Source organism: Pinus tabuliformis, chromosome J, assembly GCF_031772625.1.
Source record: "Pinus tabuliformis cultivar Carrire ecotype Pingquan chromosome J, CPIR1, whole genome shotgun sequence".
NCBI lineage: Eukaryota > Viridiplantae > Streptophyta > Pinopsida > Pinales > Pinaceae > Pinus > Pinus tabuliformis.
Window position 1 is genome coordinate 1282254440 of NC_142295.1, and position 72089 is coordinate 1282326528.

The following is a 72089-nucleotide window of genomic DNA, read 5'->3' on the forward strand; positions in this document are numbered from 1 at the left end:
AATTAACTCATGGTGAATTAATTAATTTATTTTCAAACAACTGTTAAGTTCAAATTCGAATTTTAATTCCTATTTTTAGTCAATCCCCCATAATGCCTCTGCCATCTTCCACCTATCCCCTTATCCAAATTTTTTTTTTCGCAAGATCATCATGTCAGGGCACAAGAATGATAAATAATAAAATAATGATAATAATAAACTATTAATATCCTTTTGTGAGTGAACCCTATGGATTCATGAGAATCCTATCAATTAAATATTAAATAATCATGTTTAACATATAATTTATTAATCAATAGTGACAAGGTTGTTGCACCCCCACCTTTTTCACATATAGAGTGGAACCGAATGTCCTTTGGCTTTCGATGCAAGCAAACATTATAAGTCAGGATTCAGGGTTTAATTAATCACTAATCAAGCTTAACTATTATTCAAGATTAAGGCTAACCATAAGCTTGACCATTAATCAAGCTTAACCACTAACTAATCGTCTTGCATAATTGGGTATATCAAACTAGTGTATTCGTGCCAGATGTGGGTATGTAGCTAGCATACACATACCTCTTATGTATACTAATAATTCTTATAAGAATAAAACATAAAATTCAATTACTTAGTAGGTAGGTTAATAACATAATGTAAGATAATGGGATCAAGTGGGCGGGAGGGGGGCGAGGCATTACAAGAAATTAGTTGGGAAGATCTGGTAGATCCATCTACAAGTGAAAGAGACATTGAAGAGATCATAAGAAAAGTATAAGGCTAGGCAAGATCAACACTGAATAGAGAAGTCATTCAAGGTGGAAGACATAGTATGGTTACCGTTGAAGAAGGAGAGGCTAAATGGTCCTCCTAAGAAAATTAAGGCTCTGTGATATGGTCACTTTGATACACTAGATACACTAGAAAAATGGGAGATAACACCTATAGATATAGTCTACACATACATGCACATTTATTTAGTGGTGAACCTAGAAAATTTGAAACTTCATGAGCCTTCCATGTTCGATTAGGAAAAGGAATAGGTCCTCCCTTCTGTAGAGGATTTAACATTGGATGCTCAGTGTAACACTCATTTCCACTCCCTTGTACTATCTAGACTATGGGAGGTGTTTTACATGACTTAACTCGATCTCCAAGGTCTTTTATGAAGATGGGGTTACAAAATCCTCTTTTTACCACATCGTCAAATCTCAAAACTGATACCACCATCATGTTCATCTTGTCGAGATCTTTTTAACGATATAAAATTTAACTTAATACTAATCCTAGATGAAAAGTTATGCCCATTTGAAGTTGGGCCTATTAAAAGAGGCCACGTCATCATGTTGGACACGTAGCGTCCACGTGGCCTCCATGTGTACCTGATAGATTAGCATATTGGGCCCACTGAGCTAGATCCATGTCAGGGCAGTTTATCGCTTGATTTTTTTTTCTCAAGGTCAGAGAAAGGTGGATAGGGAGTGGGCAATGAGCGATAGGTGGTGGTAGGGTTCCATGCTAGACTGTTTGCGGATTCAGACCCACGACCTTGAGGCTTGAACCTCCACTTTATGGTCACATTAGAAAGTGGTTAGTCCCACTTGCATGCCCATAAATGTCACATTCTTCCACTACCTACCAACCTTGGTGGTATATAGATATGTAACCAAGAACCAAGTTGGTTCATGGAATGGGTAGGTGACCACCTCATCGTGCCTAACTAGACTAGTTTTTTAAAGTGAAATATGGCATAAGGGCCTAAAGCTTGAGCCATTAACTCAAATATTTGGTTGAATTTAACACAGGAGGCACCCCATACCACCAACTTTTAGGGGTTTTGGCCTCAAGGCTTGAAGCCCCAAACTCTCGATCATCTTCCCGATAGAACACAAATACAAAGGGTTGCATAATTGCAAGAGGATAGTTATAGTCCGATCACATACATCATAAATCTATTATACCATCTAATTACTTCATTCATTTTAATTATTGCCAATAAATATAGAGGTAGAGAGCATGATATATCACATTAGCATTGGGTTAGTCCTTGTCAACACAACAATTTGTCACATGGTTCCTGAGTTATTCATTCATCAGCACCATCTTTGTATTCCATATGTTTATAGTTTTCTAGGTAGCTACAGATCATGTTCATGACATGGGACTTCATAATGCAAGCATTCATTAACCCACAACATATAAGTTAGTTTATAAATCCTACACATAATAGTGGGTCCCATGCAGTCATTCATTGAAATCATAACACCTAAGAATAACTTGCCAATCTTGAGTTGACAACAAAATTTAACAATACAAAAACATTCCATATAACCATGGACATATAAGGCAGTTGTCAACCATAAATATAGAGTGATTTAGGCATTCATTCATGAATCATACATATTATGTATTAGTTGCTAACATAACAGGCATAATCACCATTCATAATTCACATATGCATAAAAAATTATACTTATTTGAGTGTATTAAGATAGTTGATAACTAAAGGAGGGATTTCAACTCTCCACTCAACCGTAAGTCAGCTACTCAACAATCTTTTTGGTAGCTAACCAACCTTGTGTTGGATCCAAAGTTTGAGGAGATGCTTGTTCAAGGGAATCACACCAAAGGCTAGGTCATACACTCCAGTTTCCAAGCACCTTATCTACTACCCTCAGGAAGTAAGTGCCACAACGGCTCCCTCACTCCTATGCGTTCAATCACAAGGTCTCCACCCAAATTCTATCCCAATTCAATCCTTTAGTTTGGCTCTAGGAGCTTCTTGATCCCTCTCTACCCAACTTTTACCAACTCTCTCCTCTGCTCCTTAAAGACTACTCTCATTCTTTGCAGGCTATCTAAGAGGGTATCTTTGTCCCCTTCATTCTTTGACTTAGGAATCCTCCCCCTCTTTTCCACTAATGGCTCAATGCCCTTCTTCTTCTCTTTTCCTTTATTTTTGCATGTTGTTTGTTCCCTTCCATCCAATCACATCCTGTCATCTATCAGGTGGTGGTTTGATCCATTATGCCACCTCCTCCCTCTTCGGGTGAGGGAATCGTCTCTACTTCTGCACTCTTCCTTCCTGGGATTTTATTCCCTTTGTCTCGGTCCATGAGGAGGAACATGGATGGCATCATCCTCTCCCCATGTTTCCCACTCTGAAACATTTAATGCTTGTTAGTGCAGGTTGGTGGTTGGCTAGGGAAATGTTAAAGAGGTTAAATGCTATCAATATGGGTCTACCAACAAGCATGTCATTAGCAATTAAAAGGCATACCACTAGTAACCAATGCACATAATAGGAAACCCCACAAAATATTGGGTTCATGTGTCGCTATGTTCAGGCTAGCAAAATCATATTTAATTTATTTTATGTTTACAACACAATGTCTCAACCATACATGGCCTCCATGTTGGCATTACACATTCATAATTTTAACATTACAACAATAGGGGTAATAGGAGGGGTATTACACTTACGTAGAGTTTCCAAAGGATAGTTAGAAGAGGTCTAGAACTACAAGACATGGACAACATGACCTTTGGAAAATTGGGTTGAAAGAACAACTTCTAGGCAAGGCTAAATGGTACATTAGGGTGAAGGTAGAGGAAAAATTTCCACACCTCATTCAGTAAAAAAAATTGGGGACCAATAGCCCCCAAATTGGGGGGGTGTGATTTTGATTGGATCAATATTATTTCATACATGTTGATGCTTTCAAAGTGCAAAAATTGGAGGAATAAGCTCATAGGACCATTGTTATAGGTGGGTGTAGTTTGGCGAATTGGGTTTTGAAACCTTCCAAACGTAGTTTGAGGAATTAAATGGCATTTTTTGGGGGATTTTTTTTCCTAAGTGTGGCACCCCTAGTGCTATTCTACACTTAGATACCATTCCAACAGAGTAATAGATACCTCAAATAGAGTTTGTATGCAAAAGTTATGACACCTGAAAGTTGAATTCCTTCTTTTAGCCACCATGATTGGAGAGGATACCACATCAAACCCCATTATTGATGGAAAAGGGGCTAGTCACCTAATCATGATTAATAAGACTTTATAAGAAGTCAATATTTCATCTCTAGTTAAGAGTTGAAGGATTTAAACTTTACCCTAGTAGGCTATCGAGCTATGTTATAATCAGGCCACTAGGAGGAAAATGGGTTCCATTCTATTGGAGTGCATTTTGTTCCATATATTAGCAGAGTAGTGGAGAGTGGATAAAGAGAGAGAAGACATAGAGGGTTTGTTTACTGCAGCAACACACAATCCATAGGTCTCACTCCTTTGTACTTGCATCCATTTCCATTTAGAGAAAAAGAGAGTAGAGAAGCCTCGCCTTCTAGTTGGGTTTTCTGCTTTAATAGTTTCCCAAATCATATATCATGTTCATTGTGGTTTGTATTGTTCTATATTTTATATGTTTTAACTATTTTGTGCTTGAGCATAAAGCAATAACCAATGAATCCAAAAACATAAGTGAAAATTAACCCTCAACTTGTAGATTTCGTATTTTCAAATATATTTTAGTAAATATGTTGTGATGAACAGTTGAGTGGAATATCCATGGAAATTTATAGATCACATTGGTATCAAAGTATATTTATTTGGGTATATTATGGAGAGTTGCAAGGGATCCAAATCGATTTAAGTAGAAAGTCGTAAAATTGTAGCCATGGCTGACAAATCTATTAATAACCATCAAGATGTGACAGAGGATAGGTTCTCAAGGGTAGAAGAATAGGTCAAATATATCAGTTGTAACATGAATCTTCTAATGGTAGCTCTGTTGAACAAGTTAGGGATTGGAGAAGATGAAGGTCCTAACTTAGAGGTTAGATTAGAGGGGAAATTAGGGGATTGGGAAGAACCAGAGAGGGAGACTAAGAAAGAACCCTGAAATGAATAACTTAGTTTGAGTTTCATGAACCATTCACGGTCCATATTCAAGATCGAAGCAAAGATCAACATCAAGCCATATCAAGGTGAGATTTATGCTTTGAAGTTAAATCACTGGTTACAACAATAAAGGTTTATTTTAGTGTTCATTGCATAAAGGAAGAATACAAAATTTCATTTTCTCATTTGAAATTAGAGGGAAATGCCTTAACTTGGTGAGAAAACCAAACAACAACCTTGAGACTAGAGGGAGATCCTCTAATTATTAAGTGGGATAATTTCAAAACTCTCATAAAGTCATAGTTCTACCCTATCAAGTATGTAGAGGACTAGTGGATTTGGTGGTATTACTTCAGGTAGAGAAAGGGGCATAACGTACAGGAGTACACTGAATTTAGGAAGATGACAATAATGTTAGGTATCTCCCCAAAGAAACCACACATACTCCTCAAGTATTTGGTGGATCTACATAGCTATATGTGGAAGCAAGTGATGTTGTCCAAACCTAGAACTATGGATGAGGCTTGTGTACATGAACAATACCTAGAGAACATAGGTACACCAAAAGAAAGGGAAATCAAGTGGGTCAAAAAAAGGAGCACCAAGAAACTTCTAAGGAGGGGAGGAAGAAGTAGAAAGGGAGGAAAGAAAAAAATGAAATATTGACATCACGCCAATGCAAAGATACTAGAAACCATTGTAACATTAATGGTCATACAAAGGAGAAGTGTTGGAAGTTGCATCTAGAGCTCAACTTGAAGAACCAAGACAAAGATGTTAAGAAGAAAAATATCATGGCCACAGATTCAAGTAATCAAGTGGAAAGTAGCTTCAATGTGGATGAGAAGATTGCTTGTACATCAATGTGGAAGGGGGTGAATCTGAGTAGCCTTCAACAATAAGAAGAGAAGGCAATGACCAGACTCTTCCATATAAAGGTATAGGCTAATAAAATAAAAATTGATGCTTTATTCAACTCAAGATCACAGATGAATCTCATAGTAGTAGATTTGGTCAAGAAACTAGGACTGGAGAATTATGACCATCCTCACCCATATCCATTGGGATGGGTCAACAAGGAGGTAGAGATAAGGTTAAACAAACAATGCAGAATACAATGCTATATTAGTGTTGATTTTATTAATGAAGTAGAGTTGGATGTAGTTCACTTGATGTATGTGGGGTTGTATTTGGGAGTCCCTAAATGTACATGCAGGATATGTTCTTCACAGAGAGAGCCAACTAGTATTTACGCATCAAGGATGGAAAATTCTTCATCATCAATGCGCAAGGGCAAGTCAAAGATCTTGCTAGTAAGTGCCAACTAGGCCAAAAGGTTGATCATTTCTAGCAAGAAGTATGTTTTGTTATTTTTAAGAGAAAATAAATTTGTAAAAGAGTCCATGAGAGTTAATTCATCCCTAAAGGGGTGCACTAAGGAACAAAAAAAACAACCAGAAAAGTTATTATAGGTGTACAAGGGTGTGCTTTGGGAGCCTAAATGGATACCACCCAAGAGGGTAGCGGATCATGAGATCTAGCTATTTCCAAACTCTTCATTGCCAAACATTGGTCTATACAGGTAGTCTGTTATAAAGGAAAACAAGGTGAAGAAGTTATTGGAATAGAACTAGAACTTGGTATTATTCGACCAAGTACCTCACCATGTGGGTCACCCATTATAATTGTGCCTAAGAAGGATGGAACTTGGCAGATGTGCATTGATTATAAGGTGCTAAACAAAATTACGCTTAAGAATAGGAACTCCGTTCCTAGGATAGATGATTTGTTGGATTTGGCAGCAACAAGCCAAATATTTCACCAAGTTGGAATTAAAGTTAAGGTGTTACTAGGTTTGAGTCAAATAAGAGGATACCTAGAAGACCACCTTCAGAACATGAAAAGGTTTGTATGAGTGGTTAGTTATTTCGTTTGGGCTATGCAATGCACTAGCTATGTTCATGAGTTTAGTCAATGATATACTATGCCCTTTTATTTATTCATTTGTTATTATTTATTTGGATGATATACTAGTATACAACGCTAAATTTTGTCTAATTCTAGTTTGTACAGGTAATTTCGAACCTTTTGGTCTCTCTCTTTGTCATAGAGTTTTTCATCACGTGTATTGGTCATCATAGTTCCCTATAGGGTAGAATTCCTCATTAAGGGAATCAACAAAAGTGGCCCAAGTTAGTCTTGCACTGAACATTGCAAACTCATCTTCATTGTGTTTCTCCTAGTAACCTTCTCACCAATCTTTGATATGGGGGAACAATTTTCAAAGGCGCTAAGGTGATCTTCTCATTGTTAGAATTTTTTTGGACAACGTGATAGACCTCTAATATTTTTAACAATTTCTCTAAACATTTACTTCTATTTGGCCTTCAAATAAGGGGTATCAGATGGATCTCGGTTGGGATTTGAAACGTTGGCAGAAAATGGTTCTTACTGTGGACATCCCTCATTAAGCTCTTCTTCTATCAAGCATTCCAGTTGTCCTGATGATGGATCCTGGTTGGGATTTGAAACGTTGGAAGAAAATGGTTCTTACTGTGGACATCCATCATTAAGCTCTTCTTCTATCAAGCATTCCAGTTGTCCTGATGATGGATCCCGTTTGGGATTTGAAACGTTGGCAGAAAATGGTTCTTACTGTGGACTACTTAATCCCTCATTAAGCTCTTCTTCTATCAAGCATTCTAGTTGTCTTGATGATGGATCCCGGTTGGGATTTGAAACGTTGGCAGAAAATGGTTCTTACTGTGGATTCTCCGGTAACTAAGTCGAAAGTGGTATCAGAATTAACTTGTATCTTGAAGGGTGTTGCACCTCCAAAATTGCCACTTGTTGAAGGTGCCTCGACCATTATTGATAGTGGTTGAAGGATTTGGGCAAAATTGTCCATCGCCTCATTCCTCTAATGTGCGAGTATTTTCTTAAGAAAAAACTTGATAGGATATCTTGATCCATCATCTCTCTTTTCTTACACCATGGGAGGTTGATTGAGTTTGTGAGAGTGACCGTTCCCAAGTGAAACTAACTCAAGACTCAACTCTCTATACCCTAACCTCATTGGGGACATGCACTGAGAAAAAATAAAGAACAAATTGCTCTGATACCATTGATCCAAGTTGTACACAGAATGTAATGAAATGCAGGAAAGTAAATGGAACACAAACACACACACACAAATATAGCAGAGATTATAATAATATGGTGAAAACCCAACTTCTATTAATAAATGAAATAACATAATATTGTAGAACATAAAATAGCTAGAATGGTGGTAGTTATCTCTGAACAAAGGGAGATGGTGGCTATGCACATTCACAAAAGCAGGGGTTGAAAGAATGTCCCTTTAACATAAATAAAGGACCATAGAGGTCCAAAATCCTAACCCTAGAAGATGAAACACAACAATGTTTGCAGGCCCTTAGGTGGTTAGTTCGTACACCCACTTCTGAGGGGCACAACTTTTGAATACAATATATGTTTAGAGTGCATGATAACTTGTTGGAAAGGACTATCCAAGGACTAAAACTTTTGACTATGGCTATGGAATGCAATGGCAACCCCTGACCCCCCAATTTTCCAAAAAACATCACTTAGGGCCTCAAAATGACCCCAAAAGTTTGGGACCCAAACACCATAGAAAAACTGCCAAGAAGATAGAGAACCATTGAGATGGTGGAAGAGGTGGGTGGCCACTGATATCCACTTGGATCATCATCTTTCAATTTAAAAATCACTAGCTCATCTAAGTCTCCTCCCTCCAGTAATTGACATCTAAGGAAACCTTATGAAGAATAAGTTACCATTAGCTACGATCTCAACAAAGACATGTTCTCTATTTTAATAAATATTTAAAGCACAATCTAGGGGTGATGGGTGCAAGAGAGGGGGGGGGGGGGTGCTAATGTGACTTAGAGGACAAGAAGAAATAATGTTTTCATGGAGCCTAGGAAGAACCTTGAATAATGAAGCAAAGGTTTATGCAATATATCAATAAATCAAACAAACATTTGTACTAAACATCAACAAATTAATCCTTGTCGGAGACTAAGCACTTATAATCAAGCATTATCATTTTAGTTCTCTTCCCATAAATTCTAGACTCAAGTCAATCTTCCAAAATATTTGACTTGCTATGAATCACATCTAGAAATTTCAAACCCTTCACATGTTGAGGTAAAACTAATTTCAAACCCTTCACATGTTGAGGTAAAACAATAGTTGGGCTATCAAATTATGTCACAAAGTATGACGAAGGAACCTTAACAATAAACAAGAAGGGTCTTTATTCCACAATCCCTTGATCATGGTAAAGGATGGCAGGCACCATTTGACAGGTGGTGTTACCATTGTACATGTGGACAGCAGGTAGGATTGGTAATCATTTAAACATAACCTTGTACCACCTTTGTACACATTTCCTTACCCCTTGCATTTTCTTCAATATTCGTCATAATGGGAACTCATGATGTAAATGAATGATAGGATGTCACAAATCTAGTTTGAAACAAGGATGCCAATCCTATCTCGCACAATCGACCTCATGCCTATACTTTCTACAACCATCAAGGAGGAAGTGGGTTGTTTCTCTTTAGATTGGCCATAGCCCTAAACTATCTTGGATTTTTTCTCTACCCTTTGCTTTTTCTTAGCCTCAGTTTAGGTGGACAAGGTGGAATTGGGGCTCATTCCTTGTTAGTCCTTACTCCCAAGTTCATTCCTCAAGTTAATTCAGTGTGGAAGCATCTACAATGTAAAGCTATAGCATTCTATTGGTGTGAATTGAGCCATAAATACCTCCAAGTGGAAATGATAGAGTATTCCCAGAAAGAAAAAAGGGATACCCCTTATAGTCTCTTGGAATAAATGACTTGTAGCATGAAATGAATTATCTCCAACTTCAACATGCATAATTGGTAGCAAATTGTTCTACCACCATAGATATTTTCATATGTAATCAACAGCAAATTCACATAATGGAGGAAAAAATCAATGCACTTAGGAGCCAAATTGAAGATTTGAAGCTCTCATGACTATTAGATATCTGGTCTAAAAGTATTCAGCACATCTTGTTAGTTCTCCTCTACCTACTTTGCCTTATTTAAATGTAGACCCTTTGTCTATCCCTCTCCCAGGTTGGGTTAGCAAATCCTCAACTAGTAGTCTTATGCAAGTTAAAACTTGTACTTGTAAAATTTTGGGCATTTTCTATTTAGTATTTATAGCCAAGAACAAATGTTATGAAGTTTTTATGTTGATGTATTGTATGAAAGAAGAACACAACCAAATGACAAATGTAGAAATTAGGCTATAGATTTGCAATTGCTCATGATGTTTTAATCAAAATCACATGACACAGATCTACATTACTGCTTTGCGGACATTAATTCACAATTTAGAACAAAAATTTCAGACATGCAAGAAGGAATAACACACATGCAACAAGTATTTTTATCCGGGGAAAGAAATTTGCTAAAAAACCCCATGCCTCTTGCATTAATCAAATGAAATAGAGATGTATTACAATTTATTTGCTCAATTGAGCTCACCCTGCAAGTGCACAACCTATCTCTTTGCTCGTTGAAGGCCTCTGACCCAAACTTAGTCAAAATTTCCCTCGACTTGAGCTCCTATTTCCTTGTGTTTTTCCTTGAGGAATTAGACCCTATTATTTAGGAAAATCCCCTCAATTTAATTGTGTAGTTCATTTATGTTGATCATCTGACTGCATGCAACATCTGTACACTTAAAACTAGTCTACAACTGATGTTACACTACCTTGGAATCTCCACCTCAACTGGGTAACTCGAATTCTCTGCATGCACTAGCTATTTTGGGCTGATTGATCAGTTAACTGGATGATCACTAAGTTTTACTGAAGTCCCACTGCTTAACTGACCTTCCACTAGTTCCTCCAAAAGTTGGAACTAGTTTAACTAAAAACAACTTGAGATAATTGACCTTGATTGCTACAAATTAGCAATCACACATGCAAAATTGAACTCTAACTCCTCCAACTCGAATTTACTAAGTAAATTGGGTGACACAAGCCATGTCACACAAGTTAACATCATCCAAGTTGTCTGCTGATGTGGAAATTTGAATTTTCTCAATTTAATCAAGGCAAAATCAAATTAAGAATTTCTTGTTGCATTTTTCAACACTCCCTCTCAGCGAGAAAGGGATTATTAAACAACCCTATCCTTGAGCTTCCCTCTTGACAAAGCCTTTGTCAAAATACCAACATCTTGTTCCTCTGTCAGAATGTACTGCAACAATATTATCTGCCTTTGCACACAATCCCGTAAATGTTGATACCAGATATTTATATGCTTGGATCAATCGTGAAAAACATGATTTTCAAAGAGCTTGATGCAACTCTGATTATCACAGTAGATCAAAGTCAGATCCATCATCTGACCAAACAAGCCAACAAGTATATTTCTCATCCAGATCACCTCACATGTTCCTTGACTGGAAACCATGTATTCAACTTCTGTCAAGCTGAGTGCCATAGACCTTTGCTTCCTGTTGTACCAAGAAACTGTTGCGGAACTGACACTAAAAATTCCACCTGATGTACTCTTTTGATATAATGGATGCCTCACCTAATCTGCATCTGTGAAGCCACATAGCTTCACTCCCTTTGTTTGTTTGTACCGTAGTCCAAACTAGGTAGTGCCTCTCAGGTACCGTAGAACATGCTTAGATGTCCTCCAAAATAGTTTGGTTGGCTTAACCATATCTTGGCTCAGTTGGTTGCTTCCATATCATATATCTGGTCGTGTATTCACAAGATACATTAGTGAACCCACCAACTGTCGATAAAAAATAACATCCACTTCCTCACATGAAGTGGCATCCTCTTTCCTCCAGTTGGTTGCTAGAGGTGTCTCCATGGGTTTTCAACTATCCATGCAGAACCTATGAAGTATATCGTTGGCATACTTTCCCTGAGAGACAAAAAATTCCCCATCACCTTGTCATACTTACAATATGAGGAAGTAGTGCACGAGACCCATGTCCTTCATTTAAAACTCTCTTGCAAGGTCCTCCTTGCAAGATCTGATCATCTACTCATCACTAGTTAAAATCAATTCATCAACATATAAGAAAATAATCAACAATTTACCTTCTACTAAGATATGATAGAGGTTTTCATCTGCTTCACTTTTGGTGAAGCCCAAACCAGTGAGATAACTATTGATCCCGGTGTACCAAGAATGAGGTTCTTGCTTGAGACCATACAAAGCTCTCTTGAGTTCGCACACATAAGACTCCCGATCAAAAGTCTTAAAGATTTCTGATTACTTAATATACACCTCCTCCTTAATAACTCCATTGGGGAATGTTGTTTTCACATCCATCTGGTGGATCTTCCACTCCATCTATGCAACTAGAGCAAGAATTGATCTAATGGATGAGTAGTACCTTGCTACAGGAGCAAAAGTATCCTCATATTCAATACCCTTAACTTGAGAGTACCACTTGGCCACAAATTTGGCCTTGTACTTTTCTATGCTTCCGTCTACTAGATGCTTTACCTTGAAGATCCATCTCGAATCCACAATTGATTTATCTGCTGGTCTTGGGACCACTTCCCAAACACTGTTCTTTATAATGGATTTGTATTCCTCCAACATTGCATCAACCCACATAGGTTTCTCTACTGCTTCCTCGAAAGAGGATGGATCAATTTCTACAAGCTCAGTCATTAGAGCCATGTAGACAGTGTACCAATATGATGACCTTCTCTACTTACACTAATTTGAAGGAGCGCCCACATTCTCCCTCACATCCTGCACAAGTCTCTTAGCTTCCCTAGTCCTTTTCCCGCCTTCTCTGGATGGTTCTTCTTGAGTGGTTGTCTCCACTCTCTGCTCCTCAATTTGTGGCTGCTCCACAACTTGATGAGGTTCCTCCTTTGGAGCTAAAATCTCCTCTTTTGGTGAGATCTGAAGCTCCCTCTCAAGAGAGCATTTCATGGCTTTGTCTTGATCACATTTTGCATCCCTTCGCATAATTGTCATTATGAGGGACGACAAATACACACGATAGTTGTAGGAGTTTCTGTGTAACCCACCAATACCCCCAAATCTTCTATCAAATCTAGCTTCTTCCTTGATTCTTTGGAGACATGGAAGTAAATAGAGGTTCCAAAAATGTTGAAGTACGACACATTCAAATTTCTCCCCGAGAAATCCTCCTTTGGTGTAATCATGCCAAAAATCCGATGAGGAATCGAGTTCTACAAATAGGTAGTTGTGTTGCATGCCTCAACCCACAAATGCATAGGTAGGCCTTGATCATGCAACATCACCCTCGTTGATCCCATAATGCTATGGTTCTTTCTCTCAGACACCCCACTTTGATGTGGGTTGTGGGGTGTTGTTAACTCTCGTCGAATGCCTTCTTTCGAATGCCTCATTAAATTCATTCAACACGTACTAGCCTCCATTCTCACTTGTGAGAGCCATCACCATCTTGCTCGTTTATTTCTCAACCAGTGCATTGAATTCAATGAACTTGGCGAATGTCTCATCCTTCTTCCGCATGAAGAAGATCCAACAGTTTCGTGAGAAATCATCAATGAAAATGACAAAATATTTGTGCCTGATAGTAGAGGCTGTCGAGAAAGGTCCACAAACATCAGAGTGGATCCTTTCAAGGATTGCATGTGCTTTGTTGTCCTGATCATGGAATGTGGATTTTGTGTACTTCCCTAATCCTTTGCATACATCCTGCTGTTCAAGTGCTCCTTTGGGGAGGCCTATGGTTATTTGCTGCATGATCTTTAAAGCACCATGATGCAAATGACCAAGTATTCTATGTCAAATTTCACCAACATCACGACTCTGCACCTTCTCTGCCTTTGTGCTCAATGTAGCACAATCCTCCACATCTATCTTGTACATGTTCTTCACACAAACCCCGATCTGCTTCACCTATCCTATGACTATTTGTCTCAGGAATGCGTTTCCTTTGCTAAAGATCACATCATAACCATGGTTTTCCAAAAATGCAATAGAGACAAGATTTTTTTTTAGGCCCGAAACAAACATGACATCCTTGAGCTTAAGGGAGGAGCCTGACTCCCTCTTAAAGGTAACTGTACCAATCTTGGTCATGCTATACCTTCCGTCATCCCCCATCTCGATGTGCATTTGCAAATCTTTCTCCTCCAGGTCATTGAAAAAATCTCTATTGCCCGTCATATGGAATGATGCACCTGAGTCCAAGTACCACACACTCCCCATCACTGTGTTGGCCATGCATGAAATGAGGGTAAAGTCAAGCTCGAACTGTGAAGCCAAGGCTTCACCTGCTGCTCCTCCTGAGGTCTTCTTACTTGCCTTCTTGTGTGGACACTTTGTGGCATAGTGCTTGAATTCATGACAATGGAAGCATTTATTTTTTGATAAATATTTCTTCTTGACCCCTTGATTGGATTCCGGTTTGGATTTGGATTTATTCCCTTTTCCCTTCTTTGCCTTTCCATCCAACGCAAATTTTTCTTCATCCTCTCCCTTGAATGAAGTCCCATCTCTGGTATTTCGCCTTATTTCCTCTTGTACCAAGTTGGACCATATAAGCTCCCAACTCGGTAGTTTCTCCCTCCCATCCATCGAATCTTGATAAGTATGCCAGCTCTTGGGAAGGCCCAAAAGGGCTAAGGTTACCAAGTCCTCTTTAGGGACATTAACACTGACCCCGCCAAGTTCAACACAACACTGTGTAAACTTGCCTAGATACCACGAAATTGTGTCATTCTTTTGCATCTTGATACTTTGAATTTTATCCTTGAGTGCTAACTTCATGTGGTCACTATTATTCTCGAACAATTCTATCAATGCTTTCCACATCACGAACAGAGTTTCTTTTCCATGGATATTTGAGACAATATGATCCCATACTCCCTCCAAGATGATTCTCCTCGCCTTGGCTACATATTTCTTCCACTGAGAAAGGTTCTGAGCATCAAATGCTTGAGGTTTTGCAACATCTGTCTTGATGTATTCTAGCAACCCATTGTCATCCAATATTGCCTCCATGCAGTCCTTCCATGCAACAAAATTAGAGGTGCCTTCCAAGGCATACTCTAGCCTTAGTCCATTGAAGGCCATCTTCTCAGCTCTGAAGAAATCCTGCTACACTGATCTTCAAATTCAAACCTCTGAGATACAACTTCGAATTTCCTTCTCTAATGTGAATCCAACTCTGATACCATGTAGAAATTAGGTTGTATATTTGCAACTGCTCATGAAGTTTTAATCAAAATCACAAGACACAGATCTACACTACTGCTCTACAGACATTAATTCACAATTTAGAAAAAAAATTTCAAACATGCAAGAAGGAATAACACACATGCAACAAGTATTTTTATCTAGGGAAAGAAATCTGCTAAAAACCCCAATGCCTCTTGCATTAATAAAATGAAATAGAGATGTATTACAATTGCTTTGCTCAACTAAGCTCACCCTGCAAGTGCACAACCTATCTCTCTGCTCATTGAAGGCCTCTAACCTAGATTTAATCAAACTTTCCCTTAGCTTGAGCTCATATTTCCTTGTGTTGTTCCTTGAGGAATTAACCCCTATTATTTAGGAAAATTCCCTCAATTTAATTGCACAATTCCTCTAGGTTGATCATCTGACTGCATGCAACACCTATACACTTGAAACTAGTCTACAACTGATGTTACACTGCCTTGGAATCTCCACCTCAACTGGGTAACTCGAAGTCTTTGCATGCATAAGCTATTTTGGCCTGATTGATCAGTTAACTGGATGATCACTAAGTTTGACTGAAGTCCCACTTCTTAATTGACCTTTCACTAGTTCTTCCAAAAGTTGGAACTAGTTTAACTGAAAACAACTTGAGATAACTCACCTTGATTTCTACAAATTAGCAATTACACATGCAGAACTAAACTCTAACTCCTCCAACTCGAATTTACTGAGTATACTAGGTGACACAAGCCATGCCACACAAGATAACATCATCCAAGTTGTCTGTTAATGTGGAAATTCGATTTTTCTCAATTTAATCAAGGCAAAAATCAAATTGAGAATTTCTTGCTACATTTTTCAACAACAAATATTGATGTAATTTTGATCCTCTGTTGCACCCCATACACAAATTTATATTAATATAAAATTATCAATTATGGTTGGAAAAAAATACAAAAATGTCTTCAAATAAACCCTAAAAGAATTTATTTAATCCTAACCTCCCTTAGCCTTTATGACCTTCAAAATTCATATTTTGTTAATTTTTAAATGAAAAACTTGAGTAAACCCAAAAGGCAACAACCACAACTCTTCAATGGCCTACCCACTTCTTATAAATGAGAGGAGGGGTACTTGAACAAGCGAAGGAGAAAAGATATAGTAGTTGTAGCTTTCTTTTGTGATTGCATCATATCTAAGTCCATTTGTTTAGTTCTTTAATAGCTTAATGATGCTAGAGATGGCAAGGAATCTAAATCTATGGTCGAACATTAGGGTCAAAGTAGAAGTGATTCTATTGGAGGTAAAATTTATATATTTGTTTTATGTATGTATTTCTTTACAAATATCTATGTGAATAACACCGCGACAATCACACATACCCTTCAACAATACAATTATAGAGTTAGTAAAGGTTCCATGGGGCTTCATCTTGCTTTAAATTGGTGTGATCAACATACAATTTCACAAACATCTGGTTTATTGCAGCTAGGTTCATTGTTGGAACTGTATGGGTTATTGATTATGTGAAAAGCTTCATTAATTTCCATTAAGCATACAAGCACTTGTCTTTTTCCACATATACTAACTTGCTTTCATAAGTTTTTTCTCAATTTATGATATTTTTCAATTTTATTTCATTTATTTTCTTTAAATTATTGTATTTTCTCAATTTATGATATTTTTTAATTTTATTTCATTTATTTTCTTTAAATTATTGTAAATAAACGTAGCTTTCATTATTATAATTAATAATTTTATATATATAATAATTAATTTAATAACTAAATTATTTTATTATTTATAAAATCTTAATCTTAAATTTTATTTTAATTTATAAATAACGATAATTTTCTATATAATTTAAAATAATTAATTATTAATCTAAATCACATACATTTCATTTACTCACCTAAACTCCATAGTTCATGAGTTTAAGGCTTTAAACATATTTAGAGTTTCCATTCTCAATTTACTTAAACTCCATAAACTCTATAGTTAAACTCAACTCCATAGTTCATGAGTTTAAGGCATTAAACATATTTAGAGTTTCCATTCTCAATTTACTTAAAAACCTTAAAGGTTTGAAACACTTTGAGTAAGTTTAGGTTTCAAACACTTTGTCTAAATTTTTGTTTTAAGCAGCAATAAGAATACATTTTTGTTCTAAAAAATAATATGATATATTACTCATTAATAGTTATTAATCTTCACATTTTTTTTACTATTTTAAAAAAATAAATTACTAAGTGTAAACATTTAAATCTTGACTAAATAAATAATAAAAAGTCAAAAGTAATAAAAATAATAAAATTTAATTTGTTATATTGTAATTATGTTTTGTAGGGAAGTTTAACCCCTCCAATTCAAGTTAGAAATTATGCTCGGGGAAAAATTGCATATATATTTATAAGTTACATTGTTCAATGCTAAATTATTATTGATTGATAGACAAATCATCATGTCGTCTTTCTTTAACAATAATTAATAAATTGCGATGTGAGGTGGATAAGTAAATGGTCTTCTCATGCTAAAGAACTTCATAAATTTTGGTGGGTAGTAACCACTAGTAATTCTACACATTTACAATTTTACTCATACATAAGTGCTGAAGAAAAAATAAATGCAAAGATTAAGAATAAAAAATTGCTACACAAATATCTAAAATTCATGCATGAATATTGCAACCATATACAATATGTAAGGCTTATCCACATGACATTATATTGTGCAAAGGGTGCAATAAGACCTTCAATTTATGGTCCAATCAAATGTTTGCAAACTATTTTTTTTAATAATGTTGAAAATTAAATATTTATTTTTCAAAGTTTAACATTATAATTTGCGTTGGTCAATGATAAACTAACAATGATCAAAAGAAAAATAAACAAATCCATTGTTAGAGTCCTACCTTCCTAGGGACTAATAATGATTCGATAATCATATTTAAATTTAATTAATAAGCACAACAAAACTTAATACTTACAATATAACAAGTTTCTTAACCATGGATATCCACCCCCACTTTACCATGGATATTATTAACTTGTAAATAGGTTTTGCTACAATACCATGGATTATCAATACCATAGACAAATAAACAAATCCATTGTAAATAGGTTTTGTTGCAATACCATGGGCTAATACCATGGATTATCAATACCACATGCCAAAAACATAGCTCATTTCACAAATAAAAAAAATAAAATGTGAAATATTTTAGATATTATATATAACATTGATTACATAGAGTGTAAATTCTCCATCATATGGAGAGAGGGGGGGAGAGAGGAGGGATAGGAAGGAGAGAGGGAAGGAGATAGTGAAGCTAGAGGATGGAGAGAGGGGGGGAGAGAGAAGGAGAGAGGGAAGGAGATAGCGAAGCTAGAGGATGGAGAGACAGAGAGAGTGAGAGCGCGTGATGGTGATGAGAGAGACAAAGGGAGGTGTAAGAGAGAGGGAGAGAGAGGAATGAAGAGAGAGAAGGGAGGGAAAGAGAGAGAGATGAAGTTGGAGGGGGACAGAGGGAGTGAGAAAGAGAGGGAGGGAGAGAGAGGGAGAGAGAGAGGGAGTGAAGAACAAAGGCATAGGGAGATAGAGGTAGAGAGATATGGAATGACGAGAGAGATGGAGAGAGAGGGAGAGATGGTAGGAGGGAAGACAACGAGAAGGAGAGGAGAGAGAGAGACATAGAGATGGAGGGGGAAGAGGGGGAGAGAGAGAAAGAGAGAGGGAGGGAGACAGTGACAAAGTTGGAGGGTAGAGAGAGAGATAGGGGAAGAGATAGAGGGATGTGGGAGAGAAAGGGAGAGAGAGGAAGGAAGAGAGGACTTGAGAGAGAGAAGGAGAGAGGGAGGGAGAGAGAGATGAAGTTGGAGGGGGGGAGAGAGAGGGGAAAGGGAGTGGCAATGGAGATGAGAGAGAAATGGAGAGAGAGGTAGGAAAAGAGAGAACTTGAGGGAGAGATGGAGTTGTAGGGGAAATAGAGGGAGGGAAGAAGAAATACAAAAGAGAGAAAGGTGGGGAGAGAGAGAGGGTGATAAGGGAGAGATGGAGACAGAGTGAGGGAGAGAGTAGAGTGGGAGGGAAGAGAGAGAGAGAGAGAGGAGAGGGAGAGGGAGAGGGAGAGATGGATCCAACCTAGATATGGTATGCGTGTATATAAAAACCAACCTAGATCCATCTTAAGTCAAAGAGATCAAATCTCTTTTCACGTTAAAAGAGGTTTGCTGAGAAGGATCAAATCTCTTTTCACTTAAAAAAAGGCTTGTATCTCAAGAGATTTGATCCCTCTAAATGCTTAATAAATCCAAAATTAAAATAAATTTACACTCATATTTAATACAAATTAAATTAAACTAATAAAACCTTAATACTAAATATGATTGAGTTAATAAGACACCTACTCTCTTTTCACTTTAAAAAAGGCTTGTATCTCAAGAGATTTGATCCCTCTCAATGCTTAATAAATCCAAGATTAAAATAAATCTACACTCATATTTAACACAAATTAATTTAAACTAATAAAACCTTAATACTAAATATGATTGACTCTCTTTTCACTTTAAAAAAGGCTTGTATCTCAAGAGATTTGATCTTCTCAATGCTTAATAAATCCAAGATTAAAATAAATCTACACTCATATTTAACACAAATTAAGTTAAACTAATAAAACCTTAATACTAAATATGATTGAGTTAATAAGACACCTACGTATTATACCCTACCAAAAAATCTTTGGGGATGCTATAAACCAAGGGAGTTGTCTTTAGTGCGACTTTTTAAAAGCTTTTATGATGGGCAACAATTTATTGAAATCACAAGTTTGATGGGTAATCCCTGCACAATCAAAGTATCCTAGGGGTTCTTCAAGGTGCTGAATCCAAATATGCAATTAAAAAACCAGTTTAAAGAACACAAATCAAGATTTCATCTAAAATAATCCAAATATGCAGTTAAAAAATGAGTTTAAATAACACAAATCAAGATTTCACCTAAAATTTATCCCTCGGATTCCAAGTTTGATGGGTAATCCTTGCACAATCAAAGTATCGTGGGGTTTTTCAGATGCTGAATCCAAATATGTAGTTAAAAAACCAGTTTAAATAACAGAAATCAAGATTTCACCTAAATTTTAGGGCCGGATCCAGGGTGCTGAATCCAAATATGTAATTAAAAAACCAGTTTAAATAACACAAATCAAAATTTCACCTAAAATTTTTCCACGAAATTCCAACACCGAAAATTTCAAAAAATTACACTAAAAACAACTCCTAAACCAAGAACCCTTGGAACCGCACTTAAAAATGATTTTCACCAACTCTCAAAGTACTACAAATTTTAACATGTTTCATTTGAAGATCCAAATATAAACCCGTGGTTGCGCAGCCAAACCACCCCATACTTTTGACACGATGAGTGAGGCTAAGACTATTGATGTCTCGTACAAAATAGTCAATGGCGAGTTGGAAGTTCTCGTGTTGTGTCATTACCCTGCATCAAGATCTATCAGTACCTTGCTTCAGTCCAAGACTAATCCCTTCCTCATCAACAATGCGGTTTGCTCCACTTAGCTTTGCTGTGTGAGAAGAACGCCCTCAGCAATGGTGATTGCAGCTTCAGCTGCCATACGACTCAGGGCTTGGGCATCCCCAGGTCTGGTATTGATATTTCTTAGCCTGTTAACCTCGACGCCACTGGTAATAGCTTCGTCGCTTTCTCCATATGGGCTTGACGCGGCCATGGCGGAAGGAGCCAGGATGGATCCCCACGCCACCAACGATTCCTTCCTTTTTCTTCCGTCCTCCCTCAAAAAAGCTCTCGCGCGTTCCGCTCACTTCAATACCCTGGAGCGCCTCGCTTATCTCAAAACCCTAGAAATCTTGCTGCCCGTTCATGTCAAGCTCGTCGGTTTCACCGGCGACGATCGATTCCAGCTGCAGAACCAGATCGCCAAATACATTTCGGCCCTGCATTTTGACGACCAGATCCATGTAATTGGCTTCGAACCCCACGGCCTTTCGGTTAGAACAAAGCTCTCCCTGGACGTCACACCTGCCGACGACCGCCTCGCCGATCGGCTCTTCCAGTCGATCCACTCGCAGATGGAGACTTCGTCGATGGTGATGCGCACGTTTCTGCACTCGGTGCCCTACACGGCCGTCGATGAAATAATCCAGCAGGACCTGGAGAGCCCGCTGACCACCTACACGATATATTTATTGAACCTCAGAAAGCAGGATAAACCCTATGCTTATGCGTACAGCCCAGGGGATTCGTCCCTGGCGTTCTCGAAGTGCATGGGGACGCTTTGGACGGGAAAGGAACGGTACCTGTGGGTAGACCTAACGGCCGGTCCGGTGGACTACGGTCCGGCGCTTTCCGGCGAGGGTTTGCTACCCCGAGGCGAATTCCACCCCCTGGCGGCACTCCACGGCAGCCCAAAATCTCAGAAAGCCTTCATGGCGGACATCGCCTCTCTCGTTTGGAGCGCGACAGGGGCTCTCTTCAGGCCGGCGCTGCGGATTCCAGCTTACTTCGAGACGGAACTCCTTGTCCAGATCGTGCACATTCACGGTACCGAAGAGATCGACACACGGGGGATCGACTGGGGTTCCATTGAAGACACTTTCATGAAGGATGCCAAAGGGCTTTTGTTGACTCATCAGTCTTTGAGATTCAAGAGGTACAGTATTCAATACACTAAATGCCCAATTTGCGTCTCCGCCGTTGGTCGATCTATGAGGTCCTATACGTCTAGGTTTTTGTTTGAGAATTATACTTTGATTGTTAACGAGTATCTGGATTCCAAAATCCTTCACCATTTGCTGTCAGTATCATCGGTGGATTTGGAAACAATTGCCGGGATTACTCATGATCAGACTGCCAGAACCCTGCCTGTTTATGTTTTTGATTTGGAATATGACCGTCCGCTCATGCTAGACCGCTTCCACCAGTCAATTGCCTTCAGAGACATGGTGATTGCGGTTAGAACCAAGAGTGTTCAGTCCGTGAGCGATTACAATTGTAATGGCCGGCATGTCATCACTCAGTCACGGAACCTTGAGAGGCCGATCGTGGGGGCGCTCTTGCAGAGCTTGTGGGGTGTGTCGCCCACACACTTGACATGGAGTTCCAGGCATAACAGCACTTTGGTTGATTATACATGGAGCGTTGGGCAGACCCCTTTTGGTCCGTTCTCTGAGAGTATGTCATTGTCGTTTGTGCAAAGAGATGCAGCGCCGAGGAATGTTCTGTTAACTAGCTTGAATGCGACGGTTTCAAGCGCCATGGATGTGCTTGTGTCTGTTCTCGAGCACGGAGGGGAGAAGAAGCTTCTTGGGCAGAAAAGGCATGTTGAGTTTACACAGAGGTGGAATCTATTACGATACAAGCTGGACAAAGCTGTGTCTGCAATTTCCCACTTTGAATTTAATGAGGCTCTGTATTACATAAAGTCCTCGGATTACGATCTGTTTGCTATTCATACCCTTTTTTACCAGGCTGCATCAGAATTAGAGGCATCACTTGTTTGTTTCAAGGATCCACCCTTTCCGTGGGGTTCCGCCCTTACCTTTCTCATGATTTTTGTTGGCTTTTTCTACGCCTTCATGAGAAGAGATAAACTTTTCCGCAGTAAAAGAAAGCAATTCTGAAGCTCCAAAAAAGACACGTTTTAGTCTATTTGTTTTATCATGGAAGCTCTGTTTATCCTTCATCCGGATTTTAATCTGTGTATGCTGTCTGCATGGCAATGGAATATATGTTTTTTCTTGCCAAATTTGTCGATAAATTATGAGGATTTAAAATTGATTTTACCTACACTATAGTAGTGCCATCCTAAATCCTCGATGTGAAAACACAATGGATGTTCTCGCTGAGAAATTGGCATGCTGTCCAGTCAGAGTCTTTGTACAAGGACCAGAGTACGAGGAATAAGAGAAATGTAACAAAGAAACATGAAAATGGACATGATGCATGGTTTGTTTCTCAAATAAAATTTTAAACACCAAATTTATTTTAGATTAGATCTCTACCTTGTATACAGGTGAAATTTTTTTCTCTTTTTTCTTATTTCTTGCTAATCATTTTGTCCAAGTATGTTCTGCTTATGTTGATTTTACAGTTGCTCATATCCTATATACAGTTTTTTTATTCTAATAATATATAAATAAAATAGATAATCAGATTGAAAATTTTGGCAGAGGTATTGCTGTTACAGTTTAATATAGCGATATGCATTTGTATAAGTAATTTATAATTATTGAAAATATTGAGGTACGGATCAAGATGTATTTGTTGTCAGGGTTTTGGGGTCTTCGTTGTCATCGCATAAGTGTATTTACACTAACTAAACTCTTTTGCAATGAAGCCTTCCAGTAGCTCCAGTTGGATTTGCATCATTGCTTTGTTGATATTGTAATTGATTTGGAACTGTAGTTGGTTTCTAGCACGTAAGAGTTGCTGTTAGATTTTCTTTTTGTTTTTTGAAAGTGCATCCTTTGATGTCAAGAAAAGTGTTACACCTGGCCCAAAAGGCATTATAATTGGCCTGAAGCGGTTGAGCACTATAAGTGGCGCACTTGCATTGGGAAAATGGCCCGAGGGGTGAATTGATGATTACAAGCATTTCCGTTGGGCTGAGCTGCAGAGACAATGCGTTACTAAGAGTTCTTCTAGTATTTGCACCTGTGTTCAACTGCTTTTTAGTTTTCTAGGGGAATTGGGCCTTGGTGGGTGGTCTGGGATGCCATTCTCTTACTGCCGAACCACAGCCCTACTGACTCCTGTTAGAAATTTGATTCTACCCATCTATTGCCTATTTTCTTTTGTCTTTTTCCTTGTAACCCACTGAATATTCTCTTAGTTGCAAAGGATTATTTACTCTAGAAGTGATTCTTTCACATGCCTCAGCTTTCCTTTTTTAGCGTTTTTATCTGTTCATGTATGTACTTAGATTGTTGTTATTTTTGGGAAATATAAATCATTGCCAAAAAGTGAATATCGAAGACCTAAGAATTAATACTGATGAATTTTTAGAAACTCTAGAAACTTTAGACTTAAATTGGCTACAGATATAGGTTAAGTCGGAACAAATTTGTGTATATAGTCTCTTTTTCTATATTAAAGAAACATCATCCTAAGCTCACTGTGCTTTGATCAAACCTATAAAACTTCTTTTATTATTTCTCTTCACCATTGACACAGTGAGACCAAAGTATTGTGCCCTTCATACTAGGCCATCTTTACGTTTAGTAATTCAGTTTCTTTTGGGGAGTTGTAATCTGTGGTCAAAGGTATGAGACAAAAGACAAGTAAGTAAGAAATGGAATCAGTTTTTGGAAACATCCTTTCAAGTTTGATTTGCCTTTGGGAGGCAGTATTGAATAAATGAGCTGATTTATCGATGCAAATTAAGTGTCTCCTATGTACTAATTCATCTGAAAGAGGAGTTAGTTAGTCTTCTGAAAACTACTTTGAAACCTTCAGAAAAGGGGAGATAGTGTTAGAATTTCAAGCCCTAGGTGACTAATGTGCTCATGATCTCAATCAAACAAATAAATTGCTGAATTTAGTAAATGTTAAATTTAAATTGCTGCTGTATGGAATTCGTACAATTCTATGAACACATATGGTACTGTGCGAACGACTGTATGGACGTCTGTATGAACGTCTGTATGAGACTGTTGCCAAAAATGATTTTCCTTGCCACATGTTCTGTCTCCCTCTCAATTGCTCAACTTGTTCAACTGCTCTAGTGTGTGAGAAAGTCTTTACCTTGCCTTGTCAATATACGTTTAACAGAGAATCTATTTTAAGATTTTTCCTAGTCTATAGTCATGCATGAGATGCAATTTTGTACTCAAATGCTAAGTAACATGATATGCCCTACCTTCCCCTGGTGTCAGTTATTTCACATGTTGGACCCAACACATGGGTGACGTGTTTTACACGAGTTCGACTTCTGTCCGACTTCTCTCCTGTTTGTAGGACATGAGTTTGATTGGTGTTGGACACGAGCCTTAATGGTGACCTAAAATTTGGACGTGTCTAGTGAAAAAACATTTTACAATTGATTTATTACCTCATTTTGATCCAATTCGGTCGCAGTTTGGAGCTCTCAAAGGTTTTGGAGTGTAGCTAATGGTGATTAAGCAATGTTAGAAGGGATTCCAAGTGTTGGGAAGTAAAAGTGACATTCTTCCTTATCTTTCATTTTCAACCTTTTACTTAAATTTTTTGCATTTCTATTGATTTACTCGGGATGTTTAAGAGTGGCTCTGACTTCATAGGATTTCATATGGAGAAGGTAGAATTTTAGATCCCACTCAAAATCCAATAGACTTAATAGTTTTCAGGATTGAGGGGATTGCAACATTTTCATTGGAGTTTGTCATATGTGAGGGTATGGAATTCACATTTTGATTAAGAGGACCAAACCCTCTTTGTACCTCGATATTAGTGGAACTGATGGTTGAACTCTTTTGTTATGACCCCAGTAAAAATCTACTCATAACTAAAACAAAATCTTGATTTGACATGTTAAGCATTTTCTATTTTATTTTAATGCTTAGAGAGTTATATTTTTGATGAGGATCCCAATATAGACAATGATTTTGATGATATGTAGTACTAGTTATTTGTTGTAGCATAATTCTATCTAGACTCTACACGCCAGTTAGGACCTCTTTGTTGATGTCTTTTTTGGTTCAGAGATAGATTGCACTAAATATATATTTTGGTTATATACATTATTTGTATAATTCAATTTGTATCACCATTAAGTAAATGTTTTATATAGTTCATATTTTATATGTAATTCACTAATTTGTTATATTTTTAATATATAATATGTGACTCACTAATTTGTTATATTTTTAATATATAATATGTAACATATCTTCTGTGTCATATTTTGAGGGGTCACCGTGTCACATGTTGGATACTCGTATTTTCGTGTCTTCCATGTACCCTGTCCTTGTGTCATTTGACTTAGCTCAAATGCTAAATATAAGACTCCTTTATTAAAGTGAATTACGAAATCTAATTATTTTTCAAAAAAATAAAATTACTCTTAGACTTTTTTGGGAAAATATCTCAAACTATTTTTTTTCTTGTTCACGTTGAACATGCGTGGAAGTTCCTGTTCACTCTATAATTCGTAATACTCTCTTTTAACAAGGAAGGAATTATGGACCGATCCAAGTCTAACTTTGAATGCCTCAAATATTAAATACTAGCTGATTTATGGGAGTATGTTGGCATTACTTATCTCTTTTGAACCCTTGATATTTAATCTTCATATGCTTGGACTTGTCATGAAACATTTGATTTTCAGACTTTGATATAACTCTGATTATCACAGTAAATGAATATAAGCTCTAACTCCTGATCATATAATATTGCAAGTATCTTATGAAGCCAGATGGCCTCACAACTGGCAGTGCTAGCTACCATGTATTTTTCCAATGTTGAGCTAAGTGCCACTGAAGTCTGCTTCCTGCTGAACCATGGCACCGTCATTGATCCCAAGTTAAAGCAACACTTTGAGGTCACTTTTCTGTTTGCTGTACTGCTTGCCCAATATGTGTTTGAATTCTGCAACTTCACTTCACCATTTTTGAGATGTCTTACACCATGTTCCCTATATCTCCCCTATGCCCCTCAAATACATGAGCACATGTTTTGCTTCTACCCAATGCTCTTGACTTGGTTCCACCATGCACTGATTCAAAGTGTTCATTGCAAAACATATATTTGGCTCGGTGTTGACTAAATGCGTCGAACAACATATCAACTGGCTTTACATCATGGAATCTGTTAACTTTGAAATTGAAGCTATCACTCCTTTAGATTAGCGATCGTGGTGTGGCCATAGGTTTGCATTCCTCCATTTAAAACCCCTTCAAGATTTGAAATGCATACTTACTTACCTTGCCCAATGAAGATCTCCCTTTCTTTGTCAAACTTGCAACCCCACGAAGTAATGCCTCACACACATGAATCTTGAAATGCATACTTACTTACTTACCTTGCCCAATGAAGATCTCCCTCCCTTTGTCAAACTTGCAACCCCACGAAGTAATGCCTCACACACATGTCCTTCATCTTGAACTCGACTGCCATGTCTCCATTGCAACCTGTAATGAGTTTCTCTGCACTTATAAAAAAGCAAGTCATTTACCTACAACACCAAAATAGACTAATCAGTTTAAACAAATATATAATGTAAGTTAGAATTTGCTTTATTTTTGGTGAAGCCCATACTCTGCAGAATACCCTGCTTGTTTGAGTCCATACAACGATTTCTTAGCCTTGCACAGATGGGACTCCTTCCCATGTACCTCAAAGCCCTGAGGTTGCTCTATTTGCACTTCTTTGTCAATGATCCAATTGAGAAAAGATGTCTTCACAGCCATTTAATGTATCCTCTTTCCCGTAAGTGAGGCGTAGCACATAACAACTCATAGAAGTGTACTTGGTGACCGGAAGACCTGAATATGTAACCAGATGAGATTGGATCCTGTAACCTAGTGGAGTTAGCACAAGAGCATCTATCAATCAAGTTAACCTTTGGGGCTGGGAAAAAGGCCAAAAGAAAGCTGGGGAATATTTTAGTCAGTAGGAGAGCCCCTCGGGAAAAGCCTGTAAACATTCTGCAACATTTCCATATTAGAAAATACTCATAAAATATTTGTTAGGCATTTCCAGGGTGTTTCACACATCTGGTTAGGGAAAAATGTTAAGCCTCTGTTTTTATTTTGTCACATTTTATAAAGGCTATTGTTGAGGTTCTTTATTCTCTTTTTCCAGCTTGGAAGCTTTGTTGAGGGAAGAATTTCAAAGTAAGGTTATCAGGTATGAATTGGCAAAAAAAAAAGGTCAAAGTAGCAGAGTAAAGAGTTCGACTGTCTGGGAAAAACTTAACAAATACCAAAAAAATAAAGAAATAAGGTTATCAGGTATGAATTGGCAAAAAAAAAAGGTCAAAGTAGCAGAGTAAAGAGTTCGACTGTCTGGGAAAAACTTAACAAATACCAAAAAAATAAAGAAATACATACCTGGTTAGGGAAAAGTGTTATTCTTCTGTTTCTGTTATGTTACATTTTATGAAGGCTTTTGTTGAGGTTCCATGATTTCCTTTTTCGGCTTGGAAGCTTTTTGAGGATAGGGTTTCAAAGCAACGTTATCATTATGAATTGCCGAAAACATGGCGAAAGCAGTAGAGTCAAGAGTTCGACTCAGATTGGGAAAAATTCAACAATTACAATTGGCGAAAAAATGGTGAAAGCTGCAGAGTCAAGAGTTCGACTCAGATTGGGAAACAAACTAAAAAAAGAAAAGAAAAAGAACCACAGATTTTCCGCTGAAAAATAAAACATCATCCATATTAAATAGTCGATGTCCATACAGGATGGAATTTCAGTATATTCTAAAGCTCATTTATACATCTTGCATAAAATATCATCCATATTAAATAATCCATGTCCATACAGGATGGAATTTCAATATATTCCAAAGCTTATTTATACATCTTGCATATGATAGGAATTAAAATTTAGAAAATCTGGGAATTGGTTGTTAGAAGCATATGTTTTAATAAATTTTAAACTAAAAACTCTCCCCTACGCCTCGGATTGCTTGAGGCTCAACACCCTCCTAAGTCCTCAAGGTAAGAAATAGAAACCTTCTCCTTGACCATAGCCTTGGATTGCTTGAGGCTTAACGCCCTCCAAGTTCTCAAGGTTAAAAAAGAGGAGCCTTCTCCTTCTCCTTGACCATCCAATCGGTGAAAGATCATCAATGTTTAGGTTAATTCATGTTTTTCATCATTAAGAAATTTAAATCATTGTTTCAAAACTTGGAATTCGTCGAGGGTAAATTTAGATTCAGAGAGATTTGATTTCAATGACTCAGTTTATTAAAAAAATTATAATATATTTAAATTTTAATGAACAAATTATATTTTAAAATTTTTAAGTTTTGATTTTAATTTCTTTCTTTTCGTGCCTCTTAAAGAAAGCATCATGAATAAATGAGCAAGAACATTAAAATGATAAACATACATGACAAACAATGTTCCACCATTGTCTATATTGGATCCTCTTCATTAATATCACTTTTTGCTTCTTTTCTAGCCTTTGCTTTGATCTTTTAGGGACATCAATGAACATCATCCAATTTTGATGACACTACCTAATCAAAGTCTTGTAATATGATACAAAACCTTAACATGTCTAATTAATGATTTTGCTTTGATTAATGGGTACATTTTTTCCAAGGCCATGTCGAAGGAGTTAAACACTTAATATCACCAACATTGAGGGTGGATAAATGAGATGGTGCTCTCGATTAAATGCAATTCCAAACCCTCATATGTGATCGAATCCAATGAAAATGTTGAAACTCTATCAATCTTGGAAATTGTTGAATTCGCTGAATTTTGAATGGGATAGGAAATTCTACTTTGTATATATGAAGTCTAATGAGGTTGGAGCCATTCTCATACATCTTGAAACAATTAATGGTCATGTTAAAATTTCAAGTAAAATTATTAAAAAGAAAGATAAACAAAATGTTAAGGAAATGTAAAGAGTAAAAAAGAAATATGAAGGAAATGCAAATTTTCATTTTTAAGAATACCATTACTATTAATTGCTAGTGTTTTTGGTCAAGCTCTTTTAAGAAAAAAATAATTTTGCATGTTGGTGGGTTTTAGCACCTACTCAACTGAGTAGGGCTAGTTTAGTATCAAACTGGCCCTCTAAACCGAGTAGATGGCTAAGTTGGTTTAGTGAGCAATCAAATTTTGTTAAGTTGATAAAGTCTAAATCAATTTGGATCGATTTTAAAACTATGATTTGAACTCATATTATTTAGTACCATTGTAAATTAAATTTCAATTTTAGAAACTTAGATAAATTGAGTTTTTTTTCACTGTTTCATCTTCTATCAATTTGTTGTGAATTTAAAAGATTATAATGAACAAACAGTAAATGCAAGGTTATTTAAGTGTTTTTAGTGCAAATCTATTATGCCTTTTGAAATAAATTCTTTCTCAAACATACTTCAATTGTGCTTGCAATTGGAAGCAGTGTGGGTTTGGCTTAAGATTCATATGACAATTCTTTGAGTTCTTGTGTATCGATGCCAAAGTTTTGTCACCATAAACCTAACAAGTGGCAAGGGATCAAGACTAACACAATGAATAGATGAAAAAAATTAATATAAAAGGAAAAACAAATCTAATGAATTGATCAAAGAATAAGAAAACAAACTTGATTAGGGAGTGAAAGCCAATTACCTATAGACCAGTGGCAAGGCATTCCATGAACCAGGTGGATATCAGTGGCCACCCACGTAGTTCACAACACATTTTCCTATTTTGCGGCACAATTTGTTATTTTGGTAGTTTTCTATGTTTGGCAGTTTTCAAGTCCTAAACTTCTGGAATTGTTTTGATGCCCTAAATGGTGTTTTTTGGGGAAACAGACTGACAACTATTATTTGGTAGTAAAAAGTTATACTCCTCGGATAAACCTTTCCAATGGGCTATTGTGCACACCAAACGAATATCATAAGCTTAAAATTACGACCTCGAGAAGTTGACATTCCAACTTACCCCATCAAGGCCCATAAGCCTTAGGCACTTCATCTCCTAGAGTTAGGTTTTTGGATGTGTAGGGTTTCCTTATTGCTTCTTCATGATAAAAAGGCCTTGGAGCCTCATTGTGCCAAGAGAAGCTCTCTAGCCCAGTCTGGAAGAGATGTGTTGTAATGTCTTGTCCTATAACAAAAATAATAAAATAATAGAAATAAGAATAAAAATAACTTTACATTGAATTAAAAATTACTTCCAACTAATAATTTGACTTGGTCAAGTTACTGATGGTTTTTGAGCTCAATGTTTATGAGAACCCATGGTATTTTTTTTCAACTGTGGTTCACGGTCACTGAGTTGCTGCCACATCCATGGGTAATAATCCAGGTAGGTCCACTCGAAGGGATCTACCCGCCATCTTATCTGGCCGGGCCTAACCCTAAGGGCGTCGATGAGATTTTACCCATGACTTCCTAATTGGCAAGCTACTTAGCAACGAGTACTCGACCAACTGAGCTATTCCTTGGGGCTTAAGAACCCATGGTATTGATGTGGACTATAACTAATTTAAAGAGGGGAATTGAACTAACAATTAATAATTATAATTATAATATATATATTTTAATTATAATTAATAATTAAACCAACCTAGATCCATCTCAACTCTAGATTTACCAAGCGCTAAGAGGGATCAAATTTCTTGAGGTGCAAATATCTTTTGTAGTGAAAAGAAATTTGATCCCTCTCGACGCTTGGTAGATCCGAAGTTAAGATGGATCTTGGTTGGTTGTAATACAGTCTAGGGAGGCACATAGCCATCACCTCTTCTCATAGATAAGTTACCACAATTCGAGCTAGTTTGCTTTTATTATACTTGTATACAATTTTCAACATTTTTTAATTGAAGTCAAGTTTCACTGTATCTTTGTGCTTTTGGTTAGTAATCTACATTTCATTTCATTCCCTTCATAATATCAAATCAGTGGTATCAGAGCGATCTACCCTTTCTTTGTTTTTTTGTGCATATCGCCAACAAGGTCAGGGTATAAGGAGTTGAGACTTGCACTGCTTGAGCCCTTGCAAGACCGTCCTCGCCGACCCTAATGACCTCTCATGGTGGAAGAAAAGAAATACAAGAGAGTAGGAGATCCTATTAAATTGTTGCTCGAAGAAGCCCTCAAGCGACAAATGAATAAGATAATGGATAATTTTTCCCATATCCTTCGACGGATGCCAATAGGTGAAGCATCTTCATTAAGTGGCCACTTTGGAGGTATCACCCCCTTTAAGGTACAAATTAATTTTGATATTTCCTATATTTGAAGGTTAGATAGACACAAATGCTTTAGACAAATGGTTAAATATGCTAGAAGGGTATTTTTTGGTCCAAATTTTTTTCGACAGAGAAGATTATATTTGCACTCCTTAAGGCTATTCCCTATGTCAAGGATTGGTGGCAAAATTACTATGAGAAAAGGGCCATAAAAGAATCCCTACTATTTGCAATCACACCCACTTAAGAATCTTTTAGAGATGATGTTAAGAAAAAATATTACTCGGTTGGAAGCTATGCAACCCAGTACATGAGATGGACCACACTACAACAATAAAGGGACTAAGCAGTGCTAGAGTTCACAAATATCTTTCATAACTTGCGCACCAAGCTGCGTATCAAAGGCTCTGAGCGACATCTGGTGCTCAAGTACCGCGGGTGTCTACACAAGTACATAAAAAAAATGGAATTCTTGGACATCTCCTTGCTTGGCACATCATATCGATATGCTATCAAAATGGAATAGAAATCTAAATAGAAGAAGTGGGATTTTGTATTTGTGAACCCTTCACAATAGAAGCAGGACAAGGGCTTCCCCAAACCATAAACGAAGGACATAGCCAGGTTGGACCACCCCAAGACAATCCATCGAAGATACAAACAAAGAATAACATTGGGAAGACGAAGAAGGACACGAGAAAGTGGTGTGAGTTCCACAAGAACCCCTCTCATAACACCAATGAATGCCACACAAAGCAGTCACTGGTCACCAAGCTAAAAGCTTCAAAACCAGATGTTGGTTTTGAATCTGAGCCAAATTTGGACAAGGGAAAACAAATCATTGATGTCGAACCCAATGCCACCATTGCCACCATCAAGGTCCAACAAAGATGGAGGAAGGTGAATGCCTCTTCCTTTCACAAATGTGGGCGACTAGTGCTCCACAATGTTTCATTTTCGATAGCGGGAGTCTAAAGAACCTCATATCAATAGAGGTCATTAAGCAACTGGGCTTGTCAACAATGCCACACCTGCAACCATACACCATTGGGTGGCCCCACCAAGGGTGAGATCTTTGCATCAGTAAAAAATGTCGACTTCCCTATAGAATGAAGCCTTTCACAGATGAGGTATTGTGTGATTTTGCTCCCCTTGAAGTTTGAGATGTTTTGTTAGGCCAACCATATTTGTCGAAGTGACATGCTATGTATGAGTCTAGACCTCGTAGTGTTATTATTACTTTGGGTAGACATCTATACAAAATACCAGAGGTTGCTTCCCCTACTGCCATTTTTTTCATCTCTGCTAAGTAATGCAGTATGATCATCTCCAATTGGGAAATTTTCTTCCTTCTGATTCGCACTCAAAGCAATGGGATGATTGTGGCCACATCCATGGCCTACACACAGGGCTCCTTTAAGTAGCAACAAAAAGTGAATAACATCATGGAAGAGTATAGAGACATCTTCTCCTCACCCATGGGGGTACATCAACACTGTCAAGTCAAGCATTCCATCAACTTGACCCCCAATACACCACTACCCAATGGGACAAGCTACTGTCGCTCTCTCTTGGAGAATGAAGAAATAAGGCAGCAAATTCAAGAGCTACTCCAAAAAGTGCACATTAGATTGAGTTTCTCACCTTTTGGATGTCCAATTTTACTTTTGCAAAAGAAATATGGGATCTGGCGACTTTGCAATGGTTATCAAGCCCTGAAAAAAATCACAATCAAGAATCAATACCTGATTGCCTGAATTAAAAACCTGCTTGACTAGCTTAAGGGTTCAAGTATTTCAGTAAGAGTTATTTGAAGTTCAGCTATCACCAAGTCCTAATAGAACCAACTGATCTTTGAAAAATTTCTTTCAAGTCCAAGGAGGGTGTTTTTGAATGGTTGGTCATGCCTTTTGGTTTGACAAATGTTTAACAACTTTCATGAGGATGATGGATGATATCTTGTGGCCTTTCACGAACTTGTTCGTGGTTGTATATCCAGATGATATTATCATCTTTAGCAAGTCTATTTGGGAAGAACACTTGTAGCATATTCAACAGGTCCTCCATACTTTGTCGCAGCACAAGCTATGTGCTAACTTGGAATAATGTTCTTTCGGCATGGACAAGGTCCAATACCTAGGCTGCATTATTGATCATGAACAAGGAGTGCCTATGGATCTAGCTAAGATCCAAGTCATTTGGGATTGGATGGCATTGACTACTCTAACTGAGCTTTGCAACTTTTTGGGCCTTGGCAACTTCTACCAAAGGTTCGTGCTAGGGTTCTCGTATATTTCTTGGCCCTTAAGTCAAGTAACTAGGGATGGAGCAAAAACAATTTTTTTTGGTCTGAATCACAACAGAAGGCATTCAATGCGCTGAAATACCACCTTTACTCTTCACCAATCGTCACCTTTCCAGACTTGCAACAATCATTTGAGATTAAAAAGCATGCCTCCAATTATGCCATCGCTGCAGTACTCATTCAACAGGGACATTTGGTGGCTTATCATAGTGAAACACTCTTTGATACTGTTCGAAGATACCCCCCTATGATAAGGAGATGTATTCCATCGTGCAAGCATGCCAACAATGGAAACATTATATTATGGGGAAGGAGATGATCATCCACACTGATCACATACCTCTTCAATTTATGCAGACACAAGGGAAGTTACAGAATCAACACCATAAGAAATGGTAAACATACATGTTGTTTCTCCTAGAGACTGTTCCTAGTTGTGAGGCAACTAGTGCTCGGAACATCTAAAGATTGATGAAAAATTTAAAATAGGTGGTCGGAGGGATAGGCCATGAGGGCATGCAACAAAGCTTTAAACCATATTGGCCAAGATAGACGAGGATTGTATAGTTTAGGTTTTCGAGAGGTGACTAGAAGAAAAAAGGAAAAAAAGGCCTAATAATTGGGGCACTTAAGAATCTTAGCTTTGTACCCGCAGAGGAATTGGTGCAAAGAGCGAATTTAATGGGTGAGTGCCCGATATGCTGGAGTGGCCTATTAAGCGATTCAAACCAAAAATATGAGTATTGTTAATTACATGTAAATTCATAAATTTGATTTAAATCAACCAACATCTTCATTACACTCATACCATTTGAAGCAAAACACTAACAAATGAAAGAAACATAAGAAGACAACAATTATGCAATTACCCCAAAATTGGAATCAACAATGATTTGCATTCTTTGATTTTAGAGAGATTTATTTGTTACAAGACCGACATAACTCAAAATCTCCGAACCCCCTCACAAATGCCCCTTCTGGACTTTTATTTTTGCCCCCTGTTGAAGGAAATGTAACTAGGTTCGGTCTTCATAAATGTACTTTTGATATTTGTATTTATTCAAGAAAAAGAAATGTTATGTTTTATAATATATGTCAATGAGATTCTTGCTCAATTAAGTAGGTCTAGCACATGTTAAAGTGCTCTAGGTAAATCAAAAGGTCAAAAGAATTATGTTAAAGACCTTAAGGGTATGTTACATTGTATAAGTGTCAAGAAAGTCACCTACAAGAAAAATCAAGTCCCCTCCTATGCAAAGGCACCATCAAAGGGTCTTCTCCAAGCATGTGACACCACCAAAGAATCCATCCGAAGCAAGCATAACAAGTTAGCTTGCAGACTGTCCTCAAGTTAGCCTAAAAGGAGGGACGGTCCTCTATATATAGAGGCTGTCCATTCCATTATAATGCACTTAGATATCTCTGAAATCAGCGAAGGGAAGTAGCCGCAAAAGAGAAGGGAAAGCCTAGTCTAAAGGGTCTCCAAGACAAGCGAAGGAAGGAGGAAGAAGGCCGAAGTGAAGAGGACTATTTCTAGGGCTAGAAACAGTCACACATGCGAAGAAGAGGAGGGTAAGTCTGTGGGTATGACAACACAATCAAACAGTTCATGAATTAGTGTTGGTTGGGTTTGAAACTAGGCCTACAAGGCCTCCCAAGTCAAACAAAGAAGCCTATCTCTCTAGCGAAGGAAAAGGACACTAGTTCTCTAAGGTACCTCTCACATGTTCGAGAATTAGGGCTGCAATGCTATCACACTAAGCCTACCACCATACATCAAGAAGGAACTCAGATGATAAAGAGAAAAAATGAGTATCCTTAGGTGAAGGACATCACTAAGAAAAAGTATCTCTTCTAGAATATCTACTTACAGTGGAAGGAAGAATGAAGTGCTGGAAGAAGGATGAAGTACTGAAAGGAGGTAGACAAATTGCCAGGGAAACATAATACAAAGAAAAGGGTTTGGCATTGATCATGAAAGAAGCTTCAATAAGAGAAAAATTATCGAAGGGCTTTCCTCTCAAGAGAAGAGAGGTTTTGGCCCTGGCAGAGAGCCAACATATTGTGTTCTTGTTTTATGTTTTGATCGCAGTTTGATGAAGCACACACACATGCATTAATAAGAGAAGAATTAGATTAAGCTAACAAAAGACAAATTATAAAAAGACTTCACAAATTGTTATCTAGTCTCGAAGAATAACTCTACACTTAATTGGCCTAGATTCTTCAACATGGTATTGGAGCTAAGGTGACACATCAAGGAAAGGGAAACTCAGGAACACTCATCAAGGAGAAGCATCTACAAGGTTGAAGCATCAAGCCAAATTTACTCAAGGAAAAGAATGCCTACCATCTATCATTCATCAAGGAAGACTACAAAGCAAGAATAAGAGCATTACACAAAGGCACCTACAAAGAAGAGCAGATCAAAGAGGGACCTACATCATCTACAAGTTACCAAGAAAATATCTTCATCAATCAAGTCTACTTAGAGAAGGCAACTTGAAGAACATCAAAATCCAAGGAAGGCAAGCCATCAAGTCTTTAAGGAGGAAGCAAATCCATTACATCTAAAAAATATATCAAGTAAGTATATGTCCCCTTCTGAATATACATCAATGTCTTTTTGCAAGGAAAGCAACAAATTGGTAGGTACCAATAACTTTCTTGCATGGAAGAAGACTGATTTACTTCTCAAGGAGAAAGAACTCCTAGAACACACCAAAGGGAATGTTACTATTCCTGCTAAGGAACAAACTCAAGCCTTAGCCAAGTATAATAAGGATGAGACAAGAACTCAAAGGATTCTAATAGAATCCATCAAAGACTCTCTCATTCCTTATGTCTTCAATTTTGAAACATCAAAAGAAATTTATGATAAGCTAGTAGAGCTATTCTCGGTATCCACAACCGGAGAAGTGATATCTCTAAGAAATGAATTGTACAAAATGAAGATATCAAATGAAGGAATAACTCCCTACTTCATGAAGATCTATGAGATGAGAGATCAACTTCAAGAGCTTCGAGAAGTCATGTTTGACAGAGAAATGACAACTGTAGTACTCAATGCTCTACCTGAGGATTGGGGCAACTTCACATCAAGCATATATGCCAAGGAGGCAACCAAACTCAGTGAAATATGGTCTCTATGTAAGACAGAGGAAACCAGACTTAAGGCAAAGGAATATGTGGGATCAAAGGAGCAAGAATTTGCTACCATGACCAAGAGAAAGGGAAAATTTGGCAAATTTGGTCCACGAAGAACAAACAACAAAGACATGTCCAAAATCCAATTCTATGGATGTCAAGAATATGGACAATACAAAAGGAATTGTCCTAAGCTTAAGAAGGACAACAACAACAAAAGAAAGAGGGAAGAAGCTCACATGACTCAAGAGGTGAAAGAAGAAGAAAATAAGCAAAATAATGAAGATCCTCCGAATCTCTACTATGACTAAGTCAAACTCTTTACTTCAAGTCTTCTTTCAAGGTTTTGAGTAGAATAGGAACATGTAGAAATTGCATGGTTAGAAACATCTTCTAGAATCTAGAAGCATGTAGTACATAGAGTTATAGATACTCATGTAGAAGTAGTATTTATAAATAAGAACAAAATGCATGGTTAGCAATATCTTCTAGAATATAGGAGCATGATGGACATAGATCAAGATATACATGTAGAACGAGCATACCTAGAATAGGACCTCGTCCACTATGAAAGAAAATTGATCATGAATAAGAATATTAGAAGATCTCCATCATCAAAAGGAAAGAAACATTTGCAGGGTAAGGATCTTCAAGATCCTATTATGGAATCTTCAAAAGAGGATTCATGAATAGGAAACATATGTATCATTGGGAACTCCCATTCATGGGACTCAAGAAAAGGATGATGTGCAGGCAAGCTAAGATAAAGCAAGATGGGCCACATCAAGGACAACCAAATGAAGCCAATGATCAAAGGAGAATCAAGATGAGGTATGTATTCATCAAAGTTTAGTCATGTTATCATATATATTTGAGTCATGGGAATAGTTTTATAACATGATCAAGTATGAAAGAATCTCTTTCACCAAGGACATGCTCAAAGGCATGTGCTACAATGCAATGAAGGTAAACAAAAGAATATGCTCACATAAGGAGTATAAGATTGCTGATTAAGAAGCAAGAAGAAATGATGATTATTCTAGGAAGCAAGCAATGAAGAAGTGCTCTCACAAGAAGCATAATATGGTTGACCTATCTATCCAAAGAGAAGCAAATGAAGAAAGAGATCAAGAATGTGAAGAACACCATGATCACCGAGAATCACTATCTGACAAAAATACTTTGAAGATATCTCCCAAAAGAAGGCAGGACAAATTTGACAAAGGAGGGAAGGACCCTTGAAAACTATGAAGGCCTTAGAGATATGAAAGATGCTGATAACTGATTCTACTCTACAAAGATGTTGTGATGAAGAAACCATCTAGAAAAAGAAAAAAAGTAATGTTAAAGCAATATCAGGATGAAGTCATGATGGGCTACCAGGTCGAAGCATGCAAACAAGCAAGTACAACAAAGCATCCATGAGAAGAGTATTTCGAAGCATGGACATATGACAAAGGAGTATCCAGATGAAAAGAAAACCTGATGTATGGAAAGAAATACACTTTCCACGAAGGAAGTAATGACATGATAAACCAGGAAGGAAAGTGATCAATGGATGGTGCCCTACCTAGAAGAAGTTCAAACAAAGACTTCATGACATCAAATAAAGGAAGGAGATCAAGCAGCTGAAGGAACCATGAAGAAGAAGTTGCTGATGAATGAAAAAATCCCTAGTTAAGAGGGAGCTCGGACAAGTCCCTGATCAAAAGGGAGTTTTGGATCACCCCTGATTACAAAGGAGTGACATTTGTGTTTTTCCATCTCATGGGTCATCCAGTAGACCAGGACTAATAACCGTAAGTCTAGATGAAGGTCATGAATGGAAATGTAGACACAAGATAGACACAAAATTCTTGTCCTCACTTGGGAAGAAATAATGGGAGGATTAGGTAATCATCTAGCATCCGGTACTCTTTGAGGATGTGTAGGGAATCCAAGACAAGAGTAGGCAAGAGGATTGATATTATTTGAGGGTTGGGAACCCAAGATAAGAATAGTCCTATAAGGTCACACTCAGAGAACACTCGGGTGGGTACGTACCTTGAGAGACAATGATGAAGGTGTCTATAAATCGTTGGTATCGCCATCATTGTAGCTCATGGTCTAATGAAGAGATGGAGTTGTTACTCAAGGCCTTGCACTATGACAACGCTTATTGATATGATGCTATAACAGATGGATTACAAATCTGGTTTATCTTATGTGAATTCTTCAAGATTGAAACCTAGCCAAACACCTTGTAATGTTGTATGAATACCTCCCTAGTTAAGAGGGAGTGTTGAAGGAAATGTAACTAGGTTTGGTCTTCATAAATGTACTTTTGATATTTGTATTTATTCAAGAAAAAGAAATATTATTTTTTATAATATATGTCAATGAGCTTCTTTCTCATTGAAGTAGGTCAGGCACATGTTAAAGTGATATAGGTAAATCAAAAGGTCAAAAGAATTATGTTAAAGACCTTAAGGGTATGTTACATTGTATAAGTGTCCAGGAAGTCACCTCCAAGCAAAGTGAAGTCCCCTCCTATGCAAAGGCACCATCAAAGAGTCTTCTCCAAGCATGTGACACCACCAAAGAAGCCATCGAAGCAAGCATAACAAGTTGGCCTTCTAGTCAGCCTAAAAGGATGGACAATCCTGTATATATAGAGGCTTTCCACTCCATTATAACGCATTGAAATATCTTTGAAATCAGTGAAGGGAAGCAGCTGAAAAAGAGAAGGGAAAGCCTAGTCTAAAGGGTCTCCAAGACAAGCGAAGGAAGGAGGAATAAGGCCGAAGTTAAGATCATTGTTTCGAGGGATACAAATAGTCACACGTGCGAAGAAGAGGAGGTTAAGTATGCGGGTATGACAACAGGATCAAACATTTCATGAATTAGTGTTGGTTGGGTTTGAAACTATGCCTACAATGCCTCCCAGTTCAAGAGAATAAGCCTATCTCTCTAGCGAAGGAAAAGGACCCTAATTTTGTAGGGTACCTCTCACATGTGCGAGAATTAGGGCTACATTGATGTCACACTAAGCATACCACCATACATCAAGAAGGAACTTAGATGATCAAGAGAAGGAATGAGTATCCTTAGGTTAAGGATATCACTAAGTAAAAGTATCTCTTCTAGAAGATCTACTTACAATGGAAGGAAGAACGAAGTGCTGGAAGAAGGACGAAGTACTAAAAGGAGGTAGACAAAGTGTAGGGGAAACATAGTGCAAAGAAAAGTAAGGACTTGACTTGTGCTTGGAGGATCTTCTAGTCAAGAGTCTAGGGTTTGGCATTGATCACGAAAGAATCTTCAATAACAAAAACTTATTGAAGGGTTTTCCTCTTAAGAGAAGAGAGGTTTTGGCCCTGTTAGAGAGCCAACATCTTATGTAATTGTTTTATGTTTTGATAGTAATTTGATGAAGCACACACATACACATTAATAAGAGAAGAAGAATATTAAGCTAACAAAAGACACATTGTAAAAATACTTCACAAATTGTTATCTAGCCTCGAAGAATCACTCTACACCTAATTGCCCTAGATTCTTCAACATGGTATTGGAGCTAAGGTGACACATCAAGGAAAGGGCAACTCAGGAACACTCATCAAGGAGAAGCATCTACAAGGTTGAAGCAACAAGCCAAATTTACTCAAGGAAAAGAATGCCTACCATCTATCATTCATCAAGGAAGACTACAAAGCAAGAATAAGAGCATTACACAAAGGCACCTACAAATAAGAGCAAATCAAAGAGGGACCTACATCATCTACAAGTTACCAAGCAAATATTTTCATCAATCAAGTCTACTTGGAGAAGGAAACTTGAAGAACATCAAGATCCAAGGAAGGCAAGCCATCAAGTCTTTAAGGAGGAAGCAAATCCATTACATCTAAAAAATATATCAAGTAATTATATGTGCCCTTCTGAATATACATCAATGTATTTTTGCAAGGAAAGCAACAAACTGGTAGGTACAAATAACTTTCTTGCATGGAAGAAGACTGATTTACTTCTCAAGGAGAAAGAAATCCTAGAACACATCAAAGGGAATGTTACTATTCCTGCTAAGGAACATACTCAAGCCTTAGCCAAGTATAATAAGGATGAGACAAGAGTTCAAAGGATTCTAACAGAATCCATCAAAGACTCTCTCATTCCTTATGTCTCCAAATTTGAAACACCAAAAGAAATTTATTATAAGCTAGTAGAGATATTCTCGGTATCCACAACCGGAGAAGTGATATCTCTAAGAAATGAATTGTACAAAATGAAGATATCAAATGAAGGAATAGCTCCCTACTTCATGAAGATCTATGAGATGAGAGATCAACTTCAAGAGCTTGGGGAAGTTGTGTCTGACAGAGAAATGACAATTTTAGTAATCAATGCTCTACCTGAGGATTGGGGCAACTTCACATCAAGCATATATGCCATGAAGGCAACCAAACTCAGTGAATTATGGTATCTATGCAAGACAGAGGAAACTAGACTTAAGGCAAAGGAACATGTGGGATCAAAGGAGCAAGAATTTGCTACCATGACCAAGAGAAAGGGAAAATTTGGAAAATTTGGTCCATGAAAAACAAACAACAAAGACATGTCCAAAATCAATGCTATGGATGTCAATAATATGGACAATATAAAAGGAATTGTCCTAAGCTTAAGAAGGAAAACAACAACAAAAGAAAGAGGGAAGAAGCTCACATGAATCAAGAGGTGAAAGAAGAATAAAATAAGAAAAATAAGGAAGATCCTCCGAATCTCTTCTATGACTAAGTCAAACTCTACCAAGATGTCATGATGAAGAAACCATCCAGCAAAAGAAAAATAACAATGTTGAAGCAATATCAGGATGAAGTCATGATGGACTACTAGGTCGAAGCATGCAAACAAGCAAGTACAACAAAGCATGCATGAGAAGAGTATTCTGAAGCATGGACAAATGACAAAGGAGTATCTAGATGACAAGAAAACTTGATGTATGGAAAGAAATACAATTTCCACGAAGGAAGCAATGACATGACAAACCGGGAAGGAAACTGATTGATGGATGGTGCCCTACCTAGAATAAGTTTGAAGAAAGACTTCATGACATCAAATAAAGGAAGGAGATCAAGCAGCTGAAGGACCCATGAAGAAGAAGTTGCTGATGAATGAAAGAGCCCCTAGTTAAGAGGGAGCTCTGACAAGTCCTTGATCAAAAGGGAGATTTGGATCACCCCTGATTACAAAGGAGTGACATTTGTGTTTTTCCATCTCATGGGTCATGCACTAGACCAGGACTAACAACTGCAAGTATAGATGAAGGCCATGAATGGAAATGTAGACACAAGATAGACACAACATTATTGTCCTCACATGGGAAGAAAGAATGGGAGGATTAGGTAATCATTTGGAATCTGATACTCTTTGAGGTTGTGTAGGGAATCCAAGACAAGAGTAGGCAAGAGGATCGATATTTTTTGAGGGCTGGGAACCCAAGATAAGAATATTCCTAGAAGGTCACACTCAGAGAACACTTTGGTGGGTATGTACCATGAGAGATAATGATGAAGGTGTCTATAAATCGTTGGTATCACCAACATTGTAGCTTATGATATAATGAAGATATGGAGCTATTAGTCAAGGCCTTGCACTTTGATAATGCTGATTGATATGATGCTATAATAGATGGATTACAAATCCGGTTTCTCTTATGTGAATTCTTCAAGATGGAAACATAGCCAAAAACCTTGTAATGTTGTATGAATACCTCCCTAGTTAAGAGGGTGTTTTGAAGGAAATGTAACTAGGTTTGGTCTTCATAAATGTACTTTTGATATTTGTATTTATTCAAGAAAAAGAAATATTATTTTTTATAATATATGTCAATGAGCTTCTTTCTCATTGAAGTAGGTCTAGCATCTGTTAAAGCGCTATAGGTAAATCAAAAGGTCAAAAGAATTTATGTTAAAGACCTTAAGGGTATGTTACATTGTATAAGTGTCCAGGAAGTCACCTCCAAGCAAAGTCAAGTCCCCTCCTATGCAAAGGCACCATCAAAGAGTCTTCTCCAAGCATGTGACACCGCCAAAGAAGCCATCGAAGCAAGCATAACAAGTCGGCCTTCTAGTCGGTGTTATGGATCTAACCCAAAGGTATTATGATAATAGAAATAACCCAAGAATAACAAGATAGAAATAGATAGAAATGCTTCTTTATTGATATCAAACCCTTAAGGTAGGGCAACACCATACATTCACTCCTTAAGGAAGGAGAACACTCCACAAGCCATATGCCTGTTCATACAATAATCCTTCACTCTCTATTCTCCATGTGGAGTCTCTAGCCTCTATATAGGCCTCATAAATACAATACCATGGATCATTACCATGGTTCCCTCATACCATCAAACTAATACCATGGGCCCATTACATTATTATTAACTACTTGTGGTCCCTTACATGATATGGGTTAACCACCTTATTTATTACTATGGCCCATCCCATTATTACATTATTACCTTAGGTACCTCCCTTGGTACCCCATATTATCCCCCCTAGGTATATAAAATTCCACCCCCCTTTGCATGTTTCATCCCCGAAACATGGGAAGAACACAAATAATAAGATCTACTCAAAAGAGTAGTCCACTGGTACCATGCACGTGCATCTAGCCATCCAAGAGAAAGGTGAATCCTCGATATCGCTGGTGCCTCGCTCGCTTGAGATGGAAGTTGACTATGGTAGCTCTGTAGTGTTGATGTGTAGTAGGTGGATCTTCGCTCCTCTCTATCTGTCCTGCGGGGGTTGTTTTCCATGTGGCTAATTGGTTTCCATCTTGATGGTTGTCTTGCGGGGTGATGTGGGTGATGATATGTTGAAGTTTTAACCCACGATGGTTTTTTCTTTAATTCACCCTGCTGTGGTGCCCGTTGTGGTGTCTTCTTTTCCAATATGACTTCAACCACTGAGCTCTCATCTGATGTACCTGTAACCTTTTCTGCTTCAGCCTCTGTTTGTGTTTGATTGTCGATCATCAAAGGCTCATCATCTGATATGTCAGTCCCTGGAACATCTTCTGCTTCCACCTCCATGTACTCTACCTGTTTATTGATGGAAATATCCTGTAATGTAATTTTTTTCTTTTTATACCAGAGCTTCAGGAATTTCTTCTGCACATTAATATTGATAGTACCCGCAGATTCCATCCAAGGATATCCCAAAACAACATCCATATTATCCATCTCTGAAGTATAAAAATCACCATGCAACACATACTTATCCATAGAAATCTTCAAATCCTTATACACTTGAACATCCTCACCATCCACCTGTGTGTTTTCAATGTGTTTTGCAGGAACTTGCAATGTTTTTGCCAAATTAGCATTGATGAAATTATGCTTGTAACTAGGATTTATAAAAACAATGATCTTCTCTTTCTGAATCAATCCATGAACCTGCAATAAGAAAACATTAGTAGAAAATAACCCTTTAGGTTCCATGGTTTCCTTCTTTTCTGTAAAAATAAAATCTTTGCTAGGAAATGTGTCTGTCTGTGTGAGCTTATCAACAAGAATAGTTTTTCGGCCAAAGTGGTCCATAATAGCTTTTGTGAATATGTCCCAAGTCCAAAACTTTTTATTGGAACATTGATGCTCTTGCCACCATTGTCGTCTTTCATTGTCCAAGTACGTGCTTGCCACCATAAGCTGAGTCTCATTATCTAAGATGTTATTCAGATTGAAATACTGCTCCATTTGTGCTAGCCATCTAGCTGGATGAGAGCCATCAAATTTATACAAGTTCCTCAAATTCCGATTTGGGCCCGCCATCATAAAAAATTTAGCGAAAATTTGAAATGGTCACAATTCCGTCAATATTCCTCAGAACCCCTATTATAACCTGTTTTCGGAAATGGAACAACCATTCTGCATATGCCCATGTGATAGAAATCCTGATTCAGACACTGGAATTTCAGATCTGCGCTGCTACTCTCCCGCTGTCACCCAAAATTTCTGAAAAAAGAGCCGATTTTAAATCAACGATATTTCCCTCATCCAGACTCCGATTCGACTGATTTTTTTTGTTGAAATTGGGTATTTTTTCACAAAGAATCCAGATATGTAATTAGATTTTGCAGAGCTTGCACCAGGATGTCTAGATCTGTGCCGCAACTCGCTGCCCTAAAAAATTGTCTGCAACCCCACTGATTTTTAGATCAACGATATCTCCTTCATCCGGACTCCGATTCAACCGATTTTTTTTTTTGAAATCGGCTATTTTTTCACAAAGAATACAGATCTACAATTAGATTTTGTAGATCTTTCACCAAAACATACAGATCTGATCTGCAAACTCGCCGCCCCCGAAATCCTGCAAAAAATTTAAAAAAAATTCTCCCCTTGTGCCCAAGAAAGTGCTCCGATACCACTTGTTATAGCTATGAAACCACTTGTTGTAGCTCCGATACCACTTGTTATAGCTCTGATACCACTTGTTATGGATCTAACCCAAAGGTATTATGATAACAGAGATAACCCAAGAATAACAAGATAGAAATAGATAGAAATGCTTCTTTATTGATATCAAACCCTTAAGGTAGGGCAACACCATACATTCACTCCTTAAGGAAGGAGAACACTCCACAAGCCATATGCCTATTCATATAATAATCCTTCACTCTCTATTCTCCATGTGGAGTCTCTAGCCTCTATATAGGCCTCATACATACAATACCATGGATCATTACCATGGTTCCCTCATACCATCAAACTAATACCATGGGCCCATTACATTATTATTAACTACTTGTGGTCCCTTACATGATATGGGTTAACCACCTTATTTATTACTATGGCCCATCCCATTATTACATTATTACCTTGGGTACCTCCCTTGGTACCCTATATTATCCCCCCTAGGTATATAACATTCTTGTTGTAGCTCCGATACCACTTGTTATAGCTCTGATACCACTTGTTGTAGATATAATACCACTTGTTATAGATCTAACCCAGAAATATTATAGATCTGATATGAAAATATAAGAAAATGCAAATAAACCCAGAAATAATATGAAATGATTCTTTATTGATCAAAACCCTTAAGGTAGGGCAACACCATGCATTCACTCCTTAAGGAAGGAGAACACTCCACAAGCCATATGCCTGTTCATACAATAATCCTTCACTCTCTATTCTCCATGTGGAGTCTCTAGCCTCTATATAGGCCTCATACATACAATACCATGGATCATTACCATGGTTCCCTCATACCATCAAACTAATACCATGAGCCCATTACATTATTATTAACTACTTGTGGTCCCTTACATGATATGGGTTAACCACCTTATTTATTACTATGGCCCATCCCATTATTACATTATTACCTTGGGTACCTCCCTTGGTACCCCATATTATCCCCCCTAGATATATAACAGTTTGCCTAAAAGGAGGGACAATCCTGTATATATAGAGGCTTTCCACTCCATTATAATGAACTAAAATATATTTGAAATCAGTGAAGGGAAGTAGCTGAAAAAGAGAAGGGAAAGCCTAGTCTAAAGGGTCTCCAAGACAAGTGAAGGAAGGAAGAAGAAGGCCGAAGTGAAGAGGATTGTTTCTAGGGCTACAAACAGTCACACGTGCAAAGATGATGAGGGTAAGTATGCGGGTATGACAACAGGATCAAACATTTCATGAATTAGTGTTGGTGGGGTTTGAAAATAAGCTTACAAGGCCCCCCAATTCAAGAGAAGAAGCCTATCTCTCTAGTAAAGGAAAAGGACCCTAATTCTGTAGGGTACCTCTCACACGTGCGAGAATTAGGGCTGCAGTGATGTCACGCTAAGCCTACCACCATACATCAACAAGGAACTTAGATGATCAAGAGAAGGAATGAGTATCCTTATGTGAAGGATATCACTAAGTAAAAGTGTTTCTTCTAGAAGATCAACTTACAGTGGAAGGAAGAACGAAGTGACGGAAGAAGGATGAAGTGCCGAAAGGAGGTAGACAAAGTGTAGGGGAAACGTAGTGCAAAGAAAAGTAAGGACTTTACTTATGCTTGGAGGATCTTCTAGTCAAGAGTCTAGGGTTTGGCATTGATCACGAAAGAATATTCAATAAGAGAAAACTTACTGAAGGGTTTTCCTCTCAAGAGAAGAGAGGTTTTGGCCCTGGAAGAGAGCCAACATCTTGTGTAATTGTTTTATGTTTTGATAGTAGTTTGATGAAGCACACGCATACACATTAATAAGAGAAGAAGAAGATTAATCTAACAAAAGACAAATTGTAAAAAGAATTCACAAATTGTTATCTAGTATTGAAGAATCACTCTACTACGAGATCAAAGGAAGGTTTCATTGCTTGTTTAGAGATTCTTGAACCCTCACTGACTTTTTTAGGTACCCCGATCAGAGATGTTTGGCCCTATATATGTAGAAGTCTCTTAGGTTCCGAACGCATATTCTTCAGCATCCCATCAGACCAGACCCCACACAGAGGATCACGACATTTTTCAGGGTACTACCTTCAGACAAGGGCACCAAGAGATTGATTGATACTAGTACGTATCTAGACTCCAGATCAATGAGGATCCGTGGGACCTCACCCTACCACATAAGATCTGAACAGAGGTTCTGTCTTAGATCCGTTCCTGGGAGACAGACTAGTTCCTCCAACATTTAGCAGTGTGTGAACCCCCCTAGGATATGATTTAGTGGACAGTCTGCACTTGCCATTGACTCTTCATCGAGCCAACAAACTTTGTTGAGTTTCTTCAGTGTTATTCATTCAACCTCAGTTTTTAGGAGAGATGGGTCTGATCCTCAGACCTATTAGCTCCTGGATCTTCTCCGCTAGGGCGAGATGTTGATTTACATCATGCATTGTATCTTTTATAGGATACTATTTGGTTCTGCTGCTTTGTATATACATCAGTTTACTCAACAATCCCTTTGACCTAATTTGTGGTCATTAGTTGGACATAAATATAATTATATTATCTTATCTTATTTATCTACACTTAATTGCCTTAGATTCTTCAACACCCCATAGACCAATTCTCCAAAAAATGGGTACAAAACTAAATTACATAATTGTCTCTTTCCACAAATGATAATTATTTCTTTTAAACACACAAGATTTATTTTTGGCTTTTCAGAATGCTTTATAATATAAATTTTATATATAATAATACATATAATATTAATGTATGTATTTTTACATTCCAAAAATACATTAAACCCTTCCCTTAATAAGTTGTTTTACAATACATGCCGAAGTCATATTTTTGAGTTGGAGCCATAAATAATGAGTTTTGAAATATAATAATAAAGATATGTGCAGGTCCCTCAAGCTTCAATCACATGGTACATTTGAGTTGAGGTGGATGCATGTGGGCCCAGGTGCTTGTCTTCACGCATAAACTAACAAAAAAACATTATGGCTATTGAAAACTATAAATTGCTCTCGGGACCACCCCTGGTGGTTTTTGGAAATATGAAGGGGTGCTGTTGGGAAATAATTTTTCAACAGAGATAACCTTTGCATAAAAGAAGGAAGGCCGAGAGCAAAATTGCTCATGAAAAGATAAATTTTCCCCAAATTCATTTTTTTTTATAAACCAACATCATAAAAATCGATCATGTGAAATCATGAACCCCAAAGAAACCTTTGTCCTTCCTAGCAAGATTTAGCTACAACACATACAACAATTTTTGTACATCAAATACAACAAGGATAACACTAATCATGTCACTGACTGCCTTAGTTGACCTCTGGTTATGGAACTAACCATAATTTTCAACTCTTGTTATGCTACCTAATAAGCCTTTGTATTCCTTCAAGTGAGTGTGCCAAGATGATCTGGGAAGCACATTATATCTGAGTAGAAGGGAACTTTGGTGTGGATAAAATAGTGACAATAATATAGAATTATTTTTAATGACCGAAACTTCAACAAGATGTTGGAAAGTATATCGGGTCTTTCACTTCTCGCGCCATTTCCAAACCAACCATTAAGAAGCAAGGCCTATACACCCCTCTGCCTACTCCTAGCCAAACTTGGGAATCCATCTTAGTGAATTGTATGTCTAGCCTTCCTATGACCAAGCATGGTAATGATTGTTTTTATGGTCATTGATAGATTTTCCAAGATGACCATTCTAATTGCCTGCAAGAAGAGCATCACAATAGAAGCCACTGCCAAGCTTTTCTTCAAATGGGTATGACATCTTGGGATCTCGTAGTGTTACACTAAATTTGTCACCATGAATTTCGATTCGGATCTCTTGCCATCCAATGAGTGTCTCATGTGAATCCCTTATGAAGCTTGAATTAAAACAATACTAGGGAGAAAATGAATTTTGGGTTGTACTGCTTAAAAACCATTTTTGAGTATCTGCGCAGTTTTCCTATCCATTACCTGCGCATGTGCAGTTTTTACCATTATGGCCTGTGAAATTATTCACATTGTCTTCCACTATAAACTGCAAAATCCTGTTCACACAAGTAAAAAAAAAAAAATAAAAAAAAAAATTCTAGAAGCTTTGATGGAGGAACCTTATCCAAATTAGAAACCTCGAACTACTACATACCTGTGCCTCATCCCTTGGTTCATGGAACTAATATCCTCCTCTTAAGCATCATATCCCTTGAGAAGAGGAACTAGAAACCTCCTCCTCTTGCCTATAAATTGAGCACAAGACTAGAGGATGAAGGAGAGACTTGGATTTATAAACTTATGCTGCTGATTTTGGGTCTGAAGAGCTTGCCATCAAGGGAAGGAAGGAAGACCATTGGAAGAGGCTTGTGATATCAATGCAACTAGGTTGTAATATTTTTCTCCTTTGAATTTAATACAAATTAGTTTTTCTTTCCTAATTGCATTTATTTTGATTTTATTTGTGAGATTCCTTGATCACTCGCATAGTTTATAACTGATTATTGATTCAACTATATGTTGTATGTTAAGTTAGGAACTTCATTTACCTTTGATTTTATATGCAAGATGCTTTGATCCCTTTGAATGTTTTTGTCTATGCAGATCTCTTTTGGAGCATCATGGAGAAGCTGTGGAAAGCATTGGGAAAGTCTTTAAGGCATTGAGGAAACGCTGGCTGTGGAAAGCACTGAAAGGAATTCTACAAGAACATCACTAATAGGTAAGTGATTCTTCACATATTATATGTTTCATGTTCTAGTTATAAGCTAGGGAAAGGTAGAAATTATTTTGATGTTTGTTACTAGGTTTGATTGGAAATCTAGGGATATCATTCTAGTCCACAAGAAGTGATTTTTCGGCCTAACAAATTGACAACCATACCGGGGAATGAGAGTTATCCATTATGTCCTACTGTGACCCTTGACACCTTTATACCCTTTTAAGAATTGAAATTTCTGGTTTGAGACCTTTCTTTTTATTTTTATTTATTTTTAAATTTTCTTAGACTGCACATTTTATCTTTAGCAACATAACGTATATTTGCGCACTTATTCCTTAGCACCAGTGAATATGCATACAGAATCAAGCTAGTGACCTATACAACCTTGTAATTTTTTTGAAAAATCTAGGGTTTCTCTGATTTAAGTCCAAATTTTATGTTTTTGTGATTTCTTAAGCTTGTTTATAGCCTTATAGAGTCTCTGTCAATTTGATTGGGTGTTTTGAATTTTCTTTTTGAGAAATTATTAATTTGATCTCCTTTGGTCATTACTCAAAGATTTGTCTTAGTTTCTTAACAATTTTTGCATGTTTTTTCTTTCATTTTTGAAATCCCCCCTCTGAGTGTTAATTGCCTTGTGTCTGAGTGTTAATCACCTTTGAGTGTCATCACTTTTGATATTTGGAATTTTCACCCAATTTCATTTACTTACACTCGATTCATTCTTTAGTTACATTGGTGAAGGAAAATAGTCTTGTTATTCTTTCGCTGATTTGGAATCATCTTATGTTTGTTTTGAAGAATTCTCTTGCATAGATTACATTTTCATAGTTAGAATTCTCGTTTTCATAACATGAACGGAAATTGTGCATAGATTACATTTGCATAGTTTTCAAGCAAATTGTGTATAGATTACATTGCATGGTTTGGCACTTAGGGATTTGAATTGCATTGGAAAATTAGAAGTGGTGCATTTTGGAGTTAATATTTTAAAGAAGAACCTCTCTCCTCACTTTAGCTACAATTCATCGAAATGGAAAGATCATAATATCATGTTTGATTGCATTAAAGTTTTGAGTCAGGTCATAACACTATCAATTTCACATCCATTTACCCATTGAGTAAGTAACATATTTAAAAAAACAACAATAATAAAATCAATTTGAATTATTACTATTTTAGGGTTCTTTCCACCTACATTAGTGTAGAAATTTCTCTACCGATCTAGCTCTCTACTACCATGTAGAAAATCTGCTGTAGGTTAACTCGATAATGCAATAGAATTCAAAGCAGAATACTATAACCTACTTCTACTATCAAAGTTTGTGGAATCTTAAAGATCGAGATGAACACATATAACCAGAAGAAGAAGAATCAATGCACAATACACATGAAAATACTTTGGGGAAAGCCTCAGCTAAAAACCCCACTATCTATATTATCATACAAGGTGGAAATACATAGGAATTATACAAAGCCTTAGCTCTCACAACTAGCAAACTCTCAGTACAATCCTCATAGATGCTCACAGGCAATCAAAGCTTCTCACAAGCCTTCCTCTATGCCCTCCAAGCTCCTATTTCCTTGCGCTGTTCCTCTGGGATGATTCACCTTCAACCAAGTGGAACACTGCTCTTACACATTGTAAAACTGCGCAATCCTCAAGGAACCTTTTTCCTCCTGCATGAATGAGTTTCCTTTATAGGAGAAAACATGCAACTGAGAGTACATTGTCCTTGACTTTAATCTCAACTGGGTCTTTCTTATGAGTTACTGATGAGGGAATCTTCAGTTATCTGGAGTACACTTGTTGAGTGCATGCATGCATCAACTGACTGATAACTCACAATTAGTTCCTCAAACAGTTTGGAACTAATTTAACTGGACTTAACTCAGTAAACTGAGTTAACTAATTACAACTCAAATATAACTCAATCTTATCTCCTTAATTAAGGGATAATCTCCATAATTTAAGGGATAACTCTTGCATAACTTTAGAAAGATTTTTAACTTGAATTTCTCCAACTAATTAATCCATAATGAATTAATTAATTATTTTCAAGTAGCTGGTAAGACTAAATTCGAATTTTAATTCAAGGAAAAATTAAAATTGGAATTTCTGGATTCTATTTTTATCATTTCTTGTTGCTATTTTTGACACTCCCTCTCAACAAGAAAGGAAATCAACTCGATCCCGATCGTGAACCTTTGGAATGTTATGCATGAAACACTTCTCTCTAGTGTTGTTGCTTCATCAACTCTAGAAACAAAAAAAACATCCAACTTGAATCAGTACGATGCATTTGTCATCAAAGTCTCTGACTGCTATTGCCTCTATCAAATGAAAACTTTGTGCTTCTGCTGACTCTACCTTTCTGCACTATTGTCAATCCTTCTTTGTGCTCTTCAGTATCTGACTGCTCTAGCCTTTGTCACTTTGATATTTGACTGCATCAATCCCACTGATTCCTCCCGCTACTATGTACTTTGGGCTCATGTAGCAAGGTATGATCCATGAGATAAAACCTCTCAATGGTCCCTGCAGCCTTCTTGGGACTATCACTTCACATCACCCCACCTTACACATGGAGGTATGGATGCATGTGATCCCTCTACCCACTTGGATCGAAATTCTCCCCTCATGGAGGTATCTGCATGAGTGGATCTCTTCACTCGGTCTCCTCTCTGCTTCTCCAATTGTGGCTCCTCCACAATTGTCTGAGACTTCTTCTGGGACTGCATGTTGAGAGGTAATTTACTCTCCCTCTCAACCACCAAGTCTCTAACATTTTCTCTGCTCCTCAAGGCTTTGCATGCATCTTGAACCTCAAGAGCATACAAGTTCTTAACTCGTGAACTAATCTGTTCCACCTATCTTGTGGTGATGTGTCTCAGGAAAACCTTTCCCTTACTAAAGACAACATCGTAGCCTTTATCCTCCAACATCGCGATCGATACCAAGTTCTTCTTCAGTCCAAGCACATAATTCACATCTGTCAAGGTGAAAGGAGCTCCATGCTCCCTCTGAGAAGCAACTATGCCCACTCCTGAAACACTATACCTTTCATCATCACCCATCTCTATGCGCATCTTGAGGTCTTTCTCCTCTAAGGCACTAAATAAACTTTTATCACCAGTCATGTGGAATGAGGCTCCATTGTCAAGATACCAGACACAACCCATCATCGATGACACCATGCATGCGATGAGGGTAAAGTCCATTCCGAACTGAGAGTATAATGCCTCACCTTCTGATCCTTCCGAGGATCCCTTCTTGGACTTCTTCAATGGGCAATTAGTTGCATCATGTCCCATCTCGTGACAATTAAAGCATATCACTTTAGATATGTCACCCTTCTTCCCTCCATGAGAAGAATTCAATTTGGAATGGGAAGCCTTCCCCTTCCCTTTCCTTTCCTTACTTGCTAAGGCCAGATTTTCTTCATCCCCATCCTTGGATGAAGAACCATCTCGTGTGCTCCTCCTAATCTCCTCCTGCATCAGATTCGACCACGGTTGTTCCCAGTCCGACAATTTCTCCCTTCCATTCACAGAGTCCTGGTAGCTATTCGAACTCTTTGGAAGGCCGAGGAGAGCGAGGCTCACCATTACATCATCGGTAGTAGTTATTCCCACACTACCAAGCTCATCTCTGCAAGTGGTGAATTTGTTCACATATGTGGAAATAGTATCGCCCTTCTCCATCTTGATTCTTCAAAGCTTATCCTTGAGCACCAATTTTCTCTAGTCACTAATGTTCTGGTAGAGGTCCTTCAATGTATTCCACATTGAAAATGGAGTATCCTTCCCATGGAGACTCAAGACAATATGGTCTCGAACTCCCTCAAGGATAATCCGTCTTGCCTTCACCATACACTTCTTCCACTCATCCAACTCTTGTGCATTAGTTGAAGCTGGCTTTGGGATTTCTTGATCAGTGAATTCCTTCAAGCCATTGTCTTCTAATACAACCTCCATTCTATATTCCACGCTATATAATTCGAGCTACCTTCCAAGGAATACTCGAGTGTTAAGCCATAGAACGCCATTGGCCAACCTTGAAGTATGATATGAATTTGATTTGCACCTGCAACTTGGAATTTCAAACTTTGAAGTCTCTTCTCAGTATACTATTCACAACTCCGATAAACTTTGCTCCGATACCATGTAGAAATTTCTTTACCGATCTAGCTCTCTGTTACCATGTAGAAAATATACTGTAGGTTAACCCGATAATGCAATATAAGTCAAAGAAGAATACTATAACCTACTTCTACTATCAAAGTTTGCGGAAGCTTAAAGATCGAGTTGAACACATATAACCAGAAGAAGAAGAATCAATGCACAATACACATGAAAATACTTTGGGGAAAGCCTCAGCTAAAAACCCCACTATCTGTATTATCATACAAGGTGGAAATACATAAGAATTATACAAAGCCTTAGCTCTCATAGCTAGCTAGCTCTCAGTACAATCCTCACAGATGCTCACAGGCAATCGAAGCTTCTCACAAGCCTTCCTCTCTTCCCTCCAAGCTCCTATTTCCTTGCGCTGTTCCTCTGGGATGATTCACCTTCAACCAAGTGGAACACTTCTCTTACACATTGTAAAATTGCCCAATCCTCAAGGGACCTTTTTCCTTCTGCATGCATGAGTTTCCTTTATAGGAGAAAACATGCAACTGATAATACACTGTCCTTGACTTTAATCTCAACTGGCTCTTTCTCAGAATAGACATGCATGAGTTACTAATGAGGGAATCTTCAGTTATCTGGAATACACTTGTTGAGTGAATGCATGCATCAACTGACTGATAAATCACAATTAGTTCCTCAAACAATTTGTAACTAATTTAACTAGACTTAACTCAGTAAACTGAGTTAACTAATTACAACTCAAATATAACTCAATATTATCTCCTTAATTAAGGGATAATCTCCTTAATTTAAGGGATAACTCTTGCATGACTTTAAAAGACTTCTAACTTGAATTTCTCCAACTAATTAATCCATGATGAATTAATTAATTATTTTCAAGTAGCTGGTAAGACTAAATTCGAATTTTAATTCACAATTTTAATTCAAGGACAAATTAAAATTGGAATTTTTGGATCCTATTTTTATCATTTCTTGTTGCTATTTTCAACATTTAGATCAGGTTGCAGGGCTTTGGAATAGGGAAGTGAGTTAAATTTCCAAAGATACAAACAAACATTAGAATCTTGCGATATGGAGTAAATCCATTTATTTTAGTTTGGCTATGGGAAAATCCTCTAACAAAGAAGTTAAGCACGAGATAATATCAGACCTAGTGGAGTGATCAACCCCACTTCATTGGTTACAGTTATTACAAAAGCTGCCTAAAGTTGCTTGGGATTCACTTGAAGGTAAACCTTAGATTAACCATGTTAAGGAATTTTCAAGGGGATTGAGCTTTGTTAATGTGCCCTTGTGTGTGCGTTCAATCTGTGATTATCCCCCCAGGTTAAATTGTCATAAGTGGTAACCTTAGAGACCATAATCTTAGGGCTATTACCCAAGGTGACATCAGAGGGGAAGTCTCTGCTCTACCTGGAATAAACATGGGATAGACTCACTTGGACCTTTTTGAAGGGTACTCTTCACTCAAGATGGCATACGTGAAGTTACTTGCACCAGATCGTGTTCATTGAAGGTTTTCAGCATAACTTTTCCACCTGCTCTCTCTTTATTCACTTTTCACATTGATCTCTGCGAAGTTGGATTTCAGCACCAACTAGTGATTTTGCTGTGAAAAGTTTGTTTTCATGGTTTGAATCCTTAGATTTAATATCATGTGTTATTTTCTTGTTTTTACTTTTTATAGACCTTAGGTGTGGATTGTGAATATTATTTAAATTTTTAATAAACATTATTTGAGTTGAATATAATGAAAACAATTCCAGAAGTTGCTGATTAAGGAATCCCCATTAACAAGAATCCTAGTCCTTTTCATAAATTTGGAAATTTCGGTCCTCCTTATACGGCTACGTTTTCACTTTCTGGATTCATGGTAGGTTTACTGGTGTGGTTGTTTTCAACTTATTTAGTCACAAATACTGCAAATGTGCCACCTCAACCAAGTTTTTCACCTCAATCAAGTTCTCTGTCTCAACAACACCAACCATTGGTTAACCCTTTACCTTCTTCACCCGGAATGTCTTCCTCCCTTTCTTCTTCTTCACTTGGTAAAAGCCTTGATGCTAGTAACTAGGTGGCTAAGAAGAAGAAGAAAGGGAAGAAGAAGGAAAAGAAGCAAGGTAAGAGAGCAATCAACCAACTAACTTTGAGTATGGAAAATTTTGAGGAACCATCCAAAAGAAACCACAAGCTCAAATTCCCTTGCAAAATTTGTAAGGGAAAGCACCTTCTTATTGATTGTCCTGGTATTCCAAAGGTGGTAGAAGTCTGGTCTAAAAATTCTTATAAACTTGCTATTGATCCATTGACCAATGGATGGATTTTCTGGCTATAATCAAATAAATATCCACCCACAAGACCAGTTGAAGACTGCATTTATATCTCCCTGGGGCACATTCGCGTACCGCAAACTACCTTTCGGTTTAAAGAACGCAGGGGTGACTTTTCAGACGGTTATGAACTATGCCTTCCATGACATCAAGAACATCGTTCAACCATATTTTGACGATCTACCGGCTCATTCGCTAAAGCGAACTGATCACCCGCAACATTTGAGAGCTATATTTCTACATTTCTGACACTACAAGATATGACTCAATCTGCACAAGTGTGTGTTTTGTGTTAGTTCTGGTCGTTTACTTGGCTTCATGGTTTCTAAGGATGGGATTCGACTTGACCCATGTAAGGTTCAAGCAATCATCGATATGCCTCCACCTTCAAATTTGCTTCAGATTCAGAAACTCCAAAGGAAAGCAAACTTTGTGAGGAGGTTGATTCCAAATTACATCGAACTTGTTAAAGGTTATACACGTCTTTTGAAAAAAGAAGTACCCTTCAACTGGGATCAGGTTACGCAAGCTTCCTTTGATTCTCTAAAGGAATCCCTAATAAAAGCATCATTAATGTACGCTCCTGACTATCAAAAAGACTTTAACCTGTATCTAGCTGCAACAGATACAACCATCGCAAATGTTTTAATTCAAGAAGAAAATGGAATAGAACATCCTGTCTATTATTTTATCCGAAACTTAAATGATATAGAAAGCAAGTACTCCTATGTTGAAAAGCTGGCTCTTGCAGCTGTTCAAGCAATACAAAGATTTCAACACTATATCCTCTTTCGAAAAACTACCATTTTGTCAGATTGCAACCCTATGACTTACATTCTGTCACGTCAGTTACTTGGGGGCAAATATTCGAAATGGATAGCTATTTTGCAAGAGTTTGATTTGGAATTCATAAAATCCAAATCAAAGAAATCTCTAGTTTTCGCGGAGTTACTATGCAACTTCCCATCATCATCCAACGATTCAACATCCAAAGAATCAATCGTGGATGAGTCTTTGTTTTTGATGTTGTCAAGAGATCCGTGGTATGGAGATATAATCATCTATCTCCAAACCCAAACATACAGGCCTAATACCTCTCGCTCAGAACAACAACGTACTCGATACCAAGCAAAAGACTACATGATTGTCGGTGATACACTTTACCGTTGCGGTATCGATACAGTTCTGCGAAGGTGCCTCACCCATGAGGAGGCCAAAAAAGTCCTGAATGATTGTCATTCAGGCGTGTGTGGGGGGCATCAATATGGTTACGCTACGGCAAAAAATATTTTATGAGAATGTTACTTCTGGCCAACAATATTCAAAGATTGCATAACCGTAGTCAGAAGTTGCCATGCTTGTCAAATCTTTGACCGCAAAACCAGAATACCACCCACACATCTACATCCAGTAGTTGCTGTTGGGCCATTCGCCAAATGGAGCATGGATTTCATGACATGTAACCCCACCTCGGCCGGGGGGCATGGGTATATCATAGTTGCAGTTGACTATTTTACAAAATGGGCCGAGGCGATGCCTACATTAAACAACAACAGCGAAATGGCTGCTCTTTTCTTTTTCAATCATGTAGTCTCTAGGTTCGGTGTTCCACAAGCTATAGTCACAGATCATGGATTGCATTTCCGCAATCACATGATGGTCGAATTGGCTACCAAATTAGGACTGTCCCATGACAGTTCTACTCCGTATTATCCGCAAGCTAACAGATAGTTGAGGCCATCAACAAAGTCCTAAAGCGCATGCTGCAAAGGATGATTGGAGTCCACAAACGGAGTTGGCACCTAATCCTGTACTCAACCTTGTGGGCATATAGAACATCAGTAAGAAATGCAACTGGATTTACACCCTTTCAGCTGGTGTATGGCCTGGAAGTCGTCTTACCGATTCAGTGTGAGATTTCATATCTCAAGCTCGCAGTCGACCTTCTCCTTGGAACTTCAGAGGAAGAGGCTCGTTTTTTGGAACTAATCCAATTGGATGAAACCCATCGTGGCGCCACCTTTGCTAGCAAAGCTCATAAGAAACGAGTTAAGGAGAAATTTGACAAAATTGTCAAACCCCATGTCTTCTCAGAAGGTGACCTTGTCTTGCTTTACGATCAGGAATCCGATAATTTGGGAGCAGGTAAATTCCAATCATTGTGGATGGGTCCCTACATTGTTAAGCGATTATTAGCAAAAGGGTCCTATGAGCTAGTAGTTAAGATGGGATTCCACTGGCGCAACCCCAAAATGGGTTGTACCTTAAGCATTACTATGCTTGAATAAGTGTAGTAATCCTTTTATATGCTTTTGTTACATTTTTTGTTTTCGTCAAGAGTGATCGTTTTGGTTAGGTAATCCACTTTTGCATTTGTTGCAGATGTCGAACCTATTGGAATCATTTGTTGGATATGCCGATGGAGCTAGTCATAGTACGCGGAACCTATCTTTTGCAGCCTGGGCCATTTTTGATCCAAGCAGCAAGTTAGTGAGTTTCAGAGGAGTATGTATTGGTCGGTCAATGAACAACATCACTGAGTATAGCGCGTTGATAGAAATTCTCTCTGATGCCATCGCACGTGGCATATGCTGACTTATTGTCAGGCTAGACTCACAACTCATCATCCTACAACTTACTGGCATCTATTCCGTTCAAAATCCAACTATCTATCGTATATTCCTAAGGGTCAGGATTTTGGAAAGAGAGTTTGATTCTATTCAATATCAACACATTTCCAGAAACTTAAACACGTTAACTGATTCATTAGCAAATTATGTGTTAGATAGACATTTGCAACATTTATAAAAGAAAGCATTTCAATCAACATTTGCATCAGGATCATATAACTTAACCAAAATAAAGCTCCAAAAATAAAAAATATATATAACTGTTTATAGTTTGTCAAAATGTTTTGTGTCCAAGACAAAATCGGTCACATGACCCAAAAACTCAAAAATGCAGGAAAAACACCCTAGGCTAATGGTGCTGGTGATAACAAGTCACCGCATATGCGATCATACATAAGAGCCTAGTCCATTGACTCGGCACACCAGTAGTATGGCGCTGTAATCTCAAAGGTAACTCGTCGGTCCTCACATCCTGAATACCAAGGGTGAGACCCTTGATCTGATCCTGCAATACTGCAAGGGTCTCGGCTATGTCCAGATCGCGAAGGACAACCCTCCCTACAGCCTCTCCTGCTGGAACGACAGCTGCTACCCTCGGGCACACTGTTGGTCGCACTGGTCCAATATCTGCACAAATATATGGGTTTGATTAAGTCTTGATAACATTTAAAAAACACAAGAACATTATAAAAACAATAAACAGAGATATGGTCAGATCTTTTACCTATAACACCCCACTGCTCACCAGCCGGTAGCACCAAATCTGGGTCACCCCGGAAATCCATCCCAACATATGGATACTTGGCAAAGACCATCTGCTGATGGTTGAACCACTCAAAGAAGGCATCAGAGAATGAAATCTGCGATTGACTAGCATGTTTGGCCATAAGATCAACCCATCTCTGCATCCGTGGTTCTGTTGGTGCTGGCACTCCGAGTGAAATGTACTGTGGCTGCATCAGTGGGATTTTCTCCAAGGCGAAAGCGATCAGAATAGAACCATAACCAAAGTTCTTGGATCTTCCGTTCTTCACCTTGGTAAGCTGTTCTTTTATAACCAGAAGTACTGCATCACACCAGTTGAATACCTTTGGTTCAAGGCATTCCAGAGCATACTGCATATAGGACCCGTTGGCCAAATGAAGAGTGACACTACTAGCCAATCTAGCAAAGGTGAGTAAGATAGTCGTCAAGGACCAGTCAATGACATCTCGAATACTGATCTTGCTGTCCTTACTCGGCTGAGATCCATCTCTACAAAACCAGTGAATATAATCCCTCACGGATTCACCCCCACGGGTGGATCTTGATAGTGAGAGAGGGGCACCACGCCTTGATAAACTGGTCAAGAAGTAGATATCTTTAACTGTCAAAGGTATGGATTTACCTCGAATCCAAAACACTTGGTTGGTAGGATCCCATGCATCAAGAAAGTATTGCAACAAATTAATTTGTTGCCACATGCTGGATATACGTAAGTATTTGAGCAAGCCACAGTTCCGCAATGCAGTCATCGTACCCAGATCATGTAAGGCAACCATATCCTCTTCTTCATGCTCGCATTCACGCCATGTAACGACCATCTTGATCCAATAAATCTCTGAAACAAACAAGAGAAGGATTAGGATCCCGATTCAGGCAAAAACAGGCAAAATTTCCATGAAAAAACAGTGCATAAACTTTCCTCTTTGTGCCCATTGCACACCAGCTATGTACTAGGTGGGATGCGTACTAATTGGCCAATGTCCAGCTCAGTATGCATCATACCTTTCGATGTATACTAGGTGCGATGGGGAGAGAACGAATTGTTCAAACCCCAGAGGCCCAGAAAAACAAGAAAACATGCTCAGAATCAGAAAAGGAAAGAATGCAATTGAAGAGCTCAGGGTTAGCTCCTACCTGGTCCAGACAATGCTGAAAATAGTCCACAAAATCTCCAGGAATTAGCTGATGAAAATCAAGGGGGAAAACACCTCCAGAGCTCCAAAAATCCCAAATTTGAATGAAATGGTAAAACTGAGAGGTAAAAACTACTTTTATGTTACTATTCACGAAATTCAAGGAAAATATTGGTGTTTAACTCATTTTTCAAGCATGTATTCAAATTTCTAATCAATTTGATGGAGTAATTGAGCAGGCAGTACGACCGTCAAAAGAACATAGTGTTAATGGTGAAATCCACATCTCTAACTATTATCATGAGCAGGTTTACACGAAGTTCAAGCTCGTTAAAAAATAAACCTAGCAATGAGCACATGTTCCCCTAGAGTTTAAGCTCATTAAAAAATGAACCCACCTTTGGTAAATATTCTTTGCGATGCATAACTATCAGGTTTTGAACCTTGGTCGCGTTCTTACCATCACCTCCACTCTTTTTTAGCCGATCATTCACCTCCATTTGATTGTTTACCCTTTTGACAAACAGCTGTGACGAGTGATTCTATTAGCCACCTTCTTTACACTGCCGTGATTGAAAAAGTTCCAAACCTTACCTGGAACCAACTGCTACTTGAAAACATCATTCATTCCTAAAAAACAAGTCTCCTTTAAGCTCTTTTCATCTGACTCATAAAATATGAAAAGATTGCCGAGCAACTGGCCTCTCCAGCTCATTAAAGTCATTGGAAGTGCCATCCCTCCTATATATTTTAATCTTTTTGGACCTGAGGGATCATTACACAAAAAGATCAAGCGCTTGTCTTGTTCGGCTCGTTAAAACTATCGAAAAGTCATCCCTTTCATATTATTTTATACTTTTTCAGACTTAAGGGATTATATTACGAAAAAGGACTACTGGAGTTGCCTTTCCATCTCTTTTTAGACTCTCTAAAATTGAAAAGGACCGAGTTATCTTTGTCGTTAAACTCGTTAAAACAATAGCGACAAACTTGTCCATGTAGACAAGAACGAGTTTCATTGTCGCTAGGCTCGTTAAAACATAGCGACAGGTTTGCTCGAAGGCAAATTATAGAACAAGCATATGTTATTCTCCTTAAGCTTGAGAAAAATAAAGAGGTAATAGTCAGCAATGACTAGGGAAAAAGGGAAGAAAACTTGAATAACTTCATTGATATCAGGTTGCTCTTGAACATGACACTTTCACTCCGTCACCATGATTGAGTCGGGTTGGGTTATTCCATTCGCCAGTCATATCACCATTGGTACTCCGTACTATCCATCTTGGGGTTAATGTTACCAATCCATTTCATTGTCATTGATATGTTCAAGAGAAGTCGCTTAGAGAATTCACCAACCTAGCTAACACCTCATCTGCTGCAATACCTTAACGCTCCATTCTTTCATGACCGCTACCCTGAACCTTAAATCATCAGATCGTTTTCACCTCCACAAAATCATTTGCTCCGTTCCGTGTTGTAGATGTGGGATTCATTAAGGCCCTCCTACGACGAGTCACTTCTTGTCGACATCAGCTCATTATCCAAGAAGTTGACTTAGGAACAACCCTTTCAGTACTTTGAAGCTTGCATGCCTCAATGGCAAGTTTCTGACTTCCGGTGACAGGTTTACATCAATGGCCTTCGATCTAAAGATTTTGCGTGGTGTTCGACATCGACTAATGTATTCACACCACGTGAATTTTACTATAGTACCTTGAGGGTCATCATCATTATCGGTGATTCCTCTCACGCCTGTTAACAGCTTACATCATTGGCTGGTAATCAGGTGATGTCTTTCCATGTTCGACATCAGAACATCTTTTCACATCGATCGACTTGTACTTCGGGTGAAGATTGAATGATTTTGAAGACCCCGGATCTAGTTTCATCCATCCGGGCTGCGATATAATCGGGAAAATAAAGACATCAAATGTACATCATTGCTGCACAGATAAGCATCCAAGCTAAGGGATGATGGCTCTACCAGAATCATCAGTCTGCCACACAGACAATTGTCTGTCCTATGTACATGAAAAAGAATTTATAAAGTTGAGCATGGGAATGCCCACCTCAGCTAGATCATGAAAATATTATGAAGATAATGTATTGTATTGTATCTTATTACAGGTCACCTTCCAGTTCGAAAAACCTCGGATCCTCATGATAAAGCATTTCACCCGACATCAGAAGATTTACGACCTCATGCCTTAGGGGGCAACTGTTATAGACATATTTGGGCACTGCAACCCCAATCACATATGTCCATAAACCAAGGGCTCTGAAACCCCAAAAAGTGTTGTTTCACACCCTAAAGGATCAAGGTCAATTGATTACATCATTTCCCAAAAGTTCTCCCTAAAATACTACTCAGAACTAGTCAAAACTGGACCATATAGACTGCTCCATGCTGAGGGTGCAATGTATCTCACCTGTTACACATGGGGGGTGTGATGCATACTGAAAAGCCCTTCTATAGGAGCAAGTGCAGACAAATGGCAGAATCAGTTTGCTAGGTGGAAACTCAAAGAATCTTCTAGAAACGGCTCATATGACACTTGCCTCTCTGAATTCGCCCAGGGATGAGTAAGAGATCATGAAATCTCCAAATGGAACCAAGAAATATCAGTGAAATGACACTAATCAAAATCACAGAAGCTGACTCACTCTCCTGCAAACATCTATATATGGATCCCTCATCCTAGAGATCCAAAGGTTGGAATTTTGTAATTTGTAAGGAAGTGTTGTTCGTTTCTCTTTGAAGACATTGTATTGTTGGGTGATCTTGCTTTTTATGAGGTGAAGAGGGTTTTCATGCTGGGAGGATGATGCTGGACCAGATAGCTTGGTTATAATCCTCTCTTCTACTACTTCTATCAATAAAGCTATTTGAGTTTTCCTCCATATACTTGTGTATCTCTGAATCTTGTATTTGTATATGCATTTGTATGGTTAATGTACGTATGATGCTACATTGTTTATGGTTATAGATATCTATGCTTTGATGGTATTTTGCTGCTTTGACTCTACAGGTGTTCTTTGAAGCGGGACAAGTGAGAAAGGAGTGGCGAAAGCTCTATCAAAGGAGAGAGGAAACAAGCAGGGAGACTAGAGAAAGACTGAGGTTGGTACTCTCTGCTTCTCTCTCATCTATCTCTCATAAAGGAAAACACAAGTAACTTTGGTTTGTTTGTTTCTAAGATAGTTACCTGTCTTAGTGGGACTAGCAGCTCTGAATGGACACTAGTTTTCCCGATAACACTGAGTATAGATCAAGTCTAAATATTGGGCACGAGCAATGACTTGCTCTTCAGTGACAACTCCTCCTTTTGCCACGTCCTCAATTATAGATGTTAATAAGGACTTAATAAACCACTCAGCTAAAAGCTGATCAGGAACATATGTCTTTACCATTCGACGATGACATCACCACTCATGAATATGATCGGATATGTGAGTGGCCATGGTCTGTTTAAAGTTGGTAAGAAGTTCTATTCTTGTTTTGTACCTTATGGGTAGCTGAAAGTGGGTTAGAAAAGTGGTGGCAAGGGTGCTGAAGTTATCAAACGAATCTCTAAGGAATTCAATGTACCATTTCACTGCCGGACCAGTGAGCGTTCTCTGAAAAAGGCGAAGCCTAATCGATTCATCATTCAGGGTATTATATGAGCACCATAAATGAAAATTCATTACATGATTCGATGGATCTTCACTTGGATTTCCATTGAATTTAGGAATATCAGAGGGAATTTTATGAGGAATCGCTGGCCACCAAGGGGCATATGCAATTGGATCATTTGTTAGCCTGTTCAAATCCAGTAATTCTAGAGTTGCCATAAAAGGAAACTATTGATTCAGGTTAGGTGAAGCATACCCAGGATAAGATGGAATCGCTTGAGCAGTATGCCTTTACATACCAACATAATGTATCTGATGCTGGTAACTTTGATAAGGTTGTTGGACATAACCAGTATAGTGTGGTTGCTGATAACTATTTTGAAAATGCGGTTGTCCATTACCTACAAAGCCTTGTTGCTCAGGTCCTCGGTAGGTTTGATATTGACCAATCCCAAGCTGAGGTTGGGTTTGCTGGAATTGCGGTTGTTGGTATTGTACCAGCCATGGTTGTTGGACCATTTTTTGTTGCCCAATACTTGAAGATTGACCAAAATGCGGAGTGACAATACCCGTTTGACCCTGAGTCGTTCCAAGTAAGGAAACACTAACTTGAGGTTGTGATTGAGCCGTAGAGACAAGAGGCTGTTGTATTGCAACCTGAGATACTTGAGGTTGAGACATAACAAGCAGTGCTTGTACTTGTGACATGGTCACAATAGCAGGTGTAGTGGGAATATTCGACAGAGGTTGGGTTGGTTGCATTGAATATACAACCCTTGGTTGTTGTGGCAGTATCGGTACCCAACCACTGGATGCAATTCCAGTTTGACCTGAATTTTGTTGTAAACTCTCATATGGTTGTTCTCCAGGAGGGAACAATGAAAAAGCATACTGCCCTCCATATGGCGGCAGTCCAATGTTCAAAGGATATATCGGTCTTTGAAGACTGGTCTGCCCAAATTGATATTGGCATGTAGGATCAACTTGCTAAGTTTCAACATAAGAAATACCAGATGGGACTCCGGATGAACAAATAGGAACAGACCATGTCGTCGAAACAACCCTTGAGTGGACTCCAGCTAGTGATTGATAACTAGCCGGGACAGATGGTATACCAACAAACATTGTAGGAATGGCAGCAGGAAGTTCTGTTGTAGCTGTATCAGATGACACAGTCCTAGATGTCAATGGTTGCTCAGACATGTTTAGTCTATCCAAAAGATTTCCTAGAAATTCGACAGGAACTTGCAATGAAGGATTATTAAAAGGACCAACTTCAGGAGTAGAAGGATACAGATGAATCCCAGTTCCAAAATGTAATGGGGTACTGGATGGAGGATCTTCTACTATCTCCTCTATAGCAATTAGTCTAGGTGGAAGAGGTAGACCGTTAGGTCCGTAAAATATTTCTGGAGCCGAAGAAGGTATAGCTTTTGCAGTGACAGATACCGGAGGGGTGACACCTTCTGAATTCTAGAACTCAACTTCCAGATGTTCAGGTAAGTGAACTTTAGTGTCTGGATCAACTCTAGATGGAGTTGTTTCAGGTATAGAAGTGTCTACCATTACACTAGGATCAGTTCTAGTGTCCTCTTGTAACTGCGGAACTTCTTCTCTAAAGGAAGATGTATTAGAAATAATCGGAGTAACTGTAGTCTCTGACGATGTTGAAACAAAAGTTTCAAATAAACTAGATGAATTGGACTCAGTTAAACGAGACCATTTTGCTTGGAATGGCTTCATTTCCGGAGTCAAAGACGGTTGACTCACTAGTCTCCGCGAATGACGGGGTTTTGATTGACTTTCTTCCATGATTGCAGATTACTTGATCAACTCAAAATTAAGGGGAAAATAATGTTATTCCGAATTAATAAATTTTAATGACGCTTTGACACAACTTTTCTTTTTCAATTTTTAAGAGTCGAGAAAAAGCTAAAGATGACTCTAGTCCCCTTCGATTTTTAATGAGCCTGAAGTGACAAGTGCTTAGATGGACCTTTTCTTTTAAAGAGTCGAAAAGGAACGAAAGTGACTACTCTAAAAATCTAGACAGAGGGATTACCAAACTGATGAGCCCCAAAAATGGGTAACTTATTGGGCTCATTTTTCCTATTGTTCTTCATCAATCCACTGTTTTTCATAGTTTATGCATGTTTTTTGAGTATATTTATGTTATTTGAACGAATGAGAATAGTCACTTGACCAAGAAGGCTAACATGTGGTTGTTGCAGATTTTTGGACAAATTTTGGACCAAGGCCAAGCATTTATGAGCGAGATGACAGCCAAGCATGAAGGAAAAAGGGTGAGGATTCGTAGGAAGGGTGTCTCCTGTACTAAATGGCCCCTTCCTCGAATTCTCCACCCTCAGCTCGGAGTTCAGCAGACCACCGAAAAGGATTCCCAAGGGCAGTCGAGCAGTTTTGTGTAAAGTGACCGATCACTGGTAGTTCGAGCAGCCGAGCCTCTCGAGTTAAGGAGGGCTATTGGAGACCCTCGTAGTGCATAAATAGGAAGGCTTCTAGCCTTCGTAGGTTACTTTTTGAATAGTTGTATTTTGCACTATAGTGCTGCTAGTTTCTCAGCTCATTTTGTAGCTTCTATTGTACAATTTTTTGTGTGACATGGTTATTTTTGAGTAATGGAAAGTAGTTTCATTTGGCACCAGTTCTGAGCTTTTTCTTAGGAGCCTGTAGCTCTTAGGGTTGGGCCCAACCCAAGTGCCAAGGTTTCCTTTGTGTACTGTTATGTGTTGCTGATGTCTTTATCAAATAATTTATGTTAAGTAGATTACAGTTTTGCTTGGTTACCTAGGTCATTGTTGATGATTAAAAAGGCTTTCCATGTTCATATTGATTTGATAGGTTAATAATAGAGAATATCTTCACAAAAAGGCCATTAAGCACCCTTGATCTCACCTCTCCCTCTGTGGGACCATGAGATGAGACCAAGGTGTCCTTGCCGCCACCAAAAGCATTGTCTTTGCTTCATCATTAAATTGTTAGTGTTAGATTCTCATTTGCAGAAGTTGATACCAGTTGTGGTTACATGCTCAAGTTCATGATTGCTTAGTTTTAATAGCTATTTCACATGATTTCGTTGCAAATAAACTTCTGTTCAATTTCTTTGCTGGTATTTAGGTCAGATTAGGTTAAAGTAGCTAGGTCTTTGGTTTTCTGAGTTTTTGTTTGAATAGTTTGAAAAATAACTTGCAGAGCACCTGTGATACCTCTTTGCCTACCCCTAATCCATCAATACTTCCTGCTCCATCCTCCAACTCTGATTCTTGCCTCAAATTTTCTACGTTCCCTCACTTTGACCTAATTTCCATATTTTTGTGCAACATTGCTCTACCCCTCCTTGAACAAATACAACCATCCTTATCACTCACCTGCTTCGTTCGCCAGGTCTTGGACCCCTCCACATCATCATCCAACCTCCATACCCACTTCTTCACCTTTCTTCCACCATCAACCCTCCAAAATCCCCTTTCGGAACATCCTGTAGAAACATCCTGTAGAAGCCACAGAACATCCTGTAGAACCCCTGCAGACTTCCTGTAGAAGCTCACGAAAGCGGTTTCTTGAGATCCGAGCACTGTGAAACTCTCTGGAAGGGTGCTAGGGATCCCTTAGGCCCTATTATAGCCTTCCCAACCTCCTGCAAGCGCCTACTCCATTTCCTTTCACCAATCAACCTCTGCACAGTAAAAAACAGTTAAAGCACATGCAAAATAATTCTGAAAAATTACTCAAAAATGCAAAAAGATGTTTCCTTCATATTTATCTTTAGAAGTAGCTTAGTCACATGCATTTTACCTTTCTAGAAGTCAGTGGCATCCATTTCTGTAGCTTTCATCCTTTTACTTGCACTAGTAGGGTTAGTCGGTAAAACTAGGGTTTGTTAGGGTTTGCATTTCCTTTCAGCTTTCCGCTTCTTTCTGCAAGTATATTAGCCTCTGGTTGAGTTAGTTTTTGTCCATCACAGTTAAAAGCTTCTTCTAAGAGCTCATAGAAGTTGGCTTAAGCTCCTAGCAGACTTGTGCCAGCTGATCAAGTGACAGCCTGCGACAAGAGCTAGTACTTGTGCATATAGCACTGTTGCTTCCAAGTTTGTTACGAACTACCGGGTTGATAAAAGTAAAGAAGGGAGCCTTAGGAGTTGCAGCATTATTTCTGAAATACTAGAGCCCACCACAAACCAATCACAAAACTACAAAATACACCTTTGTGATAAATTAAAGAGAAATTACCAAGGACTTATGTATGGCAGTCAATCTTCCTGAATGCTGTGTTCAGTGCATTGTGATCGATAGGGAGGCAGAATCTACTTCCTATGGATAAAGGATATAAGCCTATTGCGGTCTCCCAATATATACGCGACGGTATGGGGAGCACAAGTCCATGCTAGCACTTGTTGTATCAAAGAAGAGGAATCAACCAACCTTCGATGAAAACGATAGTTACTAGTTTCTACGACGCCGGAACACGTCTCTAGCTTAGACCTCTATATGTGTTGCGTTAAGTTCCAAAGCATTGTTAAGTTCATCGAAATTTATTTTAGAGTTGATCTTGTTTAAAGTTTGCCTTTCAATGGTTCACCACGCGATGTTGATTTGAAATTCCTAAAATGCAATCTACAATGATAAACAACTGTTGTTTATTTTGATCAATGAAAATCCTAGCTACTAGGGAAAGAAGATTACAATTCTTTCAAACAAAGAGCAAAGAGCACACACTAGTGCATTTACCTAAATCATTTTTCACACACAAACTAAATGCAAATGCAAATGCATGTATTTGATTTTTGTTCCCCTTAATGTGAAAAAATGCCAGAAAGGAAAACTAAGTATAGCAAAGATCTGAAATATTTCTTTCAAAGCGACATTTTCGACAATTTCTTTTTCAAAATAGAAAGGAAGGCTAGACGACACTTTTCAATTTCGAATAGAAAATGATTTCGACACTTCAAATATAAAAAAATCAAATCAAATACTTGGCAAAAAGTTCAATGGACTATACGGGGAAGGAAGACTCAACAACACTTCTCTTTTTGACACAAAACGACAGTTACAACACTTTTTGTACCAAAACAACAGATCGATTTAAGAAAATTTTCAACAAAGGATTGTAAATGATGACAAATACATAAAAACATTTACTAATCCTAATCAATGGAGGCTAATCTATGTGATGCAAGGAGGCTTCAGTAAGGAGGCACTATTCATAAGCAGAAAATCAACTAAATAGAACTGAAAAACAAGGACAGAAACCCAAAATTTCAAAAATGGAAATAGGTTCAGTTAGTCATCGCACCTAGGCTTCATAGAAATAGGGATGCATCACACTTTTTAGGCTTGGGAGGTGCGATTCATACTGGTTCACAGTGACAGATAGTGCGATGGGCCAAGGAGCGCAACTGAAATGGGTTTTGGCTCAAATTTGCAACTGATTTTAGTGAGTTAAGATGAGCTATGATGGACAATAAAGAGAAAAGTATAGAGAAATGATCTTGAGAGGTTACTAAGCTACCAAAAGGGCATATAGAATGCTTGTAAGTCCAATGTTTAATTCATAAACTAAACCAGAGATTGACTGAAGCAGCATTCATCTACTATGTAATTGTAGAGCAAGAGTAGTTCGAAGGCTACCTGGCTGACTTCAGGCTCTGTCTATAGTTTATAAAACAAACAACAACAAAAAACAATCATCTATAGTTCCCCAGTGGAGTTGCCAATTTGTTTCTAGGAAAACTAGTGTCTTTTCGATCGATTAGCCCTCTAGGTTTGGCAGCTATCCTAGAAACAACAGTTTAAAGCAATTCATGATTTCTTCTATGTATAATAGATAAGAGAAAGACAAAGGAACCAACCTGGATCTTCCACATAACTCCTTGTTTGATCTCTCTCCCCCTTGACAGAACTTGCAACTCCTCTCTGTACTTATCTCGCTTGGAGAGTACCTATAGAAACACAGTAACAAAGAATCATCAAAGCATCTTGATTTATTATATCATAATCATTATGGAATCAGAAATATAATGAATATATAATGGCATTCACAAATAATAACATTCACAATTGCACAGTTATATGGAAGAAAACTCAAAGAACTTTATTAAATAGAAGGGAGAATTACAATCCAATTGTCTGATCCAGCATCATCCTCCCAGCATCAACGCCCTCTTCACCTCATGAAATAGAAAGATCACCAAACAATACAATTCTCTTTCTCAAATACAAATTATCAACACCTACTTTCAATTCACAATCTTCTAGCCTCCGGATCTCTTAGATGGGGGATCCATTTATAGATGTGTGCAAGGGTGTGAGTCATCTCTGGGGTTTGATTAGTGTCATTCCACTTGTTACATTTGGTTCCACAAGAGGGGAGATAAATGAAGTTTAAAATCTCTTACTCATCCATGGGTGAATTTAGAGAGGCAAGTGTCAGAGGGGAAGTTTCTAGAAGATTCTATGAGCATCCACTTAGCAAACTATCTCGAACATTTGTCCATCCTCACTCATCGCACCCCATAGAAGGCCTCATTAGTATGCATTGCACTTGGCTAGTGTAGAAGTCAGTATGCATCACACCCTGACAATGGAGCAGTCAGTATGGTCCTATTTTGGCCAGTTCTGGATGGTTTTTTAGGAGGAACTTCTGGGGAATGATGTAATCAATTGGCCATGATCTTTTAGGGTAGGAAACAACACTTTTAGGGGTTAGAAGAGCCTTAGTTTATCGACATATAAGATTGGGGTTGCAGTGCCCAAATATGTCTATAACAATGGGATAGTGGAGGCATTCAACAAAGTGCTTGAAAATGCGCTGACCAAGGTTTTCAATACTCAGCCAAGT

At 38.1% G+C, this 72089-nt stretch overlaps 1 protein-coding gene across 1 annotated transcript; it reads left to right on the forward strand.

The window, feature by feature from the left end:
- Positions 1-20531: 20531 nt before the first annotated feature.
- Positions 20532-23153, forward strand: LOC149231930 (uncharacterized). The gene has a single exon (XM_089379317.1). The coding sequence runs from the start codon at positions 20735-20737 to the stop codon at positions 22784-22786; it is 2052 nt and encodes a 683-aa protein (XP_089235443.1). The 5' UTR covers positions 20532-20734; the 3' UTR covers positions 22787-23153.
- Positions 23154-72089: the final 48936 nt, after the last annotated feature.

Excerpts from the sequence above, each read along its gene's own strand:
- LOC149231930 (XM_089379317.1), top strand. The coding sequence starts at position 20,735 with ATGGTGATTGCAGCTTCAGCTGCCATACGACTCAGGGCTTGGGCATCC.